The following is a 72,089-nucleotide window of genomic DNA, read 5'->3' on the forward strand; positions in this document are numbered from 1 at the left end:
GGAGTTCCAGGTCTCCGGCAGCCTCTGGAACTGCCGGTCTGCAGCCAACAAGGCTGAGTTCATCTCAGCCTATGCTACCCTCCAGTCCCTAGACTTCCTGGCGCTGACGGAAACATGGATTACCACAAATAACACTGCTACTCCTACTGCTCTCTCTTCGTCTGCCCACGTGTTCTCGCATACCCCTAGAGCATCGAGCCAACGGGGTGGTGGCAGTGGAATCCTCATCTCTCCCAAGTGGACATTCTCTCTTTCTCCCCTGACCCATCTGTCTATCTCCTCATTTGAATTCCATGCTGTCACAGTTACCAGCCCTTTCAAGCTTAACATCCTTATCATTTATCGCCGTCCAGGTTCCCTTGGAGAGTTCATCAATGAGCTTGACGCCTTGATAAGTTCCTTTCCTGAGGATGGCTCACCTCTCACATTTCTGGGTGACTTTAACCTCCCCACGTCTACCTTTGACTCATTCCTCTCTGCCTCCTTTCCACTCCTCTCCTCTTTTGACCTCACCCTCTCACCTTCCCCCCCTACTCACAAGGCAGGCAATACGCTTGACCTCATTTTTACTAGATGCTGTTCTTCCACTAATCTCATTGCAACTCCCCTCCAAATCTCCGACCACTACCTTGTATCCTTTTCCCTCTCGCTCTCATCCAACACTTCTCACTCTGCCCCTACTCGGATGGTATTGCGCCGTCCCAACCTTCGCTCTCTCTCTCCCGCTACTCTCTCCTCTTCCATCCTATCATCTCTTCCCTCTGCTCAAACCTTCTCCAACCTATCTCCTGATTCTGCCTCCTCAACCCTCCTCTCCTCCCTTTCTGCATCCTTTGATTTTCTCTGTCCCCTATCCTCCAGGCCGGCTCGGTCCTCCCCTCCTGCTCCGTGGCTCGACGACTCACTACGAGCTCACAGAACAGGGCTCCGGGCAGCCGAGCGGAAATGGAGGAAAACTCGCCTCCCTGCGGACCTGGCATCCTTTCACTCCCTCCTCTCTACATTCTCTTCTGTCTCTGCTGCTAAAGCCACTTTCTACCACTCTAAATTCCAAGCATCTGCCTCTAACCCTAGGAAGCTCTTTGCTACCTTCTCCTCCCTCCTGAATCCTCCTCCCCCTCCCCCCCTCCTCCCTCTCTGCAGATGACTTCGTCAACCATTTTGAAAAGAAGGTTGACGATATCCGATCCTCGTTTGCTAAGTCAAACGACATCGCTGGTCCTGCTCACACTGCCCTACCCTGTGCTTTGACCTCTTTCTCCCCTCTCACTCCAGATGAAATCTCGCGTCTTGTGACGGCCGGCCGCCCAACAACCTGCCCACTTGACCCTATCCCCTCCTCTCTTCTCCAGACCATTTCCGGAGACCTTCTCCCCTTCCTCACCTCGCTCATCAACTCATCCTTGACCGCTGGCTACGTCCCTTCCGTCTTCAAGAGAGCGAGAGTTGCACCCCTTCTGAAAAAACCTACACTCGATCCCTCCGATGTCAACAACTACAGACCAGTATCCCTTCTTTCTTTTCTCTCCAAAACTCTTGAACGTGCCGTCCTTGGCCAGCTCTCCTGCTATCTCTCTCAGAATGACCTTCTTGATCCTAATCAGTCAGGTTTCAAGACTGGGCATTCAACTGAGACTGCTCTTCTCTGTGTCACGGAGGCTCTCCGCACTGCTAAAGCTAACTCTCTCTCCTCTGCTCTCATCCTTCTAGACCTTTCTGCTGCCTTTGATACTGTGAACCATCAGATCCTCCTCTCCACCCTCTCCGAGTTGGGCATCTCCGGCGCGGCCCACGCTTGGATTGCGTCCTACCTGACAGGTCGCTCCTACCAGGTGGCGTGGCGAGAATCTGTCTCCGCACCATGCGCTCTCACCACTGGTGTCCCCCAGGGCTCTGTTCTAGGCCCTCTCCTATTCTCGCTATACACCAAGTCACTTGGCTCTGTCATATCCTCACATGGTCTCTCCTATCATTGCTATGCAGACGACACACAATTAATCTTCTCCTTTCCCCCTTCTGATAACCAGGCGGCGAATCGCATCTCTGCATGTCTGTCAGACATATCAGTGTGGATGACGGATCACCAGCTCAAGCTGAACCTCGGCAAGACGGAGCTGCTCTTCCTCCCGGGGAAGGACTGCCCATTCCATGATCTATCCATCACGGTTGACAACTCCCTTGTCCCCTCCTCCCAGAGTGCTAAGAACCTTGGCGTGATCCTGGACAACACCCTGTCGTTCTCCACTAACATCAAGGCGGTGACCCGATCCTGTAGGTTCATGCTCTACAACATTCACAGAGTACGACCCTGCCTCACACAGGAAGCGGCGCAGGTCCTAATCCAGGCACTTGTCATCTCCCGTCTGGATTACTGCAACTCGCTGTTGGCTGGGCTCCCTGCCTGTGCCATTAAACCCCTACAACTCATCCAGAACGCCGCAGCCCGTCTGGTGTTCAACCTTCCCAAGTTCTCTCACGTCACCCCGCTCCTCCGCTCTCTCCACTGGCTTCCAGTTGAAGCTCGCATCCGCTACAAGACCATGGTGATTGCCTACGGAGCTGTGAAGGGAACGGCACCTCCATACCTTCAGGCTCTGATCAGGCCCTACACCCAAACAAGGGCACTGCGTTCATCCACCGCTGGCCTGCTGGCCCCCCTACCTCTGAGGAAGCACAGTTCCCGCTCAGCCCAGTCAAAACTGTTCGCTGCTCTGGCACCCCAATGGTGGAACATGCTCCCTCACGACGCCAGGACAGCGGAGTCAATCACCACCTTCCGGAGACACCTGAAACCCCACCTCTTTAAGGAATACTTAGGACAGGATAAAGTAATCCTTCTAACCCCCCCCCCCCCCCCCCCCCCTTAAAAGATTTAGATGCACTATTGTAAAGTGGTTGTTCCACTGGATATCATAAGGTGAATGCACCAATTTGTAAGTCGCTCTGGTTAAGAGCGTCTGCTAAATGACTTAAATGTAAATGTAATGTAAATGTGTTTGACTTGAAAAGACGAAAATGACACGTTGCATCACCTGCCCGGTCTGCTGAATACCACTGTGAGACTCAACTTTAACTTTAATTTCATTCTGAGAGATTGTCCAACAGTGTTCATAGGCTCCTGTGAAAGTGTATTTCCAGGCTCCATATGAACAGTAATACATTCAAATCAGTGTGAGGCCCTTTTTTTGAGGCCCACAACGATTCTGAGATGAAAATAAACAATCTAAAACTTTACAGAGGGCCCTTCTCTTCACATCATAAGCTGTCTTTCTTGGACTTATCCCTACCGCTACAACAATGGTTTGATTGCAGCTCCTCGGAGTCCACATTGACCTTCTTATACAGCAGAACAGTCCAATTAGTTGATGATGAGGAGGAGGTAGGTACCCTTATCACCTGGATATTACCTAGATCCAACCACAGCTGCAGCATTCAGCACCCACACAACAGCTCCAAGCAGCCATTTCCGACTCCCAACTAAAGAGAGGAGAAACTGTCTCAGTATTTCACGCAGATCCCTCAAGCGGACATCAGGCCTTGAGAGGGCACTTACATGTACATATTGTACGTTGAATAGAAGTGAATACACTTATTTCTGAAAAGATAGTTCAGAACTATACAAGTTTAAAGGCTGTATTGGAGTTTCTAAAGTTAAACTACCACTTATTTGACAAGGCTGTCAAATAACTCAAAAATTAGTTATAAATTCATAACAGACTACAAATAAGCAGCTTGCATTTTGTATGTATACAAAGCAATATATAAAGATAATTACAGGTAATGTTTACCTGTAAACTATAATACTACAGGTCCTATCTAATTCTTCTGCCAAAAATGCAAAGTTCTGGCATGTGTAAAGGCACTCATTATGTTTTTATGACACTGTCATGAATATTAGAATACTTTCATGGGAATGTGAAACCCATATTATGAAGAAATGCAGAATGAGGAAAATGTATATAAAGTTATCCTCTATGGGCTAGGTGGGACGCTAGCGTGCCACCCGTGGTGCACTCCATCAACAGCAGGTGCATTTCAAGAGCGGCAAATTTGAATCCAAATAAATGTCAAAATTCAAATTTTTCAAACATACAACTATTTTACACCCTTTGAAAGATAAACATCTCCTTAATCTAACCACGTTTTACGATTTCAAAAAGGTTTTACGGCGAAAGCATAAATTTAGAGTATGTTAGGACAGTACATTTACAGGAGTTGTGTGTAATGTTTTGTCAATTCAAAGACAGGGTCACCAAAACCATAAAACCAGCTAAAATGATGCACTAACCTTTTACAATCTCCATCAGATGACACTCCTAGGACATTATGTTAGACAATGCATGCATTTTTAGTTCTATCAAGTTCATATTTATATCCAAAAACAGCGTTTTACTATGGCATTGATGTTGAGGAAATCGTTTCCCTCCAATAACCGGCAGTCAAGTCAGCACCACTAATTAAATAATTAAAATTAGAAAACATTGGTAAAATATTGTCATTTAAAGAATTATAGATTTACATCTCTTGAACGCAATCAACTTGCCAGATTTAAAAATAAACTTACTGGGAAATCACACTTTGCAATAATCTGAGCACTGCGCCCAGAAAAATACGCGTTGCGATACAGACTAGACGTCATGTTGGGGAGATCTAAAATCGAAAATACTATGTAAATAATCCATTACCTTTGATTCTCTTCATCAGATGTCACTTCCAGGTATCACAGTTCCATAACGAATGTAGTTTTGTTCAAAAAAGCTCATCATTTATGTCCAAAAATCTCCGTCTTGTTAGCACATGATCTAAGCCAGCCGGACTTCTCGTCATGAACGAGGGGAAAAAATATATTTACGTTCATTCAAACATGTCAAACATTGTATAGCATAAATCATTAGGGCCTTTTTTAACCAGAACATGAATAATATTCAAGGTGGACGAATGCATACTCTTTTATAACGTATTGGAACGAGGGTACCCAACATGAACTCGCGCGCCAGGTGTCTAATGGGCCATCATCGTTCCATGGCTCTTGTTCGGTAAGATCTCCCTCCAGAAGACTCAAAACACTTTGTAAAGGCTGGTGACATCTAGTGGAAGCAATAGGAAGTGCCAAAATATTCCTCAGCCCCTGTGTTTTTCAATGGGATAGGTTTAAAGGTAATACAACACATCAGGTATCCACTTCCTGTCAGAAAATGTCTCAGGGTTTTGCCTGCCAAATGAGTTCTGTTATACTCACAGACACCATTCAAACAGTTTTAGAAAATGTAGGGTGTTTTCTATCCATATGTAATAAGTATATGCATATTCTAGTTACTGGGTAGGAGTGGTAACCAGATTAAATCGGGTATGTTTTTTTATCCAGCCGTGTCAATACTGCCCCCTAGCCCTAACAGGTTGCCATAAATAATGTTAAAACCTTTCAATATATTGCCTGTTCAAGAAGTATAATTGTCATAACATTGATAGTGTTTACTACAGCTAGCTTTACTGTTTTTAACCATACATTGAAGATAACATATGCCATTTGTGTCTTTCCTCAGGACGTACAAATTAAGTCCAGGGATGTTAAGTACTATTATGTATGGGATTACTATTATCTGTTCAGAAGATTGTCTCCTCCTCCACTCCCCCATGCCAGAGGGTTAGTCTGAAAAGACGTGATCCAGGGTCCTGGAGATGCTGGTCAGCGTCCATAAAGTCCCATGACTCCAGGGAGATGAGTGACCCAGTGGCCGACCCTATCCCTCGAAGATGTAACAGTTATTGAAGCATTGCCACAAATAAGCTGTTACGAACCCCTTTTGCCCTGCAGTCTAGGGGGGATGGAATCGAGACCCGTAACATATCTCATGCAAATCATAACAGTGAAAAGGAACAGTGAGAACTAATAACAACAGACAACCTAAATCTACCGTCAAACACTTATGGTTTATTTGTTAAACACACGATAAAAGGGGAGGGGGAGGGGTTGAGCTGGACCCAAGGAAAGAAATAATAAATATCCAAAAACCCCTAAGCTATTCTTACTTGCTTCAATAACCGATAGCTAACTAACCAATAAAATACAGTGGGTGGTCCGCCCAGTTCTAACTAGGGTTCTTAGACAATGTTTTCCTACGGGTAATGTATGCCCATGGGCGACTTGTCTTGGTATCCACTTTTCCACCAGCAAGCAAACAGTCATACACCATAACAATACATACTCACATAATAACGGACAAATGTGACATGTAGGTGCAAAAACAAAAGAGAGATAACTCTAGAGACAACTGATTGGGATACTTTTAAACCAAGGGAAAGGGGATGTGATTGCGTAAGGGAAAAGGATCAGGTGTGTCTTCTGATTGGCGACTGATGAGTGACACCTGTGACTAGGGCAGAAGGAAAGAAAACAAATACACACACAGGATACCTGTATCTGTAACATAAGCACATCACTAGCTGAAAACATTATTGTGCTTTGCTAAGCATTTAGATGTTTCATATTTGTGTTTAGGGCACACTGGTGAGGCTGAGTGAAATATTACTATTATTAATGAGAGTGGGATACATTTCAAGATATCCAATTTTATAGCCACACACTTTATACTTGCCAAGTTTATGTGAAGTGGCACTGCACTAGCTCTTTACTAACACAACAGATCTGTTAAAAACAGTCACTTGTAACTTGTAGATCTGAAACAGTTTATTTTATCATGATATGTTTTCATGTAAACACATTCAACATTTACCCATCATATAAAAAAGCAGATATGCCCATTCCAAGGGTACAGTGTCACTGAACTATGAGTGTTACCAAGCAGACCAGGAGACCCAGAAGGGTCTGGAGGCTGAACCCCATGGATAGGGCCAGGGCCTCCACCCCGCCTGTGGAGCAGTGTCCGGCAGACCGACAGCTGCTCACGCTGATGGTCAGGGTACTAGTACTGGAGAGGGCTGGGGAGCCACTGTCCACCATCACCACGGGCAGCATGTACTGGGTATTGTCCCTACGGGTGAACAACCTCTGCCATGCCAGAATGCTAGCACTGTTGTCTGTGGTGGATAGGGAGATTCTGGTTGAGGAGCAGACCTGATTTAATAGCTTAAAGATTTGTATGTTATCCATATTAGGACAGCATCACACATACATGAAAGTTGATTTAGGCGTGTGATGCTGTCCTAATATGGACACCGTAAATATCAAAGCTTTTCTATTTTTTATTTCTGTGCATTGCTACACAGATGTCTAAGTCATGTCAAACTTTGTTCATGAATACATAGGCCAGTTTGAATGACAGTCAGTGTAATGGGCATCATAAGGATTGGACCAAGGTGCAGCGGGAACGTGTATACTCATCTTCTTTATTAAATCAAAAGAAGGAAAAAACAAACAAATCACGTATACAAAACAACGACCGCCACTAAACAGTCCTGTCAGGTGCACAGACACAAAACAGGAAACAACTACCCACAAATCCCATAGAAAAAACACCCCTCTTAAATAAGACCTTCAATTAGAAGCAACGAGGAGCAGCTGCTTCCAATTGAAGGTCAACCCCATTAAGTAAACATAGAAATAGAAAGACTAGAACTAACATAGAAATAAACTAACAAGAACATAGCCCAACAAACCCCGAACCACATAAAACAAACACCCCCTGCCACGTCCTGACCAAACTGCAATAACAAAATAACCCCATTACTGGTCAGGACGTGACAGTCAGAGGATCTATCTGTACTCAACCTTGGTTGTCCCTGAAGGTAAAGTTGGGGTTGATGTGCTTCTCATGGACCATGGAGAAATAGAAATGGTGTCCCTCCATAGGTTGTCCAGATCCACAGCACTGATTAGCTGGATGAGCTACAAGACACAAATATACTGCAGCTGTCAGACAATGGTTCTCACTGACAATGATTCTCACTGAGCATCGTCAAAAGAAAAATAGAATAGAAAGTCCTTCCTAGGACATATCCCCAAGTTTACAGTGCCTTCAGAAAGTATTCACATACGTTAACTTGTTCCACATTTTGTTGTGTTACAAAGCGGGATAAAATGTATTTATTTGTAATTTCTTGTGAACGATCTAAAAAAAAATACTCTGTAATGTCAAAGTGGAAGAACATTTCAAAATATGTAATAAATTAAATGAAAAATAAAACACTAAAATATCTTGACTGGATAAGTATTCAACCCCCTGAGTCACCTTCAACAGTGATTACAGTTGTGAGTCTTTCTTGGTAAGAGCATTCCACACCTGGATTGTGCAACATTTATCCATTTTACTTTTCAAAATTATTCAAGCTCTGTCAAATTGGTTGTTGATCATTGCTAGATAACCATTTTCAGGTTTTTCCACATATTTTCAAGAATATTTATTTCAAAACTGTAACGCGGCCGTTCAGGAACATTCACTGTCTTCTTGGTGAGCAACTCCAGTGTATATTTGGCTCTGTGTTTTAGGTTATTGTCCTGCTGAAAGGTGAATCCATCTCCCAGTGTCTGGTGGAAAGCGGACTGAACCAGGTTTTCCTCTAGGATTTTGCCTGTGCTTAGCTCCATTCCGTTTCTTTTTTGTCCTGAAAAACTCCTCAGTCCTTAACAATTACCAGCATACCCATAACATGGTGCAGCCACCACGAAGCTTGAAAATATGGAGAGTGGTACTCAGTAATGTGTTGTATTGGATTGGCCCCAAACATAACATTTTGTATTCAGGACAAAAAGTGAATTGGTTTGCAACATTTTTTGCAGTATTAGTTTAGCGCCTTGTTGCAAAGAGGATGCATGTTTTAGAATATTTCTATTCTGTACAGGATTCCATCTTTTCACTCTGTCAATTAGGTTAGTAATGTTGTTGATCCATTCTCAGTTTCTTCCTTTGACAGTCATTAAACTATTTAACTGTTATAAAGTCACCATTGGCCTTATGGTGAAATCCGTAAGTGGTTTCTTTCCTCCTTCCTCAGGAAGGATGCATGTATCTTTGTAGTGACTGGGTGTATTGATACAGCATCCAAAGTGTAACTAATAACTTCACCATGCTCAAAGGGATATTCAATGTCTGCTTTTTTATTGTTACCAATCTACCAATAGGTGCCCTTATTTCTGATACATTGAAAAACCACTCTGGTCTTGTGGTTGCATATGTGTTTGAAATTCACTGCTTGACTGAGGGACCTTACAGATAATTGTATGTGTGGGGTACAGAGGTGAGGTAGTCATTCAAAAATCATGTTAAACACTATTATTGCACACAGAGTGAATCCATGCAACTTATTACGTGACTTGTTAAGCACATTTTCACTCCTGAACTTATTTAGGCTTGCCATTTCAGCTTTACATTTGTTATTAATTAGTAAAAAAAAATTGACATAAGTCCACTTTGAGATTATGGTGTATCATGTGTAGGCCAGTGACAAAACATCTCAATTTAATTCATTTTATATTCAGGCTGTAACACAACAAAATGTGAAAATAAATCAACTAAATTGTTCAAGGGGTGTTAATACTTTCTGAAGGCACTGTAGTTGAGACAAGACAAGGTATCTGACAAGGTACACTAACATAGATAGCCTGTGATTATGTCATAACATCTGTATTGTCAGTCAGGAAAGCGAAGCTCAAACCTTGTGACTCAGCCCATAGCCCACATACCTGTACAGAAGGCCAATGTTACATTATTCTCAGTGAAAATAGTGAAGGATGCATCGTACCTCTCCTGACTGTGTGCCGTCACAGATGTATGGCTGGTAGTCTCTGGCAAGCCTTGGCGCATTGTCCTTTATGTCCAGCACTTTGACGAACAACACCACAGACAAGGATAGATGGTTCTGCTCTGCAGTTGTAAAGATAGACATTTGTTGGAGTACATTGGATACATGCATCATAAATGCTTTGGAAAAGCTCTGTCACAAAGGCAGTTTAACGTTATACATGCTACTGTAACAGTCACATCTCTTTGAATTACATTGGTGGCCCAAATGGGTGTTTCATCAATCAATCTCAAAACAGACGGGATATAATCCCAAAGCAGGCATGATATTGGACAAAATGAAGGCATTTTATAGTGTTGATTAAGGAGTTAAATTCACTCTGTAAGAGTGCAATTCAAACTCAGTGGTGTAAAAGAACCCCCAGTGATGGTCTTACAGTTTTTGACAATTGCTTACACACAATTTGAAACTATGGCTCCTATTCTCAAAACATGCAAAACATAACACATCTCTTGCAAAATCAAACACTTAATTCAAAACTATTTTAAATCTTCTCAAAATTGTGTTTTTGCATCAAAACTCTACACACAAACCATTAAATCATGTGAGCTGGAGTGAGTAGTCGTGCTGTACTTCGCTCCACAGGTAATATTACATTTCATTACATTTCATTACAACGGAACTATCTGATTAGTGTAATGTTAGCTAGCTACATAGTTGTCTTTGCTGTCTTTGTGACAAAGATAAGGGTGTAGTTAGAGAAACTAACAAGGTTAGCTAGCCAGCTATATTCGTTCGCGGCGACGCCGTTTTCCAAACAAAGTCAACACGACAGCCTCTGCTAGCTAGCCAACTTTACCAACTAGCAGTACTGTAGAAACTAAATACATTACAATGGAACGATTTGATTATTGTAATGTTGGCTAGCTACATAGTTGTCTTTGTATCATAGTTGTCTTTGTCTTTGTATCAAGGATAGAGGTGTAGTACAGAGAAACTATCGAGGTTAGCTAGCCAGCTACATTTTCAAACAAAGTCAACAACGCAGCCACTGCTAGCTGGCCAACGTTACCAGCTAGCAGTACTGTATAATTTTAGTCAATAAGATTTTTGCAACGTAAGCTTAACTTTCTGAACATTCGAGATGTGTAGTCCACTTGTGTAGCTAGCAGGACTGACTTTGTGTTAGCTGGCCAACGTTTAATTACTTCTGCGCTATGAAAGGAACTAGACACGGACACGTATGATCCATTGGTAGTTTGTTGTAACCAAGTATTGGCGCTAACCGTGTGTTATTGGATGCTAGCATGCTAGTTAGCTACGGCGTCATAGGATACGGTGCACTGGGTGGGTTTCATGGAAGAATACTGTATCAAGTTATCTAGCTGAATAAACAAAGTTTGAGCCTATTCCTGAAACATTGAACCACTGTAGTTTACATCAATTATCATTTCTAAAGTGGAAGTTGGAAGAGTTATATCTGAGTGTTTCAGTTGTTTAGTTAATTTTCATTCCAATCTCCTTTGCATTAGCGTAGCCTCTTCGGTAGCCTGTCATCTATGTGTCTGTCTATCCCTGTTCTCTCCCCTCTGCACAGGCCATACAAACGCTTCATACCGCGTGGCTGCTGCCACTCTAACCTGGTGGTCCCAGCGAGCATGACCCACGTGGAGTTCCAGGTCTCCGGCAGCCTCTGGAACTGCCGGTCTGCAGCCAACAAGGCAGAGTTCATCTCAACCTATGCTACCCTCCAGTCCCTCGACTTCTTGGCGCTGATGGAAACATAGATTACCACAGAAAACCCTGCTACTCCTACTGCTCTCTCCTCGTCTGATCACGTGTTCTCGCATACCCCGAGAGCATCTGGTCAGCGGGGTGGTGGCACTGGAATCCTCATCTCTCCCAAGTGGACATTCTCTCTTTCTCCCCTGACCCATCTGTCTATCTCCTCCTTTGAATTCCATGCTGTCACAGTCACTAGCCCATTCAAGCTTAACATCCTTATCATTTATCGCCCTCAAGGTTCACTTGGAGATTTCAATGAGCTTGACGCCTTTATAAACTCCTTTCCTGAGGATGGCTCACCCCTTACAGTTCTGGGTGACTTTAACGTCCCTACGTCTACCTTTGACTCATTTCTCTCTGCCTCCTTCTTACCACTCCTCTCCTCTTATAACCTCACCCTCTCACCATCCCCCCCTACTTACAAGGCAGGCAATACGCTTGACTGCATCTTTAGTAGATGCTGTTCTTCTACTAATCTCACTGCAACTCCCCTCCAAGTCTCCGACCACTACCTTGTATCCTTTCCCTCTCACTCTCCTCCAACACTACTCACTCTGCCCCTACTCAGATGGTATTGCGCCGTCGCAACCTTCGCTCTCTCTCTCCCGCTACTCTCTCCTCTTCCATCCTATCATCTCTTCCCTCTGCTCAATCATTCTCCAACCAATCTCCTGATTCTGCCTCCTCAACCCTCCTCTCCTCCCTTTCTGCATCCTTTGACTCTCTATGTCCCCTATCATCCCGGCCGGCTTGGTCCTCCCCTCCTGCTCCATGGCTTGACGACTCATTGCGAGCTCACAGAACAGGGCTCCGGGCAGCTGGACGGAAATGGAGGAAAACTAGCCTCCCTGCGGACCTAGCATATTTTCACTCCCTCCTCTCTACATTTTCTTCCTCTGTCTCTGCTGCTAAAGCCACTTTCTACCACTCTAAATTCCAAGCATCTGCCTCTAACCCTAGGAAGCTCGTTGCCACCTTCTCCTCCCTCCTGAATCCTCCTCCCCCTCCTACCAGGTGGCGTGGCGAGAATCTGTCTCCACACCACGTGCTCTCACCACTGGTGTCCCCCAGGGCTCAGTTCTAGGCCCTCTCCTATTCTCGCTATACACCAAGTCACTTGGCTTTGTCATATCCTCACATGGTCTCTCCTATCATTGCTACGCAGACGTCACACAATTAATCTTCTCCTTTCCCCCTTCTGATAACCAGGTGGTGAATCGCATCTCTGCATGTCTGGCAGACATATCAGTGTGGATGACGGATCACCACCTCAAGCTGAACCTTGGCAAGACGGAGCTGCTCTTCCTCCCGGGGAAGGACTGCCCGTTCCATGATCTCGCCATCACAGTTGACAACTCCATTGTGTCCTCCTCCCAGATTGCTAAGAGCCTTGGCGTGAACCTGGACAACACCCTGTCGTTCTCCGCTAACATCAAGGCGGTGACCTGATCCTGTAGGTTCATGCTCTACAACATTCGCAGAGTATGACCCTGCCTTACACAGGAAGCGGCGCAGGTCCTAATCCAGGCACTTGTCATCTCCCGTCTGGATTACTGCAACTCGCTTTTGGCTGGGCTCCCTGCCTGTGCCATTAAACCCCTACAACTCATCCAGAACGCTGCAGCCCGTCTGGTGTTCAACCTTCCCAAGTTCTCTCACGTCACCCCGCTCCTCCGCACACTCCACTGGCTTCCAGTTGAAGCTCGCATCTGCTACAAGACCATGGTGCTTGCCTACGGAGCTGTGAGGGGAACAGCACCTCCGTACCTTCAGGCTCTGATCAGTCCTTACACCCAAACAAGGGCACTACGTTCATCCACCTCTGGCCTGCTGCCCCCCCTACCTCTACGGAAGCACAGTCCCCGCTCAGCCCAGTCAAAACTGTTCGCTGCTCTGGCACCCCAATTTTGGAACAAGCTCCCTCACGACGCCAGGACAGCGGAGTCAATCACCACCTTCCGGAGACACCTGAAACCCCACCTTTTTAAGGAATACCTGGGATAGGATAAAGTAATCCTTCTAACCCCCCCCCCCCAAAAAAAGATATAGATGTACTATTGTAAAGTGGTTGTTCCACTGGATATCATAAGGTGAATGCACCAATTTGTAAGTCGCTCTGGATAACAGTGTCTGCTAAATGACGTAAATGTAAATGTAAATGTAAATGATTAGCTCTTTCACACTCCAACTACACACGGATGTGACAAATGTAAAACACTAATATCTTGGGTCTTTTGCATGTTCAGTGTGCAGTGGAGTCCACAGCAGTTCACATAGCACTCACACGTACATGTACACTACCGTTCAAAAGTTTGGGGTCACTTAGACTTTTCCTTGTCTTCAAAAGAAAAGCAATTTTTTGTCAATTAAAATAACATCAAATTGATCAGAAATACAGTGTAGACATTGTTTATGTTGAAAATGACTATTGAAGCTGGAAATGGCAGGTGTTTATGGAATATCTACAGTTTACAAACACCTAAGCCAAATACATTGAAACTCAGTTTTTCACAATTCCTGACATTTAATCTTAATACAAATTCCCTGTCTTAGGTCAGTTAGGATCACCACTTTATTTTAAGAATGTGAAATGTCAGAATAATAGTAGAGAGAATGACTTATTTCAGCTTTTATTTCTAGTTCAGTGTGTCAAATCGGAGGGCCTGTTGTCCGGTTCTTTGGCAGTCTCTATGAGGGTGCCACAGGGTTCATTTCTCAGGCCGACTCTTTTCTCTGTAAACATCAATGATGTCGCTCTTGCTGCTGGTGATTCTCTGATCCACCTCTACGCAGACAACACCATTCTGTATACTTCTGCCCCTTCTTTGGACACTGTGTTAACTTCTTATGGCTCAAATCCGTTAACCTCTATGGGCTAGGTTGCACGTCACCGTCCCACTCTATTCAACAGCCAGTGGAAGAGCGTGGCGCGAAATACAAAACCTCAAAAATGCAATAATTTCAATTTTTCAAACATACGACTATTTTACACCATTTTAAAGACAAGACTCTCGTTAATCTAACCAGATTGTCCGATTTCAAAAAGGCTTTACAACGAAAGCAAAACATTAGATTATGTCAGCAGAGTACCAAGCCAGAAATAATCAGACACCCATTTTTCAAGCTAGCATATAATGTCACAAAAACCCAGAAGACAGCTAAATGCAGTACTAACCTTTGATGATCTTCATCAGATGACAACCCTAGGACATTATGTTATACAATACATGCATGTTTTGTTCAATCAAGTTCATATTTAAATCAAAAACCAGCTTTTTACATTAGCATGTGACGTTCAGAACTAGCATACCCCCCGCAAACTTCCGGAGGAATTCGCTAACATTTTACTAAATTACTCACGATAAACGTTCACAAAAAGCATAACAATTATTTTAAGAATTATAGATACAGACCTCCTCTATGCACTCGATATGTCCGATTTTAAAATAGCTTTTTTGTGAAAGCACATTTTGCAATATTCTAAGTACATAGCCCAGGCATCACGTGCTAGCTATTTAGACACCCGGCAAGTTTAGCACTCACCATAATCATATTTACTATTATAAAAGTTTGATTACCTTTTGTTGTCTTCGTCAGAATGCACTCCCAGGACTGCTACTTCAATAACAAATGTTGGTTTGGTCCAAAATAATCCATCGTTATATCCGAATAGCGGCGTTTTGTTTGTGCGTTCCAGAAACTATCCGAAATGGTAAATCAGGGTCGAAAAAAAAAGAAATCGAAATATTCCATTACCGTACTTCGAGGCATGTCAACCGCTGTTTAAAATCCATTTTTATGCAATTTTTCTCGTAAAAAAGCGATAATATTCCGACCGGGAATGTCCATTTAGCTAAACTGAGGAAAGTAAACAAAGCTTTCGGTCGACGCGGGCACGCGCCTGAGTCTCACAGTACTGTAACCAGCCACTACCCAAACGCGCTACTTTGTTTCAGCCAGAGCCTGCAAAGCCACGATTCAGCTTTTTGCCGCCTTCTGAGACCCTATGGCAGCCGTAGGAAGTGTCACGGGACAGCTAAGATCCTCACTCTTCAATAAACAGAGACAAGAAGAACGACACCTTGTCAGACAGGCCACTTCCTGCCTGAAACCTTGTCAGGTTTTTGCCTGCCAAATGAATTCTGTTATACTCACAGACACCATTCAAACAGTTTTAGAAACTTTAGGGTGTTTTCTATCCATATGTAATAAGTATATGCATATTCTAGTTACTGGGTAGGAGTGGTAACCAGATTAAATCGGGTACGTTTTTTATCCAGCCGTGAAAATACTGCCCCCTATCCCAAACAGGTTAATGGGGAGAACCGGTTGAAAGTTTCTGTCGGCTGAATGAGCGACACCGGTTGAGCATTCCTACAAGATTTCCCTCCAGAAGCCATGAGAAAGTTGTACGGCTGCGGGGACCGTGCGAGGGGATTTATACTACTATCTGTACTTACTGGTGGCACTGACACTGTTTCATCCTTTCCTACACTGAAATTACCCTTGCCTAACAATTGCGTCTGAAGCTGGGCTTCCAGCACAGCTATCCTCGCCGTAAGGCGATCGTTCTCCTGTATATTATGAGTACAGCGACTGCAATTAGAAGGCCTCTTGTTAATTTTACTACTTAGCTTCGGCTGTCGGAGGTCCTGACGAACCATGTCCAGATAAAGTGTCCGGAGTGAAAAAGTTGAATGGAAAAAAAGTTGAGTGAGGCAAAAACTAAAAATATAAACGGTAATTAAAAAGTAAAAACCGTAAAGTTGTCAGGTAGCAAAGTAAGGTTGGCAATAAAATGCACAGCAGCACGTAAACAAGTCTGCAAGTTGTGACCAGAAATGTACAATGCTGGTGATGTCATTTGGAAACACAAGGCCAACTTTCACAGCTATGCGGTTGACACACAGCTGTACATTTCGATGAAACATGAAGTCCCAAAATTGCCTTCCCTGGAAGCCTGTGTTTCAGACATAACGAAGTGAATGAATGCAAATTGTCTACTTTTAAACTTGGACAAAACAGAGATATAGGTCCCAAGAAACAAAGAGATCTGCTGTTGGATCTGACAATTAATCTTGATGATTGAATAGTCGTCTCAAATAAATCTGTGAAGGACCTTGGCGTTACTCTGGACCCTGATTTCTCTTTTGACGAACATATCAAGAATATTTCAAGGATAGCTTTTTCCATCTTCATAACATTGCAAAAATTCGAAACTTTTTGTCCAAACATGATGCAGAAAAGCTAATGCATGCTTTTATCAATTCCAGATTATACTACTGCAATGTTCTACTCACTACCCGGATGAAGCACAAAATAACGTTCAGTTAGTGCTAAACACGGCTGCTAGAATCTTGACTAGAACCCACAAAATTGATCATATTTCTCCAGTGTTAGCCTCTCTTCATTTGATTCCTGTTAAGGCTAGGGCTGATTTCAAGGTTTTACTGCTAACCTACAAAGCATTACATGGGCTTGCTCCTACCGATCTCTCCGATTTGGTCCTGCCGTGCATACCTACACATACACTACGGTCACAAGACGCAGGCCTCCTTATTATCCCTAGAGTTTCTAAGCAAACAGCTGGTGGCAGGTCTTTCTCCAATACAGCTCCATTTTTATGGAATGGTCTGCCTATCCATGTGATAGACATAGACTCTGTTTTGACCTTTAAGTCTTTACTGAAGACTCATCTCTTCAGTGATTGAGTGTAGTCTGACCCAGGAGTGCAAAGGCGAATGGCAAGGCACTGGAGTGACGAACTGCCATTGCTGTCTCTGCCTGGCCGGCTCCCCTCTCTCCACTGGGATTCTCTGCCTCTGACCCTATTACGGGGGCTGAGTCACTGGCTTACTACTGCTCTTCCATGCCGTCTCTAGGAGGGGTGAGTCACTTGAGTGGGTTGATGTGATCTTCCTGTCCGAGGGGGCTTGTGCGGTGGAGGAGATCTTCGTGCGCTATACTCAGCCTTGTGTCAGGGTACTAAGTCAGTGGTCTGTTGATATCCCTCTAGTGATGTGGAAGCTGTGCATTGGAAAAGTGTGGGGGGTTATATCCTGCCTGGTTGGCCTTGTAAGGGGGTATCGTTGGACGGGGCTACAGTGTCCCCCGACTCCCCCTGTCTAGGATCAGTCTTATTTCTGGTGTAATTCTCCTGTCTTATCTGGTGTCCTGTGTGAATTTAAGTATTCTCCCTCTAATTATCTCTCTCTCGCTCTCTCCCTCCCCTCCTGTACGACCTGAGCCCTAGGAGCATTCCTCAGGACTCCCTGGCCTGATGACTTCTGGCTGTACCCAGTCCACCTGGTCATGCTGCTGCTTCAGTTTCAACTGTTCTGCCTGCAGCTATGGAACCCTGACCTGTTCACTGGGCGTGCTACCTTGTCCCGGACCTGCTGGTTTCGACTCTCTCTCTACCGCATCTGCTGTCTCGACCTCTGAGTGCTCAGCTTTGAAAATCCAACAGACATTTACTCCTGAGGTACTGACCTGTTGCACCCTCTACAACCACTGTGATTATTATGTGACCCTGCTGGTCATCTATGAACATTTGAACATCTTGAAGAACAATCTGTCCTTAACTTTGGGCTAGATGTGCCGCTAGCAGCACACCTCGACAACAAATTGAAATTGCAGAGTACGAAATACAAAATACAAAAATCGTCATATTGAACATTCATGAAAATACAAGTGTCTTACATTGTTTAAAAGCTTAACGTCTTGTTAATCCGTCCGCTTTGTCAGATTTCAAAAAGGCTTTATGGTGAAAGCATACCATGCGATTATCTGAGGACAGCGCCCCGCATACAAAAGTATTAAAAAAAAATCCAAACCAGCAGAGGCATCATGAAAGTCAGAAATAGCGATAAAATAAATCACTTGCCTTTGAAGATCTTCCTCTGTTTGCAATCCCAAGGGTCCCAGCTACATAACAAATGGTCGTTTTGTTCGATAAAGTCCCAAAAAAGTAAGTTTAGTTGGCGCACTTGATTCAGTAATCCACCTGTTCTCCTCGTTCAAAATGCATACAAAGGAATCCCAAAAGTTACCAATTAACTTCGTCCAAACAAGTCAAACAACGTTTCTAATCAATCCTCAGGTACCCTAATATGTAAATAAATGATAAAATGTAAGACAGAGAATAGTATGTTCATTACCTGAGATAAATAACAAGGTGCACGCCCTCATCCACGCACGCCACAACACTACAGTCAAAATGAGAGTCACCTAGAAAAACTACAAATTTTAGCAAATTTTTCAAAAAGCAAGCCTGAAACCCTTTCTAAAGACTGTTGACATCTAGTGGAAGCCATAGGAACTGCAATGTGGGAGGATTTCCTTTGATTTTCCCATAGACAGCCATTTCAATGGGTGGTGACCTCAAAAAACAAAATTCCGGATGGATTCTTCTCGGACAAATGTCCTTTTATGTGTGAATGATTAAATTCATCCAGTGGTCTTACAAACAGATATACATACACACACTCGCGTGTCTGCACGCACACGCGCACACGCACACGCGCTCTGTCTGTCTGTCTGTCTGTCTGTCTGTCTGTCTGTCTGTCTGTCTGTGCATTGGAAAAGTGTGGGGGGTTATATCCTGCCTGGTTGGCCCTGTAAGGGGGTATCGTGCCAGCTACCCCCTGTAAGGGGGTAGCTGGCACTCGCGTGTCTGCACGCACACCGCGCTCTGTCTGTCTGTCTGTCTGTCTGTCTGTCTGTCTGTCTGTCTGTCTGTCTGTCTGTCTGTCTGTCTGTCTGTCTGTCTGTCTGTCTGTCTGTCTGTCTGTCTGTCTGTCTGTCTGTCTGTCTGTCTGTGTCTCTCTCTCTCTCTGTCTCTCACTCTCTCTCTCGGAATATATATATATATATATATATATATATATATATATATATATATATATATATATATATACTAGTTGTGTGTTTAAAGGAGTAAGATTGCACACTCCGATTTTCCTCCTTTGTGATGTGAATCAGTATGTGTGAGAGGCTTGACAGTGGCACAATTAGTGTGCGGCTGTGACTGATGTGACTCACTGTGCTGGAAGGTGGGTCCGTTGTCATTGACATCCGTCAAGCTGATGGTGACAGTGGTGGAGGCAGAGTAACCACCGTTGAGTCCAAGCATATCCTTCACCAGCACCACCACCAGATACTGCTCCCTAGCCTCCCTGTCCATGTTGGACATTTAGGTCATGATTATGCCTGGGGGGGTTTAAAGATTGTTGACACTGAACTTGACTTATTTTGATGGACCCACGTGAATGTCTCTACAGTATATCTCTGAACTATACCTGTCTTGGGTTCCACAGAGAAGTAGGGCTCCCCCAGTAGGATAGAGTAGATGAGCTTGGCGTTGTTTCCAAACAGGGGATCGTCAGCATCTGTGGCTGTCACCTGGGCCACAGTGCTCCCTGTGGGATAGGAGAGGATCACACAGGCAGGCTTGGCAAAGGTTGCAGCCTCTCAGCCCCCCTCCAGCAGCCAACGGGGAAATAAAGTGATTATGCCACGGTCCCACCGGGTATGTCTGTCTAGCTCAGGGGTGCGGAAGGAGATGTAGTAGGAGGAAGGGATGGGGCTGGGTGCCCGATGCTCACTGTGGCCTTCACTAGGCACCAAGGCTGAGCAGGTGTGCTTGACAACCTTTCCAATCCCCTCCGTGACATTACTCCCTATTATTCTCTCTTCTCGTTTCGCTCTCTCCACCACTCTATCACTATCTTTCTCTGTCTCTGTCTTTCAGTCTACATGTCTCTGTTTCTTCAAGCGCTCTTGCTCTCTCTCTCGCTTGCTCGCTCTCTCTCTCTCTCTTAGCCGGTGTGTTACTTTCTGTATCTCTTATTCTCTATGACCAACTCTGTTTCTCAGTGTCTCCACCTCTTCCCTTTTCCTCTCTTTCTCTCTCTTTTCCTCTATTTCTTTTGTTCTCTCTCAAAGTCAAATGCATTATGATTTATTACAAGAAAGATGTTATTCTGCAGGCCAGATTACATATAAATTGAAATGGTAATGCTTGCGCTATGAAATGGCACTGGTAATGATAACATTATTTAAGTAAAAATAAATCATATGAGCGATTTATAGGTATGATACCTAAACCAATACTTTCATCTTCCTGAAAAGGGCGACGGAGCACAGCCATATACCCTTCCCTTTATATTCTTTCTTAATTTGAAATGAGATGTGATGAAACAATTTATTCATGTAAAATGCTCTTTAAGGTACATTTCAAACCTGTATGAAATCCCCTGTACCATGTGAGGGACTTCAACAACTCAATCTTCAGGTGCTCAGTAAAATACAATATATTTGATCCCTCAACTAAGATTTTCCATGATCCAAATGCATAATTTGAATGTATTTATTTCAAATGCTCTTCAAGGTACAGGTGCAGGTGACTTCAAATCGTAACTTCAGGTGCTCAGGAAAAAACATCATATCTAAGATTTCTCATCATCCATATATGTAAATGTAACTACCGGCGTCCATATTAGGACAGCCTCAGTCTCAGCAGGAGTTGTTTGTCCTAATATGGACACTGTATATTTTGTAACATCAATAAAAGTGGAGATGATGGGTGAATTAATTCTGGTCAATTCAATTTATGTAAGAGGCACTGGTGTAGCACACACTCCTGCAACCCTCGCAAGGCGAGGGGCCCACGAGCTTTGGGGCCCCCAAACTTCTTGCTTGGACTTTGCGAGTGGCCCCACGAAACTACGCTACGCCACTGATAAAAGGAGAGGAAAGTAGTCTTTCATATTTGATTGTTGTTTTATCTAGCTGACAAGATGATAAAGTATTTTTACCAGGCTTTGACACAAATCAAAATACCAGCCATGCTCTCTATCCACCCCTGGTCAAACACTGTATTTCGAGACATGAAAATACATTTTAGTTCACCAGCTATTTCTGACAAATGCAGCTTCCACTGAAATATACAAGAAAAATAAATGAACTGGAAGCAATTTTGCTCTTGGAAAAGATTATGAAGTTATTGTGATTCTGTTTCTTGGAAGTGTACTCTAAGGCTAGGGTCTTGACTTTAAATCCTGTGAGGATGAAAAGCCTTTTGTAAGAAAACAAGGCAATGTATTGTATTCCATTGGCGAGCATTAGGACCAAAACATCATTCCTGCAGTATGATACAGCACTGCAGCTGACTAATCAAGACGTGTAATTAAATCAATGCCTGGTTAGACATGGAAAATAGAGAAACATGCGCCTAAAAAACTCATATTAGAATTGATGTTCCAATGACCAAGTCCAAAACTATTGAATGTGTCCTCCTCTGAAATGTTTAGTTTCGGTCATGTCTAGGACATTGTAGGATAACTTAATAGTAGTTCCAAAAGAGTTGTAGAATGTAGAAACCCAGCTACATGAGTGTTCAATGTAAACAAAGGGATAGGATTTTTATATCATATTTTACTAATCTTATATGAATAAAACGTAAAAAGTTTGTGTTAAATGAAAGTGAAATGGCAATTCCAGTGCTTTTTAGTTAGACAATGTTTGAAAGTGCCACCATGACAACTGTGCAATATATCATCTTGTTGCTTCTGCCATTGACAGAGAAACCAATATGAAACCATTGGTACGGTAACCAATAGTGATGCGCCACCAACAGCTGGTGTCTCTGTCGCTGCAGTGGCTTGTTTCTATTTTAGCATTTTGCTGATCTACCGTTTCCCTCAGATTGTCTTCATGCTACTCCCATTTTAATTGTGTCTCAGAGAGCAGGTTTGTAATTGAGTCAAATAGTTGCTGTCTGACTGTTCTCTCCAGATTGTCCCACAATTCCTTTTGAGTCTCCTGTTCAGAGAAACTCTAAATTACTTTGGGGTGAGAATGGCTTAAGATGTGAGGTAGTAGTTTTATCAAAATAACATCACAACAAGTATTTTCTATCAGTAGTTTAACGTTTTGTATGTTTCTGAACGTAACAAGAGACAATGCTATGTGCAATAATATGAAATAATTAAATAATACTGTGTGCATTGTGCAGTTAGTATAGTAGTTGTTGTAGTTGGCATGGAAGTATTATTCGTGTGTATTATTCATGTCTGACTGCCTAATGGTCATATTTAATCTTGTGAAATTATATTTACTGTCAAGCCCCCTACATTACAATGTGTTGGTAAAAATCAATTACCAATACCCAATTTTATTTGAGAAATTCTATTTGGTCTCACAATGTCAGTGAAAGTCTATATGTTTGTGTGTAAGTGCGTCTTAACTGGGCATATTCATATCAGCATGAGACTCATGGAGTGACATTCCAATTAGTGGCCAGTGAATCGTGAAGTAATGAAGGTACTTCATCTGGCTACCAAGCAGCCTAATTGAACACTGCGGGCCAAAACTAGAAAACAGCCTTCAACACTACTGAAAGGCATCTCCCAGTGTTTAACATGTCCCAACTAAGTACGCCAATAAAGACCAGTGCCAGATGAGTCACACACTAGAATGGCTGGCTGACACACTGCCCAACAGATCTGGAGAAAGTTGGTTGGCTAACAAGATGCACTACAGGCAGCCAAAATGGCGGCGCATAGACTAGCTGGAAAAAGAGCACATCTGCTCTTATACAAACGCTCATTAGGCTTATTAGGCAGGCCTTTTCACTGAAATATGCCCCGACTATGGAATAAGTGCTGTGTTGTTTACCTAATCCGAGATATTAGAAATACCTCATGCGAAATCAATAGACTATATGAATATGACAGGTTTAGCTGCCAAACTATCTTGTACATTTCTATGCATGTCCATTGGAAATTCATTTTTGCAATAGCTTATTTCCATGAAAATAAGGCTGAAATAGAATCTGGCTCAATGGCATCAAGTAGCACAATGAATCATGGCGTGAATGGTGTTGCACTGCTTATTCTGGAATCTGTCGAAAATGCTGGGGTGTTGAACTGAGCAACCCCAGAAAGAGGTATATTTTCAATTAGCTAAACCATTTGAATATATTTTTGATAACTAGCATCAGTGAGTGTAGAACCCTATGGTTGGCAGCCATTTTTTAATGTAGTAATAGGCCTTCTTCCTCCCACTCCAGCAGACCTCCTGGAGCACCAACATGTACACTTCTCCACTACTCCACCATATGACAGAGTTGAGAATGAGCTGGGGTCTCACAATGTTAAGAACTAGATGTAGTGAGACCATCACATTCATTTCCTATATGTGCTCTCATGGAGATATTTACATTCTCCACATCTATCTAGAAAAACTGTTAAACTTCTTACCTGCCATTTCTTAGACCTGGCTGCGTTAGGCATGTGTGCAAGTGTAACACAAGTTATATAGGTAGTCTATGTAGACAATCAAATATGTTATAACAGAGTAACTACAGTCTAATAACAAATGTAATAGCATAATAACATTAAGGACATGTCCAACATAGAGTACAATTTTTTGGTGTGTACAGAGCATGCTGTGGAAAGTATTTTTCTCTGTACTTTTATCCCTGGCATGCATTCAGTGGAATAAAGTTACAGTACAAAAAAGTTACAGTTTCAAAAAAGTTGTATGCCTATTAATATACAGCCTGAAATGTCACTTTAATACAAAGCACTGCTGAATGTTCCACCTTTGATTTCCAGCAGACAGTTAAAATGATTGATCTCCCTATGAAGAACCCAACCATCGTTTGATCACTTTCACATGCTACCATGTACAATTAGTAAAAGACGTATTGTTTGTACGTGTTGTTATGTAAGTCATTATTGTCAACAATGCATCACAACCTTGGTAATTTGAGAGAAAAAAGTTAATTGCTATCATTCTTTACACATCCGTTGTACATTCACAATTTTATATTTCTTGAAATCAATTGTTTCATCTTGTTAGTTACAACTAGTAAAATAATAAATTAGTATAGTATAATGTATCTTAATGAAGAATGTAAACGTAAACTTTGTTCAGATGAGTTCTTAATTGTCATCTGTCTTAGACAGACAACTGTAATGATATCAGTGTCAACCAGTACAGACAAACGGAACTAGCAGCTTGAGTTGCATTGTGTAAAAGTGAGGTATAGCTATGACATCTAGGTGTTTAACATAAGGTTACAGTGGATATAATAGTCACAGTGTTTCAGGACAACCTTCACACCATCAGGACAATCTTCACATCATCGAATCCCCAAGCTGACAAGGTAAAAATATGTCGTTCTGCCCCTGAACAAGGCAGTTAACCCACTGTTCCTAGGCCATCATTGAAAATAATAATTATTTCTTAACTGATTTGCCTAGTTAAACAAAGGTAAAAAAAATAAATAATAATAGTAAGACCATTCAATTGATACATTTTATTCACGTAACAAAATGTATTTACTCTTGGGACAAAAACTTCATAGGCCCTATCATACTCTACCAGACAAGGAAGCAACAATTCAGAAAAGTATCTTTAGAATAAACGAATATAAACAATGATGAACATATTTTTTCCCCAAAAGGTTTGTCTGGTATCAGTTTTACGTAATCCAGCATCAGTGTTCTGTTACATGCAATAACTGCATCATTTAATTAAATTAACCATACCAACTTACAATGTAATCATCTCTAGTAATAGATAGACACTCTCTTCATACTTTCTTAATTTCACATTCTGATAGAAAAATTAGCTACACCCACCTTTACGTGTGATTGTTCTGTCCTTAAGCCACTCTCTTCAACAGCTGCTACCAACAGAGATCATCATGGTGTAGAAGAACACACACTGGTCTGGTTAACTAAGGGCCCTGGTACTGCAGATACTGCTTTTTAGACCCAATAACATTAACAGCAAATGAACATGGTTCTCACGATGCGTAATCCCTTCCACTCCCCTTTTCTTCTTCTTTTCTCCCCTTTTTCTCTCTTTCTCAAAACACTGGCACTATTGTCTGGGTGCACATCTGAACAGTGCTGAACACTCACGGCCTTCATTGCAATGCAAATAGACCCAGCAATGAGATACAAATAGATTTCGACCTTTCCACCCAGCTCTCACTTTCTCTTGCTCTCCCTTTGAAGAACAATCCGGCACTTATTGCAGGTGTGGCAATTCATCTAAATCGACTATTACTGCAAGTGATAAGAGGAGTTCAGTCTGTTTTTTACATTTAAACCTCTACGGGATCAGTGTCCCCCCCTACGCTAATGTGATTTGTATGATGTAAGTAACAAGAACATTTCCCAGGATATAGACATGTCTTATATGGGCAGAAAGCTTACATCCGTGTTAATCTAACTGCACTGTCCAATTTACAGTAGCTATTACAGTGAAAAAATACCATGCTATTGTTTGAGGAGAGTGCACAACAACACAAAACTTTTATTATGGCAACTGGTTTGACACATTCACCTCTGAAGATAATAATGTACTTACATTCAGTAATCTTGCTCTGATTTGCCATCCTGTGGGCCCCAGAGATAACATGTAGCATAGTTTTTTTTGATAAAATCCATTTTTATATTAAAATGTAGGAACTGGATTCTACAGTTTGAACCCCTGCTAAATTGTGCCTAGACTCTTAAGTAATAAAATGGCTTTTCTCTTGCATTTCAAAGATTTAAAAAATATATTTTGAAAACGCATGTTTTTTTCTTTGCATTATTTTTTTTACCAGATCTAATGTGTTATATTCTCCAACATTAGCTTCACATTTCCACAAACTTCAAAGTATTTCCTTTCAAACGGTATCAAGAATATGCATATCCTTGCTTCAGGTCCTGAGATACAGGCAGTTAGATTTGGCGTTTTAGCGATATTTTTTTTTTTTTTTAAGGGTCCGATCCTTAAGAGTTTTTAAGCCTGCGGAAAAAGACGGAGAAAGACCGACATAGGCGTCGTCTTGATATTGACATGTTTTTCTAAACAACAGGCCTCTCGTGACCTCGAGTTGGGAATACATGTATGTTTGATTGCGAATCGTCTGTGGACACTGTCTGTGTCACGCTCGTTGTAAAGATGGGACCAAGGCGCAGCGGGAATGTGTATGCTCATCTTCTTTTATTAAATGATAAGAAAACAAAACAAAACACTTAATCAAAACAACAACGATGGAAAAAACTGTCCTGTGAGACTTCCAGCTACACATGGAACAACTACCCACAAAAACCCATGAAAAAACACCCCTACTAAATAGGACCTTCAATTAGAGGCAAAGAGGAACAGCTGCCTCCAATTGAAGGTCAACCCAACAAACTAAGCATAGAAATAGAAAAACTAGACACAGACATAGAAATAGACTAACATAGAACATTACCCCCCCAAAAACGAAACACATAAAACAAACACCCCCTGACACGCCCTGACCAACCTACAATAACAAACAACCCCTTTTACTGGTCAGGACGTGACAGTCGGACTATTGTGGAAAGTTCACACTACTCTAGCTGTTGTAGAGAAATAATTATCCCTAATGATAATGCTTCTCACTCCAATAACTAAAAGCTACTTTTCCCCTTAGGGCCACCATAAATAATACTATGTAAAAATAAAATTACACAATAAAAGTTTTGCTCCTGGCCAATAAATTAGCACGCAGGACTAAGTTTTACATCAGCTGGTTGAAAACTAGGCACACAGCAGATATCTGTAGACTTGCTTTTAGGCAGGACATTCTTTCCTGGCATGTACACTATTTTGACATGCTAACCTTGCAGGTTATTAACATTCCAAAATGTTAATGGATGCATCATTAGCCAGCAGCGTTTACAGCATTCTCCCCTCTGAGACAGTAACACAAGGATTTTGTTATTTTGTATCCGCAGATTGGTTCAATTGCTGTGAACTCCATGACTCACATTTTGATCCCACATCAAACACAGAAATGTCAGGACTTGTACTGTGACATTTTAAACCTCCATCCATTGTGGACTGAGTCTAATGGAGCCTCCCTCAGAATCACCAACAACTGGGAAAGAATAGCACCATTGAATGCTACTCCTATCTCTGTTTCTACTCTTGTTCTTTCAAAATATTAGAATTAATGCGTCAATACAGAAATATAAGTTTAGGCTCAAAACAGAGGTTTTGTCTACCCTAAGCTATCCCTTGCTATAAACTACAATCAACAGGTTTTATATTGGTATTACATTTTGCAATATAAACCGAAAACATTTAATGAAAACACATGCTGTATTGAGAGTAGCAACAGGGTAGATTTGAACCCAGAGCTGTTCGTGTAGGACGGAATCAGCTTGCCAAGGCTGGATCCTGGACAAACATTGCTATAAGTCTAATAGTTCATGATTTAATGATTTAAGAGAAAAGTATTATTTTGTGATGACTGACTTCTGCTTTGGAATCACACACTGAATGCTTTAATTAACTCTTATAACCCAGATAATCTGTTTACATTATCTTCACACATCAGCCATAACCATAAAATACAGATGTTGAAGGGAGTCATTTATATTGTGAATGAACAACTGAGCGCACAAGTTCTAAATGTCCGGGTCAGTGGAAAAAGGCCCTTTCCCCATTGCTGGAGGGAGAAGAGCTGTCCTTTATGTGAAAACGTTATTGGGATTCCATTCATTCCACGGTACTGAATTTGATGAGGATGTCACATAATAAATGCATGTTCCTCGTGCGTTCCTTGGCCTTGGTATTCAGCCATGGGAAACAGCGAACACTTATGACAAATAAGGACAGAGTGCTGATGCAGCCTAAGGGTTGGTCTACTGATTCCAAAGGAACCGTTAGTGTCTTTTCCTCATGTCTGCCTACTGGAGGAGCAAGAGGAGACGCACCTGTAAAGTGTTTGTCTTCACAGTTGATGACATGTCAGAACACAAGCTGTATAGTTTGAGTCTGCTGTCATGGCATGTATCTCCAGTAAGTTATTGGCTGTTTTTACATAAAAATGTACTGAGTTTGTTTTTTGTACGTGTTAGTAACAGTTACAGTTATACAACCTTAACAGCAACCCCACATACTAAACAACTCATAATTGCTATAGGCATGTCTTAAATTAGCCACCTGAGGTTAAATGGGATTCTAAGATGTCACTAGAGTAAGAAACATGTATGATAGAGTCAGAATATAACTAAATACATGAAATAGGCCCTATACCAATGCAAGTGTATATACTGTAGGCACGTGCACAGATAGGTGTCTACCTGTGCTGAGCACATGACCCCCCACTTGCCAAGAGCCCTTTTGGGTGGTGGTTATTATATAAATATATATATTTATTTTTTTGTATACAGTTTTTGTCGTTGTTGTTCTGCACCCACTGTTCGCAAGTCGTTGTGACACGTCGTCCAGCATTGAAAAAGGACAATATTTCTCAAAAGTAAATACAAGCCTAACGCAAAAGCCTCTCTCTGTTTTCAGGGGAAATATGGATCAGAGAGGGGTGTGGTATCCGTCATTGTGATGAAATACATAATTAATCCTTGTTTCCGTATTCCCTTCTCTAGACTTGATGACCTAGATTAAAATTACTTCGAGGCCCTGTCACTCCTGTATTGTAGCTGTGTTGTCTCCTACTCCGTGCCACTGGGCGACTATAGATGATTAATGGACAAGGTTACAAAGTATTTGCACAAATAAGTTGAAAACAATCGATCCAGTGCAGAGCACTGTCATAGCCCTAAGGGATATGCTTCCCCTGAAAGAATGTACAATCCCTCTGGCCAGGGTTCAATTGAGATGCAGATTGTGTCAGATTGATCAATGAGAACCACTGCTGAGCCATCAATCTAACAGGACTGGAATAGGGAAAAGGGAGGCATTAACATGTATAAGCTGGCGTGTCCCGCCAATGTCCTCTACCCAGTGTCTGAGAAGCAGCTACAGTATCCCACAGGGACATAGCAGCTACAAAACAGCAGCTCTTCTGTAAGTGTGAGACCCCTGGACAAGTGTTGTGGTAGGTGTAATGTGAGAACAACATGGGGCTCAACATCTTCGCTACGATTTTGATCTTGTCTGACAGTACAGTGTCCTAGTACATGCTCGTGATATTGAAACTCGGGTTATGACTTTACTTTCATTAATCTGATGACTGTTATTTATCTAATCAACTAACTAGGTTTAATTGTTACCTGATTAAATGGAAAGGGGGTTGGTTGGGTCTTTTCGCTGCACGCTTGTAAGGCTCTGATTGTCCAAAATGGGTCCCCACCTGTCTTCTACTGTTGTTCTCCTTTGCAGTCGTCCGGTATCCGGTGACTTGTCAAGTAGTTCTGAACAGAGTTTATTCTACTTCTGTTTTCTCTGAAAGATTCCTTCTGTGAAGATAAGCTACCCAGCCGTGCAGATGGTTCCTAGTGGGGTGATGAGAGTAGTGTGCTACGGTGGATTGAGCCGAGTAGTAGAATGGACCCACTTCAATTTGCTTTTCTAGATACTTTACTTAGGACAGATAATCAGCCATTCCAGTGATTGTTTGGGAGGTGACTTAACCTGTTATGGCTAGGGGGCAGTATTTTCACGGCTGGATAAAAAAACGTACCCGATTTAATCTGGTTACTACTCCTGCCCAGTAACTAGAATATGCATATAATTGGCTTTGGATAGAAAACACCCTAAAGTTTCTAAAACTGTTTGAATGGTGTCTGTGAGTATAACAGAACTCATATGGCAGGCAAAAACCTGAGAAGATTTCATGCAGGAAGTGGCCTGTCTGACAAGGTGTCGTTCTTCTTGTCTCTGTTTATTGAAGAGTGAGGATCTTAGCTGTCCCGTGACACTTCCTACGGCTGCCATAGGTTCTCAGAAGGCGGCAAAATACTGAATTGTGGCTTTGCAGGCTCTGGCTGAAACAAAAAGGTTAACCTCTTACATCTAGACGTTCCGCTAGTGGAACACCTGCTCCAATATCCAATGATAGGCGTGGCGCGAATTACAAATTCCTCAAAAATACAAAAACTTCAATTTTTCAAACATATGACTATTTCACAGCATTTTAAAGACAAGACTCTCCTTTATCTAACCACACTGTCCGATTTCAAAAAGGCTTTACAGCGAAAGCAAAACATTAGATTATGTCAGCAGAGTACCCAGCCAGAAATAATCAGACACCCATTTTTCAAGCTAGCATATAATGTCACAAAAACCCAGAAGACAGCTAAATGCAGCACTAACCTTTGATGATCTTCATCAGATGACACACCTAGGACATTATGTTATACAATACATGCATGTTTTGTTCAATCAAGTTCATATTTATATCAAAAAACAGCTTTTTACATTAGCATGTGACGTTCAGAACAAGCATACCCCCCGCAAACTTCCGGGGAATTTACTAACAATTTACTAAATTACTCACGATAAACGTTCACAAAAAGCATAACAATTATTTTAAGAATTATAGATACAGAACTCCTCTATGCACTCGATTTTGCAATATTCTAAGTACATAGCCCAGCCATCACGGGCTAGCTATTTAGACACCCGGCAAGTTTAGCCTTCACCATAATCAGATTTACTATTACAAAAGTTTGATTACCTTTTGTTGTCTTCGTCAGAATGCACTCCCAGGACTGCTACTTCAATAACAAATGTTGGTTTGGTCCAAAATAATCCATCGTTATATCCGAATAGCGGCGTTTTGTTTGTGCGTTCCAGAAACTATCCGAAATGGTAAATCAGGGTCGTGCGCATGGCGCAATTCGTGACAAAAAAAATCTAAATATTCCATTACCGTACTTCGAAGCATGTCAACCGCTGTTTAAAATCAATTTGTATGCCATTTTTCTCATAAAAAAGCGATAATATTCCGACCGGGAATCTCCTTTTCGGTATACAGAGGAAAAAACACAAAGACGGGGGAAGCCAGTGCACGCGCCTAAGCCCACAGTCCCTTGATCGGCCACTTGAGAAAGGCGATAATGTGTTTCAGCCTGGGGCTGGAATGACGACATTCAGGTTTTTCCCGGGCTCTGAGAGCCTATTGGAGCCGTGGGAAGTGTCACGTTACTGCAGAGATCCTTTGTAATGGAACGAGATGTCAAAGAAAGACAATAAATGGTCAGACAGGCCACTTCCTGTAAAGGAATCTCTCAGGTTTTGACCTGCCATTTGAGTTCTGTTATACTCACAGACACCATTCAAACAGTTTTAGAAACTTTGGAGTGTTTTCTATCCAAAGCTAATAATTATATGCATATTCTAGTTTCTGGGCAGGAGTAATAATCAGATTAAATCGGGTACGTTTTTTATCCAGCCGTGAAAATACTGCCTCCTAGCCATAACAGGTTAAAGAAGCAATAAAACTGGCCTTCTTTTGACTAGTTGAGTATCTGGAGCATTAGAATTTGTGGGTTCGATTACAGGCTCAAAATGGCCAGAAACAAAGATCTTTCTTTTTTAAGGATAGAATCCCACTGATGGGATTGCTAGCATGGCGCGAGATTCAAAATAACAAAAATCTAATAATTTCAATTTCTCAAACAATCAACTATTTTACACCAATTGAAAGATAAACATCTCCTTAATTGAACAACATTGTCCGATTTCAAAGAGGCTTTACGGCGAAAGCATAAAGTTAGATTATGTTAGGAGAGTACATAGCCAAAAAAGTACACAGCCATTTTCAATTCAAGGACAGGCGTCACCAAAAGCAGAAAACCAGCTAAAATTATGCACTAACCTTTGACAATCTTCATCAGATGACACTCCTAGGACATTATGTTAGACAATACATGCATTTTTTTGTTCTATCAAGTTCATATTTATATCCAAAAACAGCATTTTACATCGGCGCGTGTCGTTGAGAAAATGTCTCCCCCAAAACTGCCAGTGAATTTACAAAAAATACTCATTATAAAACGTGATTAAAGTATTAAACTGTTATTCAAAGAATTTTAGATTAACATCTGAATGCAACCGCATTGACAGATTTCAATATAACTTTACTGGGAAAGCACACTTTGCAATAATCTGAGTAAACTGCTCAGAAAAATACACTACGCAATACAGATAGCCGTCATGTTGGAATCATCTAAAATCATAAATAACATTAGTAATATTCCCTTACCTTTAATAATCTTCATCAGAAGGCAATTCCAGGAATCCCAGGTCCACACCAAATGTTGTTTTTTTCGATGAAGTTCATAATTTATGTCCAAATAACTCCATGTTGTTCCGTGTTGTTAGCGCGTTCAGTAGGCTACTCAAAATGTAGGGCGCGGGAGGGAAAAGTCACGACGAAAAGTTTAAAAAAAAATCTATTTACGTTCGTTCAAACATGTCAAATGTTCTTTAGCATCAATCTTTAGGGCCATTTTTAACGTGAAACATCAGTAATATTTCAACCGGACCTTTCCTGTGTCTTGAAAAATGTTTTGAAAAAAGTCTCATCTCACATGAACGCGCAATAATGATGTGACGACATCCCAGGGACATCAACTTCCCTTCCTTCTCATCCGGTCTCTGTTCATCATAGACGCTTCAAACAACTTTATAAAGACTGTTGACATCTAGTGGAAGCCATAGGAAGTGCAAAATGAATCCTTTGTCACTGTGTGTTCCATTGGCAATGACTCCAAAATAGTACAGCCACAAGATTTTCATTTCCTGCTTGTATTTTTTCTCAGGTTTTTGCTTGCCATATGAGTTCTGTTATACTTAGAGACACCATTCAAACAGTTTTAGAAACTTCAGAGTGTTTTCTATCCACATCTACTAATAATATGCAAATTCTATTTTCTGGGCCAGAGTAGTAACCTGTTTAATTTGGGTACGTTTTTCATCCGGCCGTGAAAATACTGCCCCCTAGCCCCTAGAGGTACTCATCAGTCTATTCTTGTTCTGAGAAATGAAGGCTATTCCATGCGAGAAATTGCCAAGAAACTGAAGCCGCTGTGTACTACTCCCTTCACAGAACAGCGCAAACTGGCCCTAACCAGAGAGAAAGAGGAGTGGGAGGCACCGGTGCACAATTGAGTAAGAGGATAAGCACATTAGTGTCTAGTTTGAGAAACAGACGCCTCACAAGTCCTCAACTGGCAGCTTCATTAAATAGTACGTGCAAAATACCAGTCTCAACATCAACAGTGAAGAGAATTCTGGGATGCTGGCCTTCTAGGCAGAGTTCCTCTGTCCAGTGTCTGTGTTCTTTTTCCCATCTTAATATTTTGTTTTTATTGGTCAGTCTGAGATATGGCTTTTTCTTTGCAACTCTGCCAAGAAGGCCAGCATCCTCTTCACTCTTGACTTTGAGACTGGTGTTTTCTTTAAAAAACAAGGACATTTCTAAGTGACCCCCTTATATATTAGAAAATTAAATATGGGGGATTGGAAATGATGCAGAAAATTACATCGATGAAAGCTACATTCTATCTGCAGTATTAAAATTGATCTACCCCTAAAAGAAAAGTTCTCGGTCAAGCAGTGAATTTCAGACACAGATTCAACCACAAAGACCAGGGAAGTTTTTCAATGCCTCTCAAAGAAGGGCACCTATTGGTAGATGGGTAGAGAAAAATCAGACATTGACTATCCCTTAGAACATTTACATTTACACCCAGTCACAACAAAGATAGAGGCGTCCTTTATAACTCAGTTGCCAGAGAGGAAAGGGATTTCACCATGAGGCCAATGATGACTTTAAAACAGTTACAGAGTTTAATGGTGGTAGGAGAAAACGGAGGATGGATCATCAACATTGTAATTACGCCACAATACTAAGCTAATTAACAGAGTGAAAAGGCAGCCTATACAGAACAAAAATATTACAAAACAAGCATCGTATTTGCAACAAGGCTTTAAAGTAATGCTGCAAAAATGTAGCAAAGCAATTAACTCTACCAATGATCAACTACCAACTTGAAAGAGCTTGAAGATTTTTGAAAAGAATAATGGGCAAATGTTGCTCCTAGAGACTTACCCCAAAAGACTCTTTAATCACTGATTCTACAAAGTATTGACTTAGGGGTGTGAGTACTTACGTAAATGAGATATTTCTGTATTTAATTTTCAATAAATTTGCAAACATTTCTAAAAACATGTTTTCACATTGTCATTATGGGGTATTGTGTGTAGATGGGTGAGAATGTTTTTTATTATGTTTTGAATTCAGGCTATGACACAACAAAATGTGGAATAATCAAAAGGGGTATGGATACTTTCTGAAGGCATTGTATCCAAATCATTCAAACATATTTTTTTAAACTGCAAGATATTCAGAAGCAAGGACATGGACACTGGTGCCCTCCGATGGTAGGAGTCTTTCTCACCTCCTGTGTGGTCTGTCTTGTGCCTCATGTCTACTGTTCAACAGCACACTAATCAGACAGGACACAGCCATGGCATGAGAAATTCATAGAAAGCAGAATGAGCCTCAGCAGTGTGGATTTTGATTTTATTTTATTTGGATCTCTTTTAGTCCCCATTTGGACTAATCTTCCAAGAGTCCTTAAACATTAAAATACAATTTATAATACGAACACATTTTCACATATAAACACACTATTACAAACATACATAATATACTAACATAATGACCCAATAAATACTCAATCTAAAAAATATTGATTCTTCATCTACTATAGTCCCACAACATTTAAATCGTATTAAAATAATGTTTAAATTTATATATTGAAAGGTTTCTGGTTTGCTCAGTTAATTTATTCAATTTCTTAATTGCTCTAAATTGAAATGTTCTTTTGCCTATTTCTCTTTTCTGTCTGGATAACGCATAGATGGTGGACAATCTATTCCTAGTATTTACGGAATGTCTGTCTCTTACCAACTGAATGCCATTGTGAATAGATCTTGGCCGTTTTTAAATGATGTATATGATGAAATAAAATAAGCATGTTTTTTTCAATTATCTTGTCGATTGATGACCAACTAAGAACATTGCGCATGACTGCAACAGAAGAACCATATCTCCACCTTAAAACAATCCTTGCTGCTCTGTTCTGTGCAATCTGCAGCCTCATAACTTCACTTGATGATGCATTTCCCCAGACCACAGAACAGTAGTTCACCTGACTCTCAATTAATGCTTGTGTTATTTGCTGAATAATTTTTCCTGGATTAATATTTAGCTATCCTTCTGATTATGCATGCTGTTCTAATCTTCATTTTTTTTTTACATAGATCAGTTATTTGAGACGACCATGATAAGCAGTTGTCTAGCTGCACTCCCAATAGTTTGGTTTCTGCCACTTCTTCAATTAGTACTCCTCCCATACTTAATTGTATCCCATGCTGTTTTGGCCTTTTCCTAGTGGAACAGACCAACATAACTTTGGTTTTCTTGGTGTTTAAAACAAGTTTGTTTTGGCAAACCCACTCCCTGATATTCTCCAAATCTCCTTGTAAAGCTTGCTGTACCTGTTGAACCGATTGTCTTGCTGCATAAATTATAGTATAATCTGCAAATATTGTAGCTTGAGTTTCAGCTAAGGCATAGGGAAGGTCGTTGGTATATATTAAATAAAGAAGTGGCCCAAGCACAGTTTAACACATGAGGGGAAGAAAATGAACCATTGATAGAGGTGGACTATTTCCTATCAATTAGATATGACTGTACCCAATTCAATGCTACTTCCTTAAAACCATAATGCATTAATTTTGTCAAAATGATTTCATGATCCACTAAATCAAATGCTGCACTGAAATCTAAACATAATACACCCACAAACTTGCCATTATTCATAGCATTGAGCCACTGGTCAGTCATGTCAACCAATGCAGTGGTAGTGGAATGGTTTTTGCGATAAGCATGCTAATTGGCTGTAATCAGATCATTCTTTTCCATGTACTCCCATATTTGTCTACTCACAATACCCTCCAATATCTTACTGAGTGTAGGGAGTAGACTAATTGGTTGACTATTGGCAGGAGTAATGGGTTCTTTGCAGTCTTTCGGAATAGGACACAGTTTCACATGCTTCCATACATTTGCAAACATCCCCTTTTCCAGTGACCAATTAAATATGTTTCTCAGTGGAACTGCAATCTGGGGAGCAGCACAGCGAAGCAAAAAATTGTCCATAAGACCATAACCTGTAGATTTACCATCAGGTAATGACTTCAATAGGTTTAACACCTCCTCCACTGACACCATTTGCAGACTAAAAGAGCAGACCTGGATGAGTGATTACTCAGCCGAACCATACTGCTTACTGTGAGACACCAGGGTCCTTCAGGTGTGGCTGAGAGCCCTGGGGTGGAAAGGCTCTGCTGCTGCTGAGATGGCTATATATTATGCCTGAGATGCCTCTCGACTGCCAGACAGCCAGTTGGCTGTACATCCACCTTAACCTCACAGGTGCATACTCTTATTATAGAGCTGAGGTCCATAGAAAGCAAGGTTGCTGTTTAACCTGTATGGGCTAGGTGGCAGTATTTTCACAGCCGGATAAAAAATGTAACCGATTTAAACAGGTTACTACTCTTTCCCAAAAACGAGAATATGCATAGTATTAGTAGATTTGGATATAAAACCCTCTGTAGTTTCTAAAACTCTTTGAATGGTGTCTGTGAGTATAACAGAACTCATATGGCAGGCAAAAACCTGAGAAGATTCCAAGCAGGAAGTGGCCTGTCTGCAAATTTGTAGTTTTTCTTTCTAGTCCCTTTCAAAACTACAGTATCCCTGGGGTTACGTTGCACTTTCTAAGGCTTCCATTGGCTCTCTAAAGCCTTCAGAAAGCGGATTGAGGTGTCTCCTGTCTCTGGGCAGAGTATAGTAGCTCAGTTTGTCAGTGGCCTGCCTGGTGACTAAAAGATTGGAAATGCGCAGTCCCGCGACCATGCTGTTTTTTCTTTACCTTCTTGAATGAATACACTATTGTCCAGTTGGAATATTATCGCTATTTTACAAGAAAAATACAATAAAAATTTATTTTAAAATAGCTTTTCGACGAAAGCACATTTTGCAATATTCTGAGTACATAGCTCGTCCATCACAGGCTAGCTAATTTGACACCCACCAAGTTTGGGGCTCACTAAACTCAGAATTAGTATTAGAAAAATGTGATTACCTTTGCTGTTCTTCGTCAGAATGCACTCCCAGGACTTCTACTTCAACAACAAATGTTGTTTTGGTTCCGAATAATCCATAGTTATATCCAAATACCTCCGGCTTTAGAGAGCCAATGGAAGCGGCTTTAGAGAGCCAATGGAAGCCTTAGAAAGTGTCACGTTACAGCACAGATGCTGTATTTTCGATAGAGATGCAACAGAAGGACAACAAATTGTCAGACAGGGCACTTCCTTTATGGAATCTTCTCAGGTTTTGGCCTGCCATATGAGTTCTGTTATACTCACAGACACCATTCAAACAGTTTTAGAAACGTTAGAGTGTTTCCTATCCAGATCTACTAATACTATGCATATTCTCGTTTCCGGGCAAGAGTAGTAACCAGTTTAAATCGGGTACGTTTTTTATCCGGCCGTGAAAATACTGCCCCCTATCCCAGACAGGTTAACCTCTTGGGGCTAGGTGGGACGCTAGCGTGCCACCTGTGGTGCACTCCATCAACAGCAGGTGCATTTCAAGAGCGGCAAATTTGAATCCAAATAAATGTCAAAATTCAAATTTTTCAAAAATACAACTATGTTACACCATTTGAAAGATAAACATCTCCTTAATCTAACCACGTTTTACGATTTCAAAAAGGTTTTACGGCGAAAGCATAAATTTAGAGTATGTTAGGACAGTACATTTACAAGAGTTGTGTGTAATGTTTTGTCAAGTCAAAGACAGGGTCACCAAAACCATAAAACCAGCTAAAATGATACACTAACCTTTTACAATCTCCATCAGATGACACTCCTAGGACATTATGTTAGACAATGCATGCATTTTTAGTTCTATCAAGTTCATATTTATATACAAAAACAGCGTTTTACTATGGCATTGATGTTGAGGAAATCGTTTCCCTCCAATAACCGGCAGTCAAGTCAGCGTCAGAAATTAAATAATTAAAATTAGAAAACATTGTTAAAATATTATATTGTCATTTAAAGAATTATAGATTTACATCTTTTGAACGCAATCAACTTGCCAGATTTAAAAATAACCTTACTGGGAAATCACACTTTGCAATAATCTGAGCACTGTGCCCAGAAAAATACGCGTTGCGATACAGACTAGACGTCATGTTGGGGAGATCTAAAATCGAAAATACTATGTAAATAATCCATTACCTTTGATTCTCTTCATCAGATGTCACTTCCAGGTATCACAGGTCCATAACGAATGTAGTTTTGTTCAAAAAAGCTCATCATTTATGTCCAAAAATCTCCGTCTCGTTAGCACATGATGTAAGCCAGCCGGACTTCTCGTCATGAACGAGGGGAAAAAATATATTTCCGTTCGTTCAAACATGTCAAACGTTGTATAGCATAAATCATTAGGGCCTTTTTTAACCAGAACATGAATAATATTCAAGGTGGACGAATGCATAGCCTTTTATAACGTATTGGAACGAGGGTACCCAACATGAAGTAGCGCGCCAGGTGTCTAATGGGACATCACCGTTCCATGGCTCTTGTTCGGTCAGATCTCCCTCCAGAAGACTCAAAACACTTTGTAAAGGCTGGTGACATCTAGTGGAAGCAATAGGAAGTGCCAAAATATTCCTAAACCCCTGTGTCTTTCAATGGGATAGCTTTAAAGTCAATACAACACATCAGGTATCCACTTCCTGTCAGAAAATGTCTCAGGGTTTTGCCTGCCAAATGAGTTCTGTTATACTCACAGACACCATTCAAACAGTTTTGGAAACTTTAGAGTGTTTTCTATCCATATATAATAAGTATATGCATATTCTAGTTACTGGGTAGGATTAGTAACCAGATTAAATCGGGTACATTTTTTTTATCCAGACGTGCAAATGCTGCCCCCTAGACCCAACAGGTTAATATATTGATTGATGTCGGACAACAATATAATGTTCATGATGTCACTGCGACAACAGTATACATACATGTCGATAGACGTAGTATAAACCAGCCTTTAGTCTTGAAAGCTTTGGTTGTTTAGCACACTACCATACTCACTGTTTAGCCCATGGCCTCACATGTGAAACCTTAAAGAGATGGGTGGGGCTAAGGCTTAAGAGGGTGTGAACCACGCTGAATGGGTGTAGACAAAGAAGAGCTCCCCAGTAAGTGTACCAAAATATTCAAGAACTATTTTCTCAAAAGTGGGGTTGCAAGTTTATCAATTTTCAAAGCAAAATTACTTCCCAGTTGTTCCTCAACTGTAGTGTATGATATACAATTTGAGTTAGTCTACTTTTATCCAATGTAAAAAATATAATTTCAAATTTTGCTACAAATCGAGCTGGTCGGTCACATATTGGATCGCGGCCCTGGAGCAGGAACTCCATATTTGGGCCCAGACACCCATATTGGAATGCGGCCGAGCAGCGAGGAACTCCATATAAGGACATAGAGCTGTGAGAATGCCAATTTGCTCACCAGCATCCATTCTTCATTAGCCACAACGCTACTGCACTCACTTGAATTGAATTGCCTCATCAACCACCCTCATAGTGTTTAAAAGGAATCCTTCTTCACGCCTCCATACTTCCGCAAAACAAACACTCTGTATGTGAGGCCATGCTGAGCTGGTGGCACGGCAACCTACAGGCTTCCTGTACAATGGGGGTCTGTGACTGGTGCCTTGCCAGTAGTTATGGGGAAACAAAGCTTCTTGAAGCTTTAAGGCTTTCCAGCCAATTGTGTTGAAAATAAAATCATTACTTGAGGCGTTGATCAACACAGTGGCACACTAGAGGCACCTGCTAGTCAAATTATTATACACTGAACAAAAAATAAATGCAACATGCAACAATTTCAAAGATTTCTCTGAGTTACAGTTCATATAAGGAAATCAGTCAATTTAAATAAATTCACTAGGCCCTAGTCTATGGATTTTGACATGACTGGGAATACAGATATGCATCTGTTGGTCACAGATACCTTAAAATAAAAGGTGGGGGTGTGGATCAGAAAACCAGTCAGTTTCCGGTGTGACCACCATTTGCCTCATGCAGCGCGACACATCTCCTTTGCATAGAGTTGATCAGGCTGTTGATTTTGGCCTGTGGAATGTTGTCCCACTCCTCTTCAATGGCTGTGCGAAGTGGCTGGATATTGGCAGGAACTAGAACATGCTGTCATACATGTCGATCCAAAGCATCCCGACTTGCTCAATGGGTGATATGTCTGGTAAGTATGCAAGCCATGGAAAAACTGGGACATTTTTAGCTTCCAGGAATTGTGTACAGATCGTTTCGACATGGGGCCATGCATTATCATGCTGAAACATGAGGTGATGGTGGTGGATGAATGGCACAAAAATGGGCCTCAGGATCTCTTCACGGTATTTCTGTGCATTCAAATTGCCATTGATAAAATGCAATTGTGTATGCTGTCAATAGCTTATGCCTACCCATGCCAAAACCCCATCGCCACCAGGGGGCACTCTGTTCACAATGTTGACATCTGCCATCTGCCCGGTACATTTGAAACTGGGATTCATCCTTGAAGACCACACTTCTCCAGGGTGCCAGTGGCCATCGAAGATGAGTATTTGCCCACTGAAGTCGGTTACGATGCCAAACTCACCCTGGTGAGGATGGTGAGCACACAGATGAGCTTCCCTGAGGCGGTTTCTGACAGTTTGTAAAGATAATCTTTGGTTCTGCAAACCCACAGTTTCATCAGCTGGCTAGGTGACTGGTCTCAGACGATCTCATAGGTGAAAAGCTGGATGTGGAGGTCCTGGAGGCGGCTTATGGTAGAGAAATTAACATTCAAATCTCTGGCAAAAGCTCTGGTGGATTTTCCTGCAGTCAGCATGCCAATTACACGCTCCCTCAAAACTTGAGAAATCTGTGGCATTGTGTTGTGTGACAGAACTGCACAGAGTGACCTTTATTGTCCCCAGCTCACAATGCACCGATGTAATGATCATGCTGTTTAATCAGCTTCTTGATATGCCACACCTGTCAGATGGATGGATTATCTTGTCAAAGGAAAATGCTCTCTAAAAGGGATGTAAACAAATGTGTGCACAAAATTTCAGAGATACAGTTGAAGTTGGAAGTTTACATACACTTAGGTCGGAGTCATTAAAACTCGTTTTTCAATCACTCCACAAATTTCTTGTTAACCTCTATGGGCTAGGTGGGACGCTAGCGTGCCACCCGTGGTGCACTCCATCAACAGCAGGTGCATTTCAAGAGCGGCAAATTTGAATCCAAATAAATGTCAAAATTAAAATTTTTCAAAAATACAACTATTTTACACCCTTTGAAAGATAAACATCTCCTTAATCTAACCACGTTTTACGATTTCAAAAAGGTTTTACGGCGAAAGCATAAATTTAGAGTATGTTAGGACAGTACATTTACAAGAGTTGTGTGTAATGTTTTGTCAAGTCAAAGACAGGGTCACCAAAACCATAAAACCAGCTAAAATGATGCACTAACCTTTTACAATCTCCATCAGATGACACTCCTAGGACATTATGTTAGACAATGCATGCATTTTTAGTTCTATCAAGTTCATATTTATATCCAAAAACAGCGTTTTACTATGGCATTGATGTTGAGGAAATCGTTTCCCTCCAATAACCGGCAGTCAAGTCAGCGTCACAAATGAAATAATTAAAATTAGAAAACATTGGTAAAATATTATATTGTCATTTAAAGAATTATAGATTTACATCTCTTGAACGCAATCAACTTGCCAGATTTAAAAATAACCTTACTGGGAAATCACACTTTGCAATAATCTGAGCACTGCGCCCAGAAAAATACGCGTTGCGATACAGACTAGACGTCATGTTGGGGAGATCTAAAATCGAAAATACTATGTAAATAATCCATTACCTTTGATTCTCTTCATCAGATGTCACTTCCAGGTATCACAGGTCCATAACGAATGTAGTTTTGTTCAAAAAAGCTCATCATTTATGTCCAAAAATCTCCGTCTTGTTAGCACATGATCTAAGCCAGCCGGACTTCTCGTCATGAACGAGGGGAAAAAATATATTTCCGTTCGTTCAAACATGTCAAACGTTGTATAGCATAAATCATTAGGGCCTTTTTTAACCAGAACATGAATAATATTCAAGGTGGACGAATGCATACTCTTTTATAACGTATTGGAACGAGGGTACCCAACATGAACTCGCGCGCCAGGTGTCTAATGGGACATCATCGTTCCATGGCTCTTGTTCGGTCAGATCTCCCTCCAGAAGACTCAAAACACTTTGTAAAGGCTGGTGACATCTAGTGGAAGCAATAGGAAGTGCCAAAATATTCCTCAGCCCCTGTGTTTTTCAATGGGATAGGTTTAAAGTCAATACAACACATCAGGTATCCACTTCCTGTCAGAAAATGTCTCAGGGTTTTGCCTGCCAAATGAGTTCTGTTATACTCACAGACACCATTCAAACAGTTTTAGAAACTTTAGAGTGTTTTCTATCCATATATAATAAGTATATGCATATTCTAGTTACTGGGTAGGATTAGTAACCAGATTAAATCGGGTACATTTTTTTTATCCAGACGTGCAAATGCTGCCCCCTAGCCCTAACAGGTTAACAAACTATTGTTTTTGGCCAGTCGGTTAGGACATCTACTTTGTGCATGACACAAGTAATTTTTCCAACAATTGTTTACAGACAGATTATTTCACTTATAATTCACTGTATCACAATTCCAGTGGGTCAGAAGTTTACATACACTACGTTGACTGTGCCTTTAAACAGCTTGGAAAATTCCAGAAAATGATGTCATGGCTTTAGAAGCTTCTGATAGGCTAATTGACATCATTTGAGTCAATTGGAGGTGTACTTGTGTATGTATTTCAAGGCCTACCTTCAAACTCAGTGCCTCTTTGCTTGACATCATGGGAAAATCAAAAGAAATCAGCCAAGACCTCCACAAGTCTTGGGAGCAATTTCCAAACGTCTGAAGGTACGACATTCATCTGTACAAGCAATAGTACGCAAGTATAAACATCATGGGACCAGGCAGCCGTCATACGGCTCAGGAAGGAGACGTGTTCTGTCTCCTAGAGATGAATGTACTTTGGTGCGAAAAGTGCAAATCAATCGCAGAACAACAGCAAAGGACCTTGTGAAGGTGCTGGAGGAAAAGAGGTACAAAAGTATCTATATCCACAGTAAAACAAGTCCTATTTTAATATAATCTGAAAGGCCGCTCAGCAAGGAAGAAGCCACTGCTCCAAAACCGAAGAACACCATCCCAACTGTGAAGCACGGGGGTGGCAGCATCATGTTGTGGGGGTGCTTTGCTGCAGGAGGGACTGGTGCACTTCACAAAATAGATGGCATCATGAGGAAGGAACATTATGTTGATATATTATAGCAACATCAGTCAAGAAGTTAAAGCTTGGTCGCAAATGGGTTTTTCAAATGGACAATGACCAGATTGCGCAGAACTGAAAAAGCGTGTGCTAGCAAGGAGGCCTACAAACCTGACTCAGTTACACCAGCTCTGTCAGGAGAAATGGGCCAAAATTCACCCAACTTATTGTGGGAAGCTTGTGTACCCGAAACGTTTGACCCAAGTTAAACAATTTAACCTCTATGGGACCAGCGGGACGAATTCGTCCCACCTACGTAACATCCACTGCCAGCCTGTGGCGCGATTTTCAAAATCTTCAAAATCCTATTACTTCAATTTCTCAAACATATGACTATTTTACAGCCATTTAAAGATAAGACTCTCGTTAATCTAACCACACTGTCCGATTTCAAAAAGGCTTTACAACGAAAGCAAAACATTAGATTATGTCAGCAGAGTACCAAGCCAGAAATAATCAGACACCCATTTTTCAAGCCAGCATATAATGTCACCAAAACCCAGAAGACAGCTAAATGCAGCACTCACCTTTGATGATCTTCATCAGATGACAACCCTAGGACATTATGTTATACAATACATGCATGTTTTGTTCAATCAAGTTCATATTTATATCAAAAACCAGCTTTTTACATTAGCATGTGACGTTCAGAACTAGCATACCCCCCGCAAACTTACGGGGAATTCGCTAACATTTTACTAAATTACTCACGATAAACGTTCACAAAAAGCATAACAATTATTTTAAGAATTATAGATACAGACCTCCTCTATGCACTCGATATATCCGATTTTAAAATAGCTTTTTGGTGAAAGCACATTTTGCAATATTCTAAGTATATAGCCCAGGCATCACGGGCTCGCTATTTAGACACCCGGCAAGTTTAGCACTCACCATAATCATATTTACTATTATAAAAATGTCATTACCTTTTGTTGTCTTCGTCAGAATGCACACCCAGGACGTCTACTTCAATAACAAATGTTGGTTTGGTCCAAAATAATCCATCGTTATATCCGAATAGCGGCGTTTTGTTCGTGCGTTCCAGACACTATCCGAAATAGTAAAGAAGTGTCGCGCGCTTGGCGCAATTCCTGACAATAAAATTCAAAGTATTCCATTGCCGTACGTCGAAGCATGTCAACCGCTGTTTAAAATCAATTTTTACGTCATTTTTCTCGTAGAAAAGCGATAAAATTCCGACAGGGAATCTCCTTTTCGGCAAACAGAGGAAAAAATCCCAAAGGCGGGGGCGGTCGGGGTCACGCGCATAAGCTAGTGTCTCTTGATGGGCCACTTGAGAAAGGCGATAATGTGTTTCAGCCTGGGGCTGGATTGACGACATTCTCTTTTTTCCCGGGCTATGAGAGCCTATGGACGACGTGGGAAGTGTCACGTTAGAGCAGAGATCCTTAGTAAATGATAGAGATGGCAAAGAAGTTCCAGAAATGGTCAGACAGGCCACTTCCTGTAAAGGAATCTCTCAGGTTTTGACCTGCCATTTGAGTTCTGTTATACTCACAGACACCATTCAAACAGTTTTAGAAAATTTAGGGTGTTTTCTATCCATATGTAATAAGTATATGCATATTCTAGTTACTGAGTAGGAGTGGTAACCAGATTAAATCGGGTATGTTTTTTATCCAGCCGTGTCAATGCTGCCCCCTAGCCCTAACAGGTTAAAGGCAATGCTACCAAATACTAATTGAGTGTATGTAAACTTCTGACCCACTGGGAATGTGATGAAAGAAGTAAAAGCTGAAATGAATCATTCTCTCAACTATTATTCTGACATTTCACATTCTTAAAATAAAGTGGTGATCCTAACTGACCTAAGACAGGGAATTTTTACTGGGATTAAATGTCAGGAATTGTGAAAAACTGAGTTTAAATGTATTTGGCTAAGGTTTATGTAAACTTCTGACTTCAGTTGTATACGATTTTTGTGCATATACCAAACTAATTGGGTGGTTGTTTGATGAAGTGAAGTTTCAGTTGTCATTGATCATGTGATTCTGATAAAGTGATACAGGCATCGGCACGTGCTTCAAAGTAAACTGCTTAGTGATTTCAATGCATGACTTGGAGCTCCGGTATCAAACACACATCCTGGTCTTACGGCCGGGGGTTTTCCCCGCCAAAAGGCTCAGCACAACCTCAGTCCACACCTCGACTACTGTCCACCAGTGATGGAAAAAGTACCCAATTGTCATACTTGAGTAAAAGTAAAGATATCTTAATAGAAAATGACTCAAGTATATCTACAAGTAAAACTGAAAGTCACTCAGTAATATATTACTTGATTAAAAATATAGCATTTGCTTTAAAATATACTTAAAGGTCATGAACAGTCAAAATAATGTTTTTCATGAAATGGGAGGATATTTTGAGGAAACCAGATCAAAGTACGAAAAATTACTGTTGCTTCTACATTGATAAAGTGTGATCATAAAGTTACCAGTCCCATCCACCATGTCAAACACTTGGATTCATTATTAAGTGGTCAAGGTGACATCACCTTAACTCTCCTTTTAATACACCAATGGTAACATGATATTCTCTTACCTAATTTAAATAAGTACCGCCTTGTAACCAACATCGGAGATGGCGTGTTTGCGGATGGGAGTGATTTATATAGCTAGATAGCTACTTTACTGGTGTCAAATTTTTTATTTAGGGTGTCAGCAAATATAATTCAAAGTTTATCCTATTCATCTATGGTAAAGCACTTATTTTTACATTTTAGCAGACGCTCTTATCCAGAGCGACTTACATTGCATACATTTCATAAAAAAAATTATTCCGTACTGGTCCCCCGTGGGAATCGAACCCACAACCCTGGTGTTGAAAACACCATGCTCTACCAACTGAGCCACACTTATATGTTTCCTCATTCAGCTGTGATTGGTGTCAGCTAGTTACTGGCTAGCTAGGTCTTCATTTTCATTTTAGTCATTTAGCAGACACTCTTATCCAGAGCAACCTACAGTAGTGAATGCATACATACATACATTTCATAATTGTTTTTCTGTGCTGGCCCCCCTGTGGGAATCGAACCCACAACCCTGGCGTTGCAAACACCATGCTCTACCAACTGAGCTACAGGGAAGTCTTCAGCCAGTATGGAACAAAAGGGGGTAAGAGTCGTTCAAAACCCTGACGCAGTTGTAAAGTGAACACATCTGTCAGTGCTGCTGTATTATTTGTATTTATTAAGGATTCCTGGCAGCAGCTACTCTTCCTGGGGTCCAGCAAAATTAAGGCAGTTACATACAATTTAAATTAGTCAATGTCTCCTCCACTTTGAGCCATGAGTGATGTACATGCATATTATTAATATTAGCTCTCAGTGTACACTTAATAAGGGCCAGCCTCACTGCCTTGTTCTGAGCAAATTGTAATTTTCAGAGGTCACTCTTTGTGGCACCTGACCACATGACTGAACAGTAGTCCAGTTGTGACAAAACTAGAGCCTGTAGGACCTGCCTTGTTGATAGTGTTGTTAAAAAGGCAGAGCAACGCTTTATTAAGGACAGACTTTTCCCCATCTTGTTGTATCAACAAGTTTTGACCATGATAGTTTATCATCCAGGGTTATTCCACGTTATGTATTACCCAATTTAGTTGAGGTTTAGTGAATGATTTGTCCCAAATACAATGCTTTTAGTTTTTGTAATATTTAGGACTAACTTATTCCTTTCCACCCATTCTGAAACTAACTGCAGCTCTTTGTTAAGTGTTGCAGTCATTTCATTCAATGTAGTAGCTGACATGTATAGTGTAAAGTCATCCACATACATAGACACACTGGCTTTACTCAAGGCCAGTGGCTTGTCATTAGTAAAGATTGAAAAAGTAAGGGAAGACCCCCATGAAATGGACAAAAATGAACGGGAACATATTGGCACCGCACGAATCATACACCCTAATGACAATACCACCCAATTTGGTCCACATTCATCCAAATCATATTGCAAATGTCATATGGCAAATGCCAAGTGTCACACCCCAAAAATCCTATAGATGGCGAGCGCGCTCCACCGTGGATTTTCATATTGTAAATGTAACACAAGTCAACACTCAAGAGTCAAATTTTGAAAAAAAAACTTATCACCCCCTTAAAAAAAGTGCTTTCTGGACCGTTTTTCCAAATTCTTTCGATTTGTTTTGTCAATTACACATGTATAAGAACTGTATGAACATACTTTTCACATTTTATTGACGTAATTTTTTTGTTTGTTTTTGCTTGTACTTAAGGCATATGTTTTGCTCATTTGCAATATGATTTCATAGGAAGTCAAAAGTCTATGTCAAAAGTGACTTTTTTCTTTTTCTTGCCAAATGCCATTAGAAATGTCCAAATGAAATGTCCAATTATTTTTTTGTCAATTATACATGTATGAAAGTATTGAATGTGCCAAATCACAGCAAATATCCAATAGATGGCGAGCGTGCTCCACAGTGAATTTTCTTATTGCAAATGTAACACAAGTCAAAACCCAAGAGTCAAATTTTGAAAAAATGATTTAAAAAAAATACTTATCACCCCCTTAACCTCTATGGGACCGGCGGGACGAATTCGTCCCACCTACGTAACAGCCACTGCCATCCTGTGGCGCGATTTTCAAAATCTTCAAAATCATATTACTTCAATTTCTCAAACATATGACTATTTTACAGCCATTTAAAGATAAGACTCTCGTTAATCTAACCACACTGTCCGATTTCAAAAAGGCTTTACAACGAAAGCAAAACATTAGATTATGTCAGCAGAGTACCAAGCCAGAAATAATCAGACACCCATTTTTCAAGCCAGCATATAATGTCACCAAAACCCAGAAGACAGCTAAATGCAGCACTCACCTTTGATGATCTTCATCAGATGACAACCCTAGGACATTATGTTATACAATACATGCATGTTTTGTTCAATCAAGTTCATATTTATATCAAAAACCAGCTTTTTACATTAGCATGTGACGTTCAGAACTAGCATACCCCCCGCAAACTTACGGGGAATTCGCTAACATTTTACTAAATTACTCACGATAAACGTTCACAAAAAGCATAACAATTATTTTAAGAATTATAGATACAGACCTCCTCTATGCACTCGATATGTCCGATTTTAAAATAGCTTTTTGGTGAAAGCACATTTTGCAATATTCTAAGTACATAGCCCAGGCATCACGGGCTCGCTATTTACGACACCCGGCAAGTTTAGCACTCACCATAATCATATTTACTATTATAAAAATGTCATTACCTTTTGTTGTCTTCGTCAGAATGCACACCCAGGACGTCTACTTCAATAACAAATGTTGGTTTGGTCCAAAATAATCCATCGTTATATCCGAATAGCGGCGTTTTGTTCGTGCGTTCCAGACACTATCCGAAATAGTAAAGAAGTGTCGCGCGCTTGGCGCAATTCCTGACAATAAAATTCAAAGTATTCAATTGCCGTACGTCGAAGCATGTCAACCGCTGTTTAAAATCAATTTTTACGTCATTTTTCTCGTAGAAAAGCGATAAAATTCCGACAGGGAATCTCCTTTTCGGCAAACAGAGGAAAAAATCCCAAAGGCGGGGGCGGTCGGGGTCACGCGCATAAGCTAGTGTCTCTTGATGGGCCACTTGAGAAAGGCGATAATGTGTTTCAGCCTGGGGCTGGATTGACGACATTCTCTTTTTTCCCGGGCTATGAGAGCCTATGGACGACGTGGGAAGTGTCACGTTAGAGCAGAGATCCTTAGTAAATGATAGAGATGGCAAAGAAGTTCCAGAAATGGTCAGACAGGCCACTTCCTGTAAAGGAATCTCTCAGGTTTTGACCTGCCATTTGAGTTCTGTTATACTCACAGACACCATTCAAACAGTTTTAGAAAATTTAGGGTGTTTTCTATCCATATGTAATAAGTATATGCATATTCTAGTTACTGAGTAGGAGTGGTAACCAGATTAAATCGGGTATGTTTTTTATCCAGCCGTGTCAATGCTGCCCCCTAGCCCTAACAGGTTAAAAAAGTTCTTTCTGGACCGTTTTTCAAAATTCTTTGGATTTTTTTGTCAATTACACATGTATAAGAACTGTATGAACATACTTTTGACATTTTATTGACATCATTATTTTGTTTGTTTTTGCTTGTACATAAGGCATATGTTTTGTTCATTTGCAATATGATTTCATAGGAAGTCAAAAGTGACATAATTTTTTCTTTTTTGCCAAATGCCATAAGAAATGTCCAAATGAAATATCCAAATGTCCATGTAAATTATACATGTATAAAAGTATTGAATGTGCCAAATCAGGATGTTTGTCCATTTGCCATGTACAATCATAGGAAGTCGGTTTCCAAACCCAAAAGTCAATGAACCATGTCCAAATGGCATTTATACTGCCCAAATGATATATAGCCCTATGTTAAGCTATTACTCAACCTAGATGGTCTATTTGTCATGTATGATGAGGGAGAAGTGGGACTCTGTTGTTTTTTAACGACTTTTTGAAAAATGTCCAAAATGACCATTACCATCACGAATTTGACATGCTCAAAAATACTGCAGAAATGCTAAATTGACTGGCCCGAAGAACTCGGGGTGCCGGGCAGTGACTCTGGTTCCTCTCCATCGCTCGTCACCCAGCAAGTCAGCGTCCATCAGTCAATTAGATGTCATTCTGACACCAAACTGATACCATCTGACACCAAATCCACTTTTTCCAACTCGTTTAGAAGCAAACTATCACATATTTCAGAGCAGGCCCATAATTCACAGCGCCTTTAGTTTAAACCATTAAAAAACATAAAACACGTAGTTACGTTCTAGTTGCGGGTCCAGCTCTGACATTATGTGTAGGCCTATGTGAGGCGACCCCGAATCCCAAGTTTTGGCTCGATAGGTCATTCGGTGCCCGAGCAATGACCTTAATTGGTGCTGAAAATCCACTTTTTCAGGGCATTGCTATGGGGTCCTTGAATGAGCTATCAGACAGAAACGTTGGCGTCCGTCTCTATGGGCCGAGGCGGTTTCAATGCATTTCGAAATGTCGCCATTTTTGTGATGTTAAAATGAGTTGAACATATTGCAAATGTACGAGGCTGTTTCTCGGTCTGAGAACTGTCTAGAACCACATTACTCACCGTGCAATAGGTCTGACAGTTCTTTGATCGTTCGAACGAAGGTAATTTTGCAGGCACTGTATGTCTCTTAGCCCCACACTGTGTCACTATGTCCTAGCTGTGTGTATGTGTTAGTTTTTTTGCAAATCTGATGGGATAAATGTCTGATTTACAGTTCATGAGGGTTACATAGTCACACATATGAAGTTTTGAAATGATCTGACTTTTTTAACCCTTCGAAACAGCCCCTGTGACCCATATTTAAGGCACTTCCGGTTGGCAGAGGAAGCTATAAGTAAACACATATCCTGATTGGGGTATGCTCTTACATAATCCTGAGTTTACAGTCTTTACGTTAAGAATTGACTGATCTACATAGGGTTGAATGTAGTGATTTTCACAATCTGCAGGCTGGTTATAGAAAAAAACCTTTAGGGTGTTTTTGACCACTTCCGGTTGCTCCAGGAAGCTTAGAATCGACACAGGTAGACCTTGTAGTTGCCTGATGGTATGTCATCGAAGACAGGTTCATAAGGCATTCATAACCCACATAGGCTTCAGTTTGAATTTAGGGGAATAGGCAATGCATTCCTATGGTGAGAGAAGTCATTGCAAACTGTTTGATGTAAACACCTTATTTTCACTGTTAAGGGTTAATGCCACATGGTCAAGGTTAGGCTTGCACAGATCGGAGGACATCAGGAAGGTTCCTGAGGTCGAATTGTGCTTCTAACCCTAACGGTTCCGCCGCAGTCACCCAAAAACACTTGAAATTTAGGGCCAGGCTTTATTTTGGTCCTACTTTTTCTCACGGTTGCTGCGCTTAGCCCGAGTGAGCTGCGGTCAAGCGGGGCATCTCGTTGAACTCGGCACAGCCTAGCGATAATGGTAATGCCATTGCAGGCTCTGTGTGTCTTTAACTTCTATGGGCTACGTGGCGTCCCACCTGCGGGACACAGCCAGCGAAATATCAGGGCGGCAAATTCAAAAACAACAAAATGTCATAATTCAATTTTCTCAAACATACAACTATTTTACACCATTTTAAAGATACACTTCTCCTGGATGTAACCACATTGTCCGATTTCAAAAAGGCTTTACAGCGAAAGCAAAACATTAGATTATGTTAGGAGAGTACATAGACAAAAATAATCACACAGCCATTTTCCAAGCAAGGACATGTGTCAATAAAACCCAAAACACAGCTAAATGAAGCACTAACCTTTGACGATCTTCATCAGATGACACTCCTAGGACATTGTTACGCAATACATGTATGTTTTGTTCGATAAAGTTCATATTTATATCCAAAAACAGCATTTTACATTGGCGCCTGATGTTCAGAAAATGTATTCCCACCAAAACTGGCGGTGAATGTGCACATCAATTTACAAAAATACTCATCATAAACGTTGACAAAATACATAACAATTATTTAAAGAATTATAGATAGACTACTCCTGGATGCAACCACTGTGTCAGATTTTAAAATAGCTTTACGGAGAAAGCAAATTTTTCAATATTCTGAGTACATAGCTCGTCATCACTGAAAGCTATACAGACACCCGCCAAGTTCGGGGCAACCTAAACTCAGAATTAGTATTAGAAATATTCTCTTACCTTTGCTGATCTTCGTCAGAATGCACTCCCAGGACTGCTACTTCCACAAGAAATGTCTGTTTCTGTTGTCACAGGCCGGCTTATAGCCTGTGGCAAAAAATGAGGGGACATCAACAACAGGTATAGGCCAATTCAAAAGGTTGTTTATTGTAAAACAAAACTATTAACTCTAAACAAAGAAAAAGGAATGAGGTGTGGAAATGTCATAATGTAAGGTGTATGTAAGGTGCATGGATGCGTGAATATGTGTGTGTGAACATGACTGAGTGGAAACTAAATAAACCTACAACGAACAAACAAAACAGGATCATACCTGGAGGAGCAGGGAGAGAGAAAGAGAGAGGTTAGTAGAGCAGTTTTATACCCTGAGCCCAGGTGGCTCCAATCACGCCAGCTCCAATCACTAATGACCCTCCTCTGCCTGCAGGAGGAACCGCCCCTGAACTGCAGAGGAGGAGCCGTGACAGTTTGAAATACTCCATATTTATGTCCAAATACCTTCATTTTGTTTGTGCGTTCAGAGCACTATCCAAAGGCATAACGCGCGAGCGCGGTACAAGGGACGAAAAGTCAAAATGTTCCATTACCGTACTTAGAAGCATGTCAAACGCTGTCTAACCTCTCTTGGGCAGGTGGGATGCTAGCGTCCCACCCACGGTTCACACTATTCAACAGCCAGTGAAAAATCAGAGCGCCAAATTCAAAACCACAAAATGTCATAATTCAAAGTTCTCAAACATACGACTATTTTACACCATTTTAAAGGTACACGTCTCCTTAACCTGTTGGGGGTAGGGGGCAGTATTGACACGGCCGGATAAAAAACGTACCCGATTTAATCTGGTTACGACTCCTGCCCAGTAACTAGAATATGCATATAATTATTTGCTTTGGATAGAAAACACCCTAATGTTTCTAAAACTGTTTGAATGGTGTCTGTGAGTATAACAGAATCCAAATCTACTAATAATATGCATATTCTAGTTCCTGGGCCCGAGTAGTACGCCGTTTAATTTGGGTACGTTTTTCATCCGGCCGTGAAAATACTGCCCACTACCCTAGAGAGGTTAACCTCTCTGGGCTAGGTGGGACGAATTCGTCCCACCTACCTAACAGCCAGTTGAATCCTGTGGCGCGATTTTCAAAACGTTTGAAATGCTATTACTTCAATTTCTCAAACATATGACTATTTTACAGCTATTTAAAGACAAGACTCTCGTTAATCTAACCACACTGTCCGATTTCAAAAAGGCTTTACAACGAAAGCAAAACATTAGATAATGTCAGCAGACTACCCAGCCAGAAATAATCAGACACCCATTTTTCAAGCTAGCATATAATGTCACAAAAACCCAGAAGACAGCTAAATGCAGCACTAACCTTTGATGATCTTCATCAGATGACAACCCTAGGACATTATGTTATACAATACATGCATGTTTTGTTCAATCAAGTTCATATTTATATCAAAAAACAGCTTTTTACATTAGCATGTGACGTTCAGAACTAGCATACCCCCCGCAAACTTCTGGGGAATTCGCTAACAATTTACTAAATTGCTCACGATAAACGTTCACAAAAAGCATAACAATTATTTTAAGAATTATAGATACAGAACTCCTCTATGCACTCGATATGTCCGATTTTAAAATAGCTTTTCGGATTGAGCACATTTTGCAATATTCTAAGTACATAGCCCGGCATCACAGGGCTAGCTATTTAGACACCCAGCAAGTTTAGCATTCACCATAATCAGATTTACTATAAGAAAAATGGTCTTACCTTTCCTGTTCTTCGTCAGAATGCACTCCCAGGACTTCTACTTCAATAACAAATGTTGGTTTGGTCCCAAATAATCCATTGTTATATCCGAATAGCGTCGTTTTGTCCGTGCGTTCCAGAAACTATCCGAAATGGTAAATAACGGTCGTGCGCATGGCGCATTTCGTGACCCAAAATTATTAAATATTCCTTTACCGTACTTCGAAGCATGTCAACCGCTGTTTAAAATAAATGTTTATGCCATTTTTCTCGTAGAAAAGCGATAAAATTCCGACCGGGAATCTCCTTTTCGGCAAACAGAGGAAAAAAATCACAAAGACGGGGGCCGCCAGGTCACGCGCCTAAGCCCACAGTCCCTTGATCGGCCACTTGAGAAAGGCGATAATGTGTTTCAGCCTTGGGCTGGGATGACGACATTCTGTTTTTTCCCGGGCTCTGAGCGCCCATGGATGACGTAGGAAGTGTCACGTTAGAGCAGAGATCCTTTGTAAAAGATAGAGATGGCAAAGAAGTTCCAGAAATGGTCAGACAGGCCACTTCCTGTAAAGGAATCTCTCAGGTTTTGACCTGCCATTTGAGTTCTGTTATACTCACAGACACCATTCAAACAGTTTTAGAAACTTTAGGGTGTTTTCTATCCATATATAATAAGTATATGCATATTCTAGTTACTGGGTAGGATTAGTAACCAGATTAAATCGGGTACGTTTTTTATCCAGCCGTGAAAATACTGCCCCCTAGCCCCAACAGGTTAAAATCAATCTTTATGGTATTTTTAACGTACAATTGCGATAATATTCCAACCGGACAATAGCATATTCATTCAAGGAGAAAAAGAAGGAGGGGCGCGCTCGCGGGATCGAGCATATCCAATCCCTTTGTTGCCAGGCAGTCCACTCAGTAACTGAGCTCCTATTATCTGCCCAGTGACAGGAGAATGCTCAAACCACTTTCTGAAGGCTTTTGACAGCCAATGGAAGCCTAAGGAAGTGCAACGTAACCCCACAGATACTGTAGTTTCGAAAGGGACTAGAAAGAAGAACTACAATTCTCAGATTCTCCACTTCCTGGTTGACTTTTTCTCAGGTTTTAGTCTGCCATATGAGTTCTGTTATACTCACAGACACCATTCAAATAGTTTTAGAAACTTCAGAGTGTTTTCTATCCATAATATTCATATTCTAGTTTCTGGGCCAGAATAGTAACCTGTTTAAATTGGGTACGTTTTTCATCCAGCCATGAAAATACTGCCCCCTAGCCCAGCCAGGTTAAGCACCGACTCTGTCACTCCATCCTTGCTGTGTGTGTGTGTGTGTGTGTGTGTGTGTGTGTGTGTGTGTGTGTGTGTGTGTGTGTGTGTGTGTGTGTGTGTGTGTGTGTGTGTGTGTGTGTGTGTGTGTGTGAGAGAACTTTTATTTGACATCTGTTTGGATAAATTACAGATTTACAGTTCATGAGGGTTGCCTAATCACACATATGAAGTTGTGGAAAGATCTGACCTTTTTAACCCTTCGAAACAGCCCCTATGACACCATTTTAAGGCACTTCTGGTTGACACAGGAAGCTGAAAGTGAACACATATCCTCCTTGGGTTAGGCTCTCATAGAATATTGAGTTTTAAGTCTTTACGTTAATAAGAACTGACTTCTTTACAGAGGGTTGAACGAGTGTGTGTTATTTCAGAAAATCACAGAAATCTCACAGTGCTCCGAATCCCACCTTAACTCATTCATCTGAACACACTGCAACTGGATCTGTAACTTCTTTGAAAAAAAACTCATTTTTTTTAATATCACCAATTTGACATTGTACGATTTCTCTTAAATGACGATAGATAAATGTCTGGTTCTTTTTTTCCTGACATCGTAGGCTCATGTACTTTGACGTGAAGCGGTCAAATTAGCGCTCTATTTTAATTTTCGACCTTTAATCCCAGAAAAATGGCCTTAACTCAAAAAGTGTTGAGGCCTCGACTCCATCTTGTTCGGGGCCAACTGCCCATTATGCCAAACCAATGCTCACCAAGTTTCGTCTTCATAGTCTTTTCCGTTTAGGAGAAAAGGCCACGTCATGATTGGTGATATTTGTTACATTTGCAATATGATTCCATTCGCCCTCTTGTGTTATAATCCGGGACAGGTGATAAATGACAAAAATGTGAACATTTTATAAAACGGAAACCGAATGTCCGAGAGACTCCGTTCCATGACTTCCCGGAAGATCTGGCCCCGGTGCACGGCCCGACGCCGTCCGCGAATTTTACAAACGTTTGCGGACGTCTAGTAAGGGACCGTACATTTGCAATATGGACTTCCTCATACAGCAAATGCCGAAATGTTCCCTTCATGTATGTAAGGGGCCTAGACAGCTGCCCTGCGGAATTCCTGATTCTACCTCGATTATGTTGGAGAGGCTTCCATTAAAGAACACCCTGTGTTCTGTTAGACAGGTAACTCTTTATCCACAATATAGCAGGGGGTGTAAAGCCATAACACTTATGTTTTTCTATGCTCATAATGTCAATAGCCGCACTGATTGCTAACAAAACAACTCCCACAATCTTTTTATTATACATTTCTTTCAGCCATCAGTCATTTGTGTAAGTGTCGTGCTTGTTGAATGTCTTTCCCTATAAGTGTGCTGGAAGTCTGTTGTCAATTTGTTAACACTAAAATAGCATTGTATCTGGTCAAACAACACAATTTTTTCAAAAACTTTGCTAAGGGTTGATAACAGGCTGATTGGTCGGCTATTTGAGCCAGTAAAAGGGGCTTTACTATTCTTGGTTAGTGGAATTAATTTTTGCCTCCCTCCAAGCCTGAGGGCACACACTTTCTAGTAGGCTTAGATTGAAGATATGGCAAATAGGAGTGGAAATATCATCCACTATAATCCTCAGTAATTTTCCATCCAAGTTGTCCGACCCCGGTGGCTTGTCATTGTTGATAGACAGCTATAATGTTTTTACCTCTTCCACACCCACTTTAGGGAATTCAAACTTAAAATGCTTGTCTTTCATAATTTGATCAGTTATACTGTGTAGTGTTGGATGTGTAGTGTTAGCATTTGTTGCTGGCATGTCATGCATAAGGTTGCTAATCTTGCCAAGGAAAAAAACATTAAAGTAATTGGCAATATCAGTGGTTTTTGTGATGAATGAGCCATCTGATTCAATGAATGATGCAGATGTGTTTGCCTTTTTGCCCAAAATTTTATTTAATAAGGTGCTCCAAAGCTTTTTACTATCTTTCTTTATATAATGTATCTTTGTTTGATAGTATAGTTTCTTGTTCTTTTATTCAGTTTAGTCACATGATTTCTCAATTTCCCGTACATTTGCCAATCGGTTTGCCATTCCTTTTGCCTCATCCCTCTCAACAATACACATTTTCAATTCCTCATCAATCCACACGGATTTAACAGTTTTTGCAGTCATTTTCTTAATGGGTACATGCTTATTAATAACTGGAATAAGCAATTTCATAAATGTGTCAAGTGCAGCATCTGGTTGCTCCTCAATACACACCACAGACCAACAAATATTCCTTACATCAACAACATAGGAATCATTACAAAATGTATTGTATAACCTTTTGTACTGTACACTATATTAGGCCCAGCCTTTGGAACTTTGGTTTTCATAGATACGGCTACTATATTGTGATCACTAAATTCAATGGATTTGGATACTGCTTTAAAGCAAATTTCTGCAGCATTAGTAAAGATGTGATCAATACATGTTGATGATTTCATTCATGTGCTGTTTGTAACTACCCTGGTAGGTTGACTGATAACCTGAACCAGGTTGCAGGCACAAGTTCCAGTTTGAAGATTTTTCTTCAGTGGGCAGCTTTATTAAATCCTCCAGAAAATATATCTCTCTGTTGATATCACATACATTACCAAGCATTTCACAGATACTGACTGTTAAGCACTATGTGATCTATAGCAGCTTCCCACAAGAATGGCCTATAGGTCAGTTCTGAATATAAACTGCATTTCTGTCTTTTCTTCAGATGTTATAACCATTTATTGCTACCACTATCATTAAAGGTATTTTCTAAGTGAGTTTCATGAACCTTGTTTCTTAAGCTACATATGTTAATGTGGGCAATTGTTTTGCACTTTTCTGGGATGCTTTTGAATCTAAGTTTATTTCGCAATTCTCTATCCTCTATCCTCTGTCCTCTATCCTTTTTGTTTTTACTCCAGGCCTCAACTATCTAGCTAAAATCCTAACAGCAACCACTCTAAATACGTTTTTATTATTTGTGTTGTCATTCAGTGGTTGTGTGTATACAAAGGCAGTTCATAAACATTAGATTAGGCAGTCCTTAGCCAGTAGCTGCTTTTCTCCACAAAAATGTTCTGTCAAACTAGATATAATATTAAATGGATGCTTCATTCATTTTCTCTAAATGAGAGAATTATGATGAAATATACCATTACTGTAACAAATCCATTGGTTCCACGGAGGAGAGTGTTAGGTGGACTCAACTTAATCTTCAGCTGAAATTACTTTTCTAATGATCTGAATCAAAATAATGTATTCAGGGGCATATTTGGATGGCAGATATGTGCTGATGAGGATCTATGACTAAAGACCAGATGTGCCGAACCACCTCTGTGAGATTCACGGCCGGATGGGATGATTAACAATGACTACTGCTGCTCGGAAAGTGGCTTGTCTGAGACCAGCTCCCTTACAGACTTGGATAAAACATGCATGGGCTCAACTTTTCAGGGAGAGAATTGGAGACCAGAGTCAGAGTCCATGGATAGTTAGTGCTCATGAAAGTGCACACATTCAAGGCACATCGGAATATGAGAGATGCCCTGGACTTTCAAGTTTGAAGTATTAATGAACAAGTATTATTTGCAAATCTATTCTTCATATTCCAGAAAACTTGCCACAGCAGACTCAATATCATGTGTGAAGTGCTATTAACAAATATTGTTAAAGTACTTCTATGTCCAGTACAATCTATTTTTTGTCATATTCCATGCGGATAAAGCCTGGGTCAAATTTATTCCACTTCCAGCACCTTATTGGGAGAGACAATTCAGAATTATCTATACTGCAACTACTAGACTAGTCATGTAGGAGATGAAGATAAAAAAACAGAGTTATGACATACAAGAGTAGGTGACAAGGACAGTCTCAAAGTCCTTAATCCACTCCTTAAACTCTCTCAACTCCTCTTAAAAAGATGTTAACAAAAATGTATTCTCATAAAAACAAAAAAAACTGAACTATGAGAAAAATAACAAGTGCATTTCTGAGTACTGATTATTTGTTATGCCTCCCTGCAATCCCATATTTGCCTTTCGATCCAGAATTTGAGGAAGCCTCTAAAAAGGAATCAGAGTACCAAAAAAAAAATGTATTAACCTCACCTCACTTAAGAGTAAATATAAAAATAAGGCAACATTGGTCTCTCTGGGACTCAATTAAGTGAGACCGCAGTTAGCCTAACCACATGAACTGATAGGGATATTTAGCTACATCTCAGACTTTGCTGCAACCTCACTATCAATTTGTTTTCCACTCTAACAAAATCTGCCATAATTGCAGAGATTAAGCCTGTAGAGGAAGAGGAAACTTCTCTTGACGATCAATACTATATTTTTGGGAAGGTTCTCACTTGTATGGAGATGAGAAAAACAAGGCTTTAAACTATAAACAGTTTCCTAGTTGCAAACATTTCTGACCACAAATAAGCAGTCAAAATGGCTACCTACTTCGTGACAACCATTCCTCATTTCCCTCAAACAGCCTATGCTGTGGAACTTTGCGGGTTATAGTATAAGAAGTAATCTTAGATTACCATCATCCTTTTCAGTTTGTTTTGCTCCCCATTTGAAGGCCAGATCTTGGTTTCCTGTAAACGTGGAGAGATGGACCAATAGATTAGCCCATGTACAACAGAGAGTTATATTGACATCTCACTGCATATGTACAGAAAAAGACTGAAGGTTGAGACCCCCACTAACTTGAACTACAGTAAGTGTGATTTTATGGTGGCACTTGGCTAAATAAAAATTGCAATCGATTGTGAACGTGTGTGATGAACATGTGTGCTCATTTGTGCATTTGGGTACACCCATCAAAGACAGATGCATAGATTGTCAGTTAAAATTCTGATTGAATTAGCTGCGACTCTTGGGAGTGGCTATAAGGTATCTGCTCCTACATGCTACGTAACTCATTATGGATGAATTAATGAAGGGGGGGATGTGCGGTTGGCATCATCTGCCTGGCACCAATTATTGCAGTATGTATTATATTGTTATTTAGTGCAAGAAAAAATCAAGTCACTGGTCCTGGTGGTGTACATCATGGACAGCAACTGAGAGGCATATATTGATTCAACTGTATGATCCAAATATATAATTTCATATATCACCTTCATCCGGCTTATAACCTCAGACCATCAAACTATCCCTTTCACCGATTCGCCCCAGCATTTTTCTGGATTCAAGTAAAAGTATGAATAGGATTGTAATTACTGCTATGTTACTGATAGCCTGAACCTGAGAGTTCACATTTCTGATCATCGTTGACATGCTAACACCATACCCAAACCGGACATGCACGTGCATCCGAGCACACCATCGTGCGCAAATTGATTTTGGCCCCCCACATGACACGCAGGTAGAAATATCAAAACAAACTCTGAAACAGTTATATTAATTTAAGGAAAGGTCGAAAAGGATTAAACATCTATGGCAATTTAGCTAGCTAGCTTGCAGTTGCTAGCTAATTTGTCATATTTAGCTAACTTGCTGTTGCTAGCTAATTTGTCCAGGGATATAAACTATGTTGTTATTTTACCTGAAATGCACAAGGTCTTCTACTCCGACAATTAGTCCACACATAAAACGGGCAACCGTATCGTTTCTATTCATCTCTCCTTCCAGGCTGTATCTTCTTTGGATTTATATGGCGATATGCATCTAACTTTCATAATAAGGCGTATTGCCACAATCGACCGACCGACCTCAGTTCATCTTTCAATCATCCACATGGGTATAACCAATGAGGAGATGGCATGTGGGTATATGCTTCCAAAAACCAATGAGGAGATGGGAGAGGCAGGACTTGCATCGCTTTTGGTGTCACAAATAGAAGAAACTTCTATTTTAGCGCTTGGCATACAGACGCTCGTTGGGGCACGCGAGCAGTGTCAGTGCAATGATTGAATAACATGTAAACTCAACAAAAAAAGAAATGTCCCAATTTCAAGACCCTATCTTGTAGGAACAATTTGTAAAAATCCAAATAACTTCACAGATCTTCATTGTAAAGGGTTTAAACACTGTTTCCCATGTTTGTTCAATGAACCATAAATAACTAATGAACATGCACTAGTGGAACGGTCGCTAAGACACTAACAGTTTACAGACGGTAGGCAATTAAGGTCACACCTATGAAAACTTAGGACACTAAAGAGGCCTTTCTGCTGACTCTGAAAAACACCAAAAGAAAGACGCCCAGGGTCCCTGCTCATCTGCGTGAACGTGCCTTAGGCGTGCTGCAAGGAGGCATGAGGACTGCAGATGTCTGCAATAGGCTGAGAGAGGCTGGACTGAGGGCTTGTAGGCCTGTTGTAAGGCAGTTCCTCACCAGACATCACCGGCAACAACGTCGCCTATGGGCACAAACCCACCGTCACTGGAACAGACAGGACTGTCAAAAAGAGCTCTTCACTGACGATTCGCGTTTTTGTCTCACCAGAGGTGATGGTATGATTCGCGTTTATCGTCGAAGGAATGAAAGTTACACGAGGCCTGTACTCTGGAGCGGGATCGATTTGGAGGTGGAGGGTCCGTTATGTCTGGGGCGTGTCACAGCATCATCAGACTGAGCTTGTTGTCATTGCAGGTAATCTCAACGCTGTGCGTTATATGGAAGATATCCTCCTCCCTCATGTGGTACCCTTCCTGCAGGCTCATCCTGACATGACCCTCCAGCATGACAATGTCACCATCCATACTGCTCATTCTGTGCATGATTTCCTGCAAGACAGGAATGTCAGTGTTCTGCAATGGCCAGCGAAGAGCCCGGATCTCAATCCCATTGAGCACGTCTGGGACCTGTTGGATCGGAGGTTGAGGGGTAGGGCCATTACCCCCAGAAATATCTAGGAACTTGCAGGTGCCTTGCTGGAAGAGTGGGGTAAAATCTTACAGCAAGAATTGGCAAATCTGGTGCAGTCAATGAGGAGGAGATGCACTGCAGTACTTAATACAGCAGGTGGACACACCAGATACTGACTGTTACTTTTGCCCCCCCCCCCCTCGTTCAAGGACACATTATTCCAGTTCTGTTAGTCACATGTCTGTGGAACTTGTTCAGTTTATGTCTCCGTTGTTGAATCTTATGTTCATACAAATATTTACACATGTTAAAGTTTGCTGAAAATAAACTCAGTTGACAGTGAGAGGACATTTCTTTTTTTGCTGAGTTTGTGTAAATTTGATTTGCAACCCTCGCGCACTCGACGCATCCGGTTTGGGTTGCGTGTAAGTAAAAATACTTGACTATTAAGTAAAAATACTTGACTATTAATATTTTTGTCAACTTTTACTCCACTACATTCCTAAATAAAAGAATGTACTTTTTACTCCATACATTTTACCTGACACACAAAAGTACTCGTTACATTTGAATGCTTAGCAGGTCAGGAAAATGGTCTAATTCATGCACTTAAAAGAGAAAATCCCTGGTCATCCCTACTGTATCTGATCTGGCGGACTCACTAAACACAAATGCTTTGTTTGTAAATTATGTCTGAGTGTTGGAGTGTGCCCCTGGCTATCCATCATTTAAAAAAAAGAAAATACAATTTTGCCATCTTGTTTGCTTAATAAAAGGAATTTGAAATGATTTATACTTTTACTTTTGCTTTTGATACTTAAGTATATTTTAGCAATTACATTGACTTTTGATACTTAAGTATATTTAAAACCAAATACATTTTTACTTTTACTCAAGTAGGATTTTACTGGGTGACTTTTACTTGAGCCATTTTCTCTTAAGTAATCTTTAATTTTACTCAAGTATGACAATTGTGTACTTTTTCCACCGCCGCATGCTAAGCATCATGGATTGCTTCAGTATGTATCAGCTACTGTTCATGTCATAGCTGTATCTAATGAATGGCATAATGTTTATTTGAGCAACTTTGGAACGAACCCAACTTGATTTCTCACTTTACCCACAGATTGCATAAGCATTTGATATCATCATGGGACAAGGGATTGAAATCATAGTTAATGGATTTGTAAAGATAGATGGTTATCTCTGGTGAGCTGCAATTCATTGTGCATGCAGCAATTCATTACCAAAATGGATGTATCTGTGCTCTATGGACATTATATGGACTCAACATGATAAACACTCCACCATGTATGACCCTTTCTGATTGTTAATTTCATCTTCCAGTGTAGAGGTTTTAAACATATCGCCCACGGGTCGGATCCGGTTTGAGTAAAAAGTATGGGGGGGAGAAATCAATATTCTTTAAATTACTAAAACCAAATAGAAACGGTGTAGAAATGATAATGGACCTATAGTCATACAGTTTCTTGACTGTCCAGCTTGCTAATAATCACTGTGCACAGTCAATGGACTTACATTCATTCAGTTTAACTGTCCAGCTTGTTAATAATCACTAGACAGTCAGAGAGCATTGAACATTTTTAAAACGATGGATAAAGGACTATTTTTAACAAATACTGAAGGCAAGGAAATTAAATCAAATTGTATTTGTCACATTCGCCAGAAACAACAGGTGTAGACCTTACAGTGAAATGCTTACTTAGAAACCCTTAACCAACAATGAAGTTAAGAAAAAAGGTGTTAAACTATTTACTAAAATAAACTGAAGGAAAAATAAATAAATTAAAGGAAAAATAAGAAAAATGACAAATAATTAACGAGCAACAATAAAATAACAGTGGCGAGGCTATTTACAGGGGGTACCGGTACAGAGTCAATGTAATTGAGGTAATATGTACATGTAGGTAGAGTTAAAGTGACTATGCAAAGCTAATAAACAGAGTAGCAGGAGTGTTAAAGAGGGGTCTGGGTAGCCCTTTGATTAGCTGTTCAGGAGTCTTATGGCTTGGGGGTAGAAGCTGTTTAGAAGCCTTTTGGACCTAGGCTTGGCTCTCCAGTAACACTTGCCGTGCGGTAACAGAGAGAGCAGTTTAGGATGGCTGTAGTCCTTGGCAATTTTTTGGAGAATTCCTCTGACACCGCCTGGTATATAAGTCCTGGATGGCAGGAAGCTTGGCCCGAGTGATATACTGGGCTGTACGCACTACCCTCTGTAGAGCCTTGCGGTCGGAGGCCGAGCAGTTGCCATTCCAGGCGGTGATGCAACCAGTCAGGATGCTCTCGATGGTGCAGCTGTAGAACTTTTTGAGGATCTGATGACCCATGCCAAATCTTTTTAGTCTGAGGGGGAATATGCGTTGTCATGCCCTCTTTACGACTGTCTTGGTGTGTTTGGACCATGATAGTTTGTTGATGATGTGAAAACCAAGGAACTTTAACCTGTTAGGGCTAGGGGGCAGTATTGACACGGCTGGATAAAAAACGTACCCGATTTAATCTGGTTACTACTCCTGCCCAGTAACTAGAATATGCATATAATTATTGGCTTTGGATAGAAAACACCCTGTCTCTGACCTCGTCTCGTCGTTGTCGGTGATCAGGCCTGCCACTGTGGTGTAGTCGGCAAACTTAATGATGGTGTTGGAGTTGTGCTTGGCCATGCAATCATGGGTGAACAGGAAGTACAGGAGGGGACTAAACACGCACCCCTGAGGGGACCTGTGTTGAGGATCAGCATGGCAGATGTGTAGTTAACCCACCTTACCAACTGGGAGCAGGCCGTCAGGAAGTACAGGATCCAGTTGCAGAGGGATGTGGTAAGTCCCAGGGTTCTTAGCTTAGTGATGAGCTTTGAGGGCACTACGGTGTTGAAAGCTGAGCTGTAGTCAATGAATAGGATTCGCACTTACTGTAGATGTTCCTTTTGTCCTGGTGGGAAAGGGCAGTGTGGGATGCAATAGAGATTGCATGATCTGTGGATCTTTTGGGGTGGTATGCAAATTGGGGTGGGTCTAGGGTTTCTGGGATAATGGTGTTGATGTGAGCCCTGACCAGCCTTTCAAAGCACTTTAAGGCTACAGACGTGAGTGCTACGGATTGGTAGTTATTTAGGCAGGTTACCTTGGTGTTCTTGGGCACAGGGACTATGGTGGTCTCCTTGAAACATGTTGGTATTACAGACTCGGTCAGGGACATGTTGAAAATGTCAGTGAAGACACTTGCCAGTTGGTCAGCGCATGCTCGGAATACTCGTCCTGGTAATCCGTCTGGCCCTGCAGCCTTGTGAATGTTGACCTGTTTAAAGACCTTACTCACATCGGCTACGGAGAACGTATCTCAGTCGTCGAGAACAGCTGATGCTCTCATGCATGCTTCAGTGTTGCTTGCCTCAAAGCAAGCATAGACGTTGTTTAGCTCATCTGGTAGGCTTGTGTCACTGGGCAGCTCGCAGCTGTGCTTCCCTTTGTAGTCTGTAATAGTTTGCAAGCCCTGCCACATCCAACGAGCATCGGAGTCGATGTAGTACAATTCGAACTTAATCCTGTATTGACGCTTTGCCTGTTTGATGGTTCGTTGGAGGGCATAGTGGGATTTCTTATTAGCATCCGGGTTAGAGTCACGCTCCTTGAAAGCGGCAGCTCTACCCTTTAGATCAGTGCGGATGTTGCCTTTAATCCATGGCTTCTGGTTAGGGTATGTAAGTACATTATGGTCATTGTTGGGACGATGTCATCGATGCACTTATTGATGAAGCCAGTGACTGATGTGGTGTACTCCTCAATGCCATCGGAAGAATCCCAGAACATTTTCCATTCTGTGTTTTTTTCCACTGGTTGGACATTTAACATGCTGATAGAAATTAGGTAAAACTGATTTAACCTCTTACATCTAGACGTTCCGCTAGCGGAACACCTGCTCCAATATCCAATGATAGGCGTGGCGCGAATGACAAATTCCTCAAAAATACAAAATCTTCCATTTTTCAAACATATGACTATTTTACAGCATTTTAAAGACAAGACTCTCCTTTATCTAACCACACTGTCCGATTTCAAAAAGGCTTTACAGCGAAAGCAAAACATTAGATTATGTCAGCAGAGTACCCAGCCAGAAATAATCAGACACCCATTTTTCAAGCTAGCATATAATGTCACAAAAAACAAAACCACAGCTAAATGCAGCACTAACCTTTGATGATCTTCATCAGATGACACACCTAGGACATTATGTTATACAATACATGCATGTTTTGTTCAATCAAGTTCATATTTATATCAAAAACCAGCTTTTTACATTAGCATGTGACGTTCAGAACTAGCATACCCCCCGCAAACCTCCGGTGAATTTACTAAATTACTCACGATAAACGTTCACAAAAAACATAACTATTATTTTAAGAATTATAGATACAGAACTCTTTTGTGCAATCGAGGTGTCCGATTTTAAAATAGCTTTTCGGTGAAAGCACATTTTGCAATATTCTGAGTAGATAGCCCAGCCATCAAGGCTAGCTATTTAGACACCCACCAAGTTTAGCCCTGACCAAACTCAGATTTACTATTAGAAAAGTATGATTACCTTTGGTGTTCTTCGTCAGAATGCACTCCCAGGACTGCTACTTCAATAACAAATGTTGGTTTGGTCCCAAATAATCCATTGTTATATCCAAATAGCGGCGTTTTGTTTGTGCGTTCAAGACACTATCCGAAGTGTAAATAAGGGTCACGAGCATGGCGCATTTCGTGACAAAAAAATTCTAAATATTCCATTACCGTACTTCGAAGCATGTCAACCGCTGTTTAAAATAAATTTTTATGCAATTTTTCTCGTAAAAAAGCGATAATATTCCAACCGGGAAAGCGTGTATACGTACAAAGAGAGAGAAAATAAAAGCATGGGATCCCCTCGTGCACGAGCCTGAGTTTCATAGTACTGTGACTCGTCACTATCCAAACGCACTACTTTTTTTCAGCCAGAGCCTGCAAAGCCACGATTCAGCTTTTTGACGCCTTCTGAGAGCCCATGGGAGCCGTAGGAAGTGTCACGTAACAGCAGAGATCCCCTGTAATGGATAGAGATAATCAAGAAGGGCAAGAAATGGTCAGACAGGGTACTTCCTGTACAGAATCTTCTCAGGTTTTGGCCTGCCAAATGAGTTCTGTTATACTCACAGACACCATTCAAACAGTTTTAGAAACTTTGGAGTGTTTTCTATCCAATATATGCATATTCTAGTTTCTGGGCAGGAGTAATAATCAGATTAAATCGGGTACGTTTTTTATCCGGCCGTGAAAATACTGCCCCGTAGCCATAACAGGTTAAGTTTCCCTGCATTAAAGTCCCCGGCCACTAGGAGTGCCACCTCTGGATGAGCATTTTCTTGTTTGCTTATGGCCTTTAAATAGCTCGTTGAATGCCTTCTTTGTGCCAGCATCGGTTTGTGGTGGTAAATAGACAGCTATGAAAAATATAGTTGAAAAGTCTGTTGGTAAATAGTGTGGTCTACAGCTTATCATGAGATACTCTACCTCAGGCGAGCCAAAAAAATGTTAGAAACTTCCTTACTATTAGATTTCATGCACCAGCTGTTATTTACAAATAGACACAGACCGCCACCCCTTGTCTTACCGGAGGCAGCAGTTCTATCTTACCGATGGACCCAGTCAGCTGTATATTATCCAAGTCGTCATTCAGCCATGACTCATAAGATATTACATTTAAGTCATTTTGCTGACGCTCTTATCCAGAGCGACTTACAGTTGTGAATGCATACATTTCATTATCTTTTTTATTATTATTATTTATTTTTTTGCGTACTGGTCCCCCGTGGGAATCAAACCCACATCCCTGGCGTTGCAAACACCATGCTCTACCAACTGAGCCACACGGGACCACTGCGGGACAATTAAATTTTTTTATGTCCTGTTGGTAGAAACATCTTGATGGGAACTCATCAATTCTTTTTATCCAATGATTGCACATTGGATAATAGGACTGATGGTAGAGGGGGATTACTCACTCGGCGTCGGATCCTTACAAGGCACACCGACCTACGTCCCTGATATCTCTCTCTTCTTCATGCGAATGACGGGGATTTGGGCCTTGTCGGGTGTCTGAAGTAACACCCGACTTCATGTCCGACTCATTAAAGAGAAATACGTTGTCCAGTAACGTGATGAGTAATCACTGTCCTGATATCGGTGGCAGAAACATTATGTACAAAATTAAGTAACAAATAACGTGACAAAACACACACAATAGCACAATTGGTTAGGAGCCTGTATAACAGCAGCCATCTCCTCCGGCGCCATCTCATCTCATATAACACATTTTCAGTGCGGCCGTCCGGACTTCGTTGAAGACCAAATGCGTCCCCCGGGGCAAAACCAATCATTTTGGATCCTCACTTCTCTTCTTATCACCAGAGAGACTGTGTGGCAGATAGCGATCTCACCTGCCTGTGAAACTGGTGAGCGTCTCCGTCCCGCCTCATCTTTGACCCGTAACAGAAATTGTAAAATTCAATGGTCTTGTGGAAGAACTGGCTCTAAAATGTTAATAAACACATTCATTTATATAGCGGATTTTCATATTTAACTGGCAAATACAGCTTTAACCTGTTATGGCTAGGGGGCAGTATTTTCACGGCTGGATAAAAAACGTACCCGATTTAATCTGGTTACTACTCCTGCCCAGTAACTAGAATATGCATATAATTATTGGCTTTGGATAGAAAACACCCTAAAGTTTCTAAAACTGTTTGAATGGTGTCTGTGAGTATAACAGAACTCATATGGCAGGCAAAAACCTGAGAAGATTTCATGCAGGAAGAGGCCTGTCTGACAAGGTGTCGTTCTTCTTGTCTCTGTTTATTGAAGAGTGAGGATCTTAGCTGTCCCGTGACACTTCCTACGGCTGCCATAGGCTCTCAGAAGGCGGCAAAACGCTGAATCGTGGCTTTGCAGGCTCTGGCTGAAAAAAAGTAGCGCGTTTGGGTAGTGGCTGGTTACAGTACTGTGAGACTCAGGCTCGTGCCCGCGTCGACCGAAAGCTTTGTTTTCTTTCCTCTGTTTAGCTAAATGGACATTCCCGGTCGGAATATTATCGCTTTTTTACCAGAAAAATTGCATAAAAATGGATTTTAAACAGCGGTTGACATGCTTCGAAGTACGGTAATGGAATATTTAGATTTTTTTGTCACGAATTGCGCCATGCGCACGACCCTGATTTACCATTTCGGATAGTGTCTGGGATGCACAAACAAAACGCCGCTATTCGGATATAAAGATGGATTATTTTGGACCAAACCAACATTTGTTATTGAAGTAGCAGTCCTGGGAGTGCATTCTGACGAAGACAACAAAAGGTAATCAAACTTTTATAATAGTAAATCTGATATTGGTGAGTGCTAAACTTGCCGGGTGTCTAAATAGCTAGCCCGTGATTGCTGGGCTATGTACTTAGAATATTGCAAAATGTGCTTTCACCAAAAAGCTATTTTAAAATCATATCGAGTGCATAGAGGACTTCTGTATGTATAATTCTTAAAATAATTGTTATGCTTTTGTGAACGTTTATCGTGAGTAATTTAGTAAATTGTTAGCAAATTCCCCGGAAGTTTGCTGGGGGTATGCTTGTTCTGAACGTCACATGCTAATGTTTAAAGCTGTTTTTTGATATAAATATGAACTTGATTGAACAAAACATGCATGTATTGTATAACATAATGTCCTAGGGTTGTCATCTGATGAAGATCAAAGGTTAGTGCTGCATTTAGCTGTCTTCTGGGTTTTTGTGACATTATATGCTAGCTTGAAAAATGGGTGTCTGATTATTTCTGGCTTGGTACTCTGCTGACATAATCTAATGTTTTGCTTTCGCTGTAAAGCCTTTTTGAAATCGGACAGTGTGGTTAGATAAAGGAGAGTCTTTAAAATGCTGTGAAATAGTCATATGTTTGAAAAATTGAAGTTTTTGTATTTTTGAGGAATTTGTAATTCGCGCCACGCCTATCATTGGATATTGGAGCAGGTGTTCCGCTAGCGGAACGTCTAGATGTAAGAGGTTAACCTAGTCTGCAGAGGTGAGAGCTACAGTATATTGACATCTGCAATTCAATTTACTCCACTGTAAAAAGACATGTGAAAAAGGTTGACAATGAGATTCAAGCACACCTAGCTCCTGTCCATGTCAATCTTGATCTCATTGACATAGGGAGAGTGGGAGAGAAAAAATACATTGATTTCCAATGGTGTGTTTGAACTTCCAGCTTCTTCCTCTCCTCCAAGAAAGTGATGCTGGAGGCTTCTTTACCATACTGACTACTACATATGATAACTGACATATACTCCAAAGAAAACCAAATTTTCACCATCACCTCGTTTATTGAGACATAAGTGGTGTGTGTTTGCGTTCGTGTGTGAGTGCGTGCATAAATTCCATGTAAATCAAAATGTTAAGTTAAATATAATCTAATATTTCTTGTAAACATAACAAATGTTTTATCTTGCACCAAATAGATTTTTCACCTTGGAACTACCTATTCAAATTACTTCAACTGGGTTACAAACAATTACATCGGTTCCATGTAAATCAAAATACTAAGTTAAATGCAATCTAATATTTCCTGTAAATACTACCCATTTTTTAACAAAGTATATTTTTCACTTTGGAATTACCTATCCAAATGACTTCAATTGGGTTACAAGCAATTAAATTCATCACAAATGAAGAAATTACAGTGGTTCGATAACATGAACTAATGTCATAATACCCATAAAACCTGGCATGATGTTTTGATAACCATGTAAATCTCTCTTGGACAACGTGACTTTTATCAATATATTCGGCTTTATTTACTATCTGATTTGAAAATGCTAATTAGCATCAAAGTTGAACTATAAATACCTGCACGCTCCTGCACGTCATCTCTAGCTGATACTGTACCTTTGCTAATAGGTATTGTGTCAATTTAAAACTTGCACAAGACAGTTCATAGAATTGTACATGTAACGAATTGTAGCCTAATTACGAATTACTACATTTAGCTAGCATTAGATAGTTCATGCAGAGATTCTTACCTTTGCCTCAATTTCGCCGTCTCATCCAGATCATCATGGCATTTGTAATTCTTTATGATAGCCACATTAGCAGGTCATTAGCATTTCATTTGAGGGGGGGGGGTAAATACAGGCGAATATATTGATAAATCAAATATATATAAATATATATAAATATCAAAACAAACTCTGAACCAACTATATTAATTTGGGGACAGGTCGAAAAGCTTAAAATATTTATGACAATTTAGCTAGCTAGCTTGCTGTTGCTAGCTAATTTGTCCTGGGATATAAACATTGGGTTGTAATTTTACCTGAAATGCACAAGGTCCTCTACTCTGACAATTAATCCACAGATAAAACGGTAAAGCAAATTCAGTTTTAGTAACCTCTCCTCCTTCCTTCAGGCTTCTTCTTCTTCTTTGGACTTTATATGGCGGTTGGAAACCAACTTTAAGGTGCATTACCACAACTGACTGGAGTGTGGACCTCAGTTCATCTTTCAATCACCCACATGGCTATATGCTCCTAAAAACCAATGAGGAGATGGGAGGGCAGGACTTGCAGAGCGTCGAG

At 40.8% G+C, this 72,089-nt stretch overlaps 2 non-coding genes across 2 annotated transcripts; both read right to left on the reverse strand.

Annotated features, from left to right (window-relative positions):
* Positions 1 to 7,651: 7,651 nt before the first annotated feature.
* Positions 7,652 to 25,296, reverse strand: LOC106578735 (uncharacterized). Its single transcript, XR_001322514.3, has 3 exons — positions 25,137 to 25,296; positions 9,700 to 9,821; positions 7,652 to 7,846 (listed from the first exon to the last, which is right to left on the reverse strand). It is a non-coding gene; the product is annotated as an uncharacterized LOC106578735 (transcript).
* Positions 25,297 to 46,617: 21,321 nt separating this feature from the next.
* trnae-uuc (transfer RNA glutamic acid (anticodon UUC)) lies at positions 46,618 to 46,687 on the reverse strand. The gene has a single exon. It is a non-coding gene; the product is annotated as a tRNA-Glu (tRNA).
* Between the last annotated feature and the right edge of the window lie 25,402 nt (positions 46,688 to 72,089).

Source organism: Salmo salar, chromosome 19 (genome assembly GCF_965601325.2).
Source record: "Salmo salar chromosome 19, fSalSal1, whole genome shotgun sequence".
Classification (NCBI taxonomy): Eukaryota; Metazoa; Chordata; class Actinopteri; order Salmoniformes; family Salmonidae; genus Salmo; species Salmo salar.